Source organism: Neofelis nebulosa, chromosome 6, assembly GCF_028018385.1.
Source record: "Neofelis nebulosa isolate mNeoNeb1 chromosome 6, mNeoNeb1.pri, whole genome shotgun sequence".
In the NCBI taxonomy this organism is placed as follows: domain Eukaryota; kingdom Metazoa; phylum Chordata; class Mammalia; order Carnivora; family Felidae; genus Neofelis; species Neofelis nebulosa.
The window spans coordinates 138,422,987-138,493,394 of record NC_080787.1 but is presented as its reverse complement, the minus strand read 5'-3'; the positions used below and the strand labels follow the sequence as shown (position 1 = coordinate 138,493,394).

The 70,408-nt window shown below is 48.0% G+C and overlaps 2 protein-coding genes, 1 long non-coding RNA gene and 1 other non-coding gene across 4 annotated transcripts in view; 3 read left to right on the top strand and 1 right to left on the bottom strand.

The window, feature by feature from the left end:
- The window catches only part of PPIL4 (peptidylprolyl isomerase like 4), a 36,815-nt gene extending 33,348 nt beyond the window's left edge, over positions 1-3,467 (top strand). The window contains exon 13 of the mRNA XM_058735605.1: positions 1-3,467. This exon is cut by the window's left edge and continues 355 nt beyond it. The gene's annotated coding sequence lies outside the window, so the exon portion shown is untranslated.
- A 692-nt stretch (positions 3,468-4,159) lies between these two features.
- LOC131515585 (U6 spliceosomal RNA) lies at positions 4,160-4,261 on the bottom strand. The gene has a single exon (XR_009263649.1). It is a non-coding gene; the product is annotated as a U6 spliceosomal RNA (small nuclear RNA).
- Positions 4,262-17,760: 13,499 nt separating this feature from the next.
- On the top strand, positions 17,761-49,581 carry ZC3H12D (zinc finger CCCH-type containing 12D). Its single transcript, XM_058735604.1, has 6 exons — positions 17,761-17,790; positions 27,128-27,503; positions 37,041-37,180; positions 42,267-42,501; positions 45,562-45,668; positions 46,809-49,581. Exons 2-6 carry the CDS (start codon positions 27,199-27,201, stop codon positions 47,585-47,587), a joined length of 1,566 nt encoding a protein of 521 aa, XP_058591587.1. The 5' UTR covers positions 17,761-17,790; positions 27,128-27,198; the 3' UTR covers positions 47,588-49,581.
- A 631-nt stretch (positions 49,582-50,212) lies between these two features.
- LOC131515026 (uncharacterized) lies at positions 50,213-59,820 on the top strand. The gene is made up of 2 exons (XR_009263391.1): positions 50,213-56,473; positions 56,623-59,820. It is a non-coding gene; the product is annotated as an uncharacterized LOC131515026 (long non-coding RNA).
- Positions 59,821-70,408: the final 10,588 nt, after the last annotated feature.

Below are 70,408 nucleotides of genomic sequence, written 5' to 3'. Positions count from 1 at the left end.
TTTTTTTCACACTAGGGTTATGGCCCTTTCCGATTAATACTGATTGTATAGGGCACAGAAAGACAATAAAAAGTTGAACATTTTCTTTGTATACTTTTGTACACTAATTTTATTGTTATACATAAATAGTGGTCTTCATTTTTCAAGTCTTTCACATTTTCCACTCTTCTCTTTTTTAAATGAAGTATTTCATACCTACAAAAATTCACAGATGTGTATATATAAGGTATAAAGAATAGTAAATATTTGTGTACCCATGAGCCAGCTCAAGAAATAGAGTATCACCTGCATTTTAGAAACCCTCTGTGTGTTCTCTCCTCAAGTGATGATTATTCTGAATTTTCTATTTGTCATTCTCCCGCTTGTTATAGTTTTACAACATATGGATGTATTCGTAAATAAAATGTTAAGTTTTGTATGTTTTTGAATTTTATATAAATAGCATAATGTATGTTTACTTCTGTGACTTGCTTTTTTCAGCTTAGTATATTTTGAGAGTCATTCATTTTTATTGCTTTATAGTGTTGTATCAATAGACCACAATTTACCCATTCTTCTGTTAGTGGACATTTGGGGTTGGTTTGTGTGTTTTTGTTTTTGCTATTGCAAACAATGCCGCTGTGACCATTCTGTATATAGGAGAGATATCGCTTGCTCACGCAGTATGGAAATCCTCGTCTTTGTAAGATAATGCCAAGCTGTATTCTACAGTGGCCGAACCAGCTTACACCCCGACGCGCGTTATGTGACTTACCTTTGTTTCGCATTCTCTCCAGCGCTTCTTAGTTTCCCACTTTTCAATTTTGTCAATTTAGTGGACGCGTAGTGGTATCTTCTTGTGCTTTCCAGCAAGAAGACTGCTATTATTCTTATATTTGTTCTAATATATGTAACTTGTTCTCTTCCTCTGGCTGCTTTTAAGGTTTTCTCACTGCTGTTAAGAAATTTGATTATGATGTGCTTGGTGTAGTTTTTTCATCATTCTTCTGCTTGGGCTGTTTACCTGTGGGTTTATGGTTTTCACCAGGTTTGGAAAATTTGGGGCTATTATTTATTCAGTTACTTTTTGCTGTTTTCCCTCCTCTCAGCCCTCTCCTAAGACTCCCGATTACTTGTATGTTAGGCTGTTTGAAGTTGTCGCACGTTACACTGATGCTCCATTTGGGTTAAGTCTTCTTCTCTGTTCCGTATTGAATAGTTTCCATTGTTATGTCCTCACATTCATTAATCTTTTCTCCTGAAGTATGTAATCTTCTCTTAATCCCACCCAGTGTAGTATTCACCTCAGACATTATTTTTAATTTTAGAAGTTCTGTTTGTGTCTTTTTTATATCCCCCATGCCTCTCCTTAACATGCTTATGCTTTCCTCCTTTTTTTTTTTTTTTTTAAACACCCAGAGTACATTAATAATAGCTGTTCTAATGTACTTGGCCATTCTATCATCTGTATCATTTCTGGTCTGTTTCTATTGATTGATTTTTTTTCCCCCCACCCATTATTGAGTTGTAATTTACTTTGTATCCCTGGTAATTTTTGGATTTTACGTTGTTGTGCACTAGAGTTTTTGTATTCCTTTAAATATGTTGAGCTTTTTCTGGAACATAATGAAGTTACTTGGAAACAGTCTGATCCTTTCGTAGCTTGCTTTTAAGCTTAATGAGGCGCTAGGGCTAATTTGGCTCACCACGGGAGTAAACCCTTCTGAATACTCTCCACTATGCTTTGTCTTTTATGAGATTTCCCCTCTCTGGCTATGGGAACAAGAACTATTTTGAGCCCTATATGAACTCCCAAATTGTGCTGCCTGTTCTTTTCTGGTGGCTCTTTCCCACCTTTGGGTAGTTTCCTCATGTGCATACACTGATTAGTATTCAGCTGAAGACTCAGGCAAACCCTCTGTAGATCTGGAACTCTCCCTTTGTAGTTTCCCCTCTTTCCAATTCTCTGCCCTACAAACTTTATCTTGGCTCTCCTGCATTCTCTGCCCATGGAGACTCCCTATCACCACGCTATAGTGTGGACACTGTGCGGTAACCTCAGACAATTATTGGACTTGCCTTGTTCTTCTCTCAAGAGTCACTGTCTTGCACTGGCTGTTGTCCAGTGTCTGAAAAACTTTGTAGTATATTTTCTGTACAGGCTTTTAGTTGTTTAACATGGGGAAGGTAAATTCTGCTCCTGTCACTGCTTTCTGGCCAGAGTAGAAATCTTAGTGTTTAAATTTGCATTTCCTAAATGCTGACAATGTTGAGTATCTTTTCATATGTATTATAGTCATTCTTGATTGCTTTCTGTGAAAAGTTTCACATGTCTTTTGCCCATTTTATGTGAAGTTGTCTTTTTATTACAGATTTCTTTGAGGAGTTTTTCTTATGGATACGAATCCATTTTTACTCTTTGATGTTGTAAACATTTTTTCTCAGTTTGTGGTGTATTTTCTCACCTTTGTATTGATATGCTTGGAAGAGCACAAGTTGTAAATGTCCCCTCAACTTTGTAATATAAAAAATTTCAGGAGTGCCTGGGTGGCTCTGTCGGTTAAGCGTCTGACTTTGGCTCAGGTCATGATCTCGTGGTTTGTGAGTTCAAGCCCTGCATCAGGATCTCTGCTGTCAGCACAGAGCCTGCTTTGGATCCTCTGTCTCTCTCTCTATATATACCCCTCCCCCACTAGCACACTATCTCTCAAAAATATTTAAAAGATTTAAAAATTTTTTTCATATAAACACAAAAACAATGAACCTCTATAAGCCTTCCATCCAGATTTAACAATTAATAACAACTTGATCCAATTTGAAAGTAAATTGAAAACATGATGAACTTTAACCTTTCAGTATTTCACCATGCATTTCTTAAAAAGCAAGTGTCCTATATAACCACGATATTATTATCACATTTAAGAAAATTAACAATAAGTGCACTTGACTGGCCCAGTCTATAGAGCATGAGACTCTTGATTTTGAGGTCATGAGTTGGAGTCTCATGTTGCGTACAGAGAAAAGAAAAGTAACAATAATCCCAGAATAAATAATATATAGTCTACATTTGAATTTCCCTGAATATCTCAAGAATGTCATTTTTAGGTATTGATTTGTTTTTAATCCCAGACTCAACATTCATGCATCACATCTTGTTCTTGTCACTTTATTCTCTTAATCTAGAAGAGTTTCTTATCCATCCTTCCCACCTCAAATGACATTGACTTTTTGAAGAGTTCAGGCCAGAATATTTCTTAGAGTGTTTCAGATTCTGGAAGTTGATGGTATCTTCATTGTGTCTTCTAACTCTTCTCTATTTCCCGTAAACTAGAAGTTATGTCTAAATGTTTGATTAGAATTAGGTTATATATTTTGGGCAGAAATCTTTAAGTTGAATGTCAAATTTATTAGCCTTTCTCTGTGTGTTTCGTGTTTTTTATATTTTGTTCAAGAAGTCCTTAATAAAGATATTCTCCTATATTCTAAAAGTTGTAAATAAAGCTTTGTTTTTTATATTTAAATCTTTAATCCACCTTGTATGTGTGTATGTGTATGGTGTGATATAGCAAAAAAAATCTTTTTTTTTAACATATGGATGTAGCCAATTGTCCAAAACATTAGTGAATAGATCATGTATATTCCCTGTTGATCTTCTATCAGGTAAGTTTCCATATATGTGTGGATTTTGTTTCATGGGTTCTCTCTTCCATTGGTTTACTGTTTATCCCTCCACCAATACCACACATCGACATTTCTGTGGCAATAGAAAGTATTTAAGCAAGCCCTCCCCCCCCCCCCCCCGACCTGTTTTATTAAAAATGCCTCTGCCCTTTGTTTTGTGCAATTTTGGAATCAATTTGCCTGGTTTCCCAAAGAATTCTTTTAGGATTTTAATTGCATTTGCATTCAAACAATAGAAACTTTTGTGGAAAAAAAACAGCAATCACAATATTGAATTTTCCTATTCATAAAATAGCTTATCCCTCCAGTCAGTTCTTGAACCTCTTAGAATTTTCCTTACAAAGCTTTTGCACTCCTTTTGTTAGATTTACTCCTAGTTTCCATATATTTTATAAGATTCTATTCTTTTATAAATTTGTTTCCTGACCTAAGAGGTCACACGTACCTTTCAACTTTTAATTTTGATATAATTTCAGGCTTACAGAAACAGTACAAAAAGGAAAATATGGAATGCTGCTCATTTTCATGTCTCCCTTGTGCAGGGGACGTGCTAATCTCTTTATAGTTCTAATTCCAGTATATGTGCTTCTGAAGTGAGCACACAAGTTATATTTTAGATTACTGCCCTTCTATCCAGTCATTTTACTAAAGCCATATATTTAAAACTTATCTCCAGGGTTTTTTTGTTTTGTTTTGTTTTGTTTTTGGTCTTTAATGTAGACAATAATGTTACCTGCAAATACATTGTATTTTCTTTCCCCGTTCCTATTTTTAAAATTATTTTTAAAAATATGTATACCGGAAAACCTTGGATTGCAAGTAATTTGTTCAGCGAGTGTTCTGCAAGACGAGCAAACATTTTTAATTCTAACTTGATAAACGAGCGATGTCTTGCAACACCAGCAGTATGTGATACCTAATGTCACGTGATCACAACTGAACCAACGGTTCTTGAATTCTCTTTGATAAACAAGTGTTTGGGATTATAAGCATGTTTCCAGAATGAATTATGCTTGCAAACCAAGGTTTTACTGTATACTTATATTTAAAAAAAATTTTTTTTTATGTTTAGTATTTGAGAGAGAGAGAGAGAGAGAGACAGAGAGCAAGCAGGGGAGGGGCAGAGAGAGAGGGAGACAAAGAATCAGAAGCGGGCTCCAGGCTCTGCTACCAGCACAGAGCCCGACATGGGGCTCCAACCCACAGACCGTGAGATCATGACCTGAGCTGAAGTCGGCCGCCCAACCGACTGAGCCCCCCAGGCACACCTACTATATACTTATTTGTAGTAGTGATGTTCTTTTAGTGTTTGCTGGCTAAAATTTCTAGTACAGCGGGGCCCAGGAGGCTCAGTCAGTTGAGTGTCAGTCTCTTGATTTTGGTTCAGGTCATGATCTCATGCTTCATGAGTTCAAGCCCAGCAGTGGGCTCACGCTAACAGTGTGGAGCCTGCTTGGGATTCTCTCTCTCTCCCCTTCTGTCTACCCTCCTGCTCTCTCTTTCTGTCTCTCTCTCAAAATAAATAAACAAAAACTTAAAAAAAATAAAATTTCTAGTATAGTGATGAAGTTGGCCTCTAATTTTCTTTTTTTGTATTGCTCTTGTCTGACTTTCACGTCCAGCTTATGGAATAAATTAGTGAGTGTTCTCTCTTTCTTTTCTTATTCTCTTCAAAGAGAAGAAAAAGATTGAAATTATCCATTCCTTGAAAATTGGGTAGAGCTTGCCTATGATGTTATCTGAACTTTGTATTTCCTTTGTGGAAAAAGTCCTTCACTACTGATTGAGAGTTCAATGATTATGGAATTACTAGCCTTTCGGTTTCTTGCAAGTGCTTTTTTTTGTTACTACATTGCTCTAGGAATTTGTTATTTTCTTTGAAGTTTTCAATTTATTGACTTGAAGTTGTTCGTAATATATGGTAGAGTTTTTATTATCCTTTTGATTTTATCTTACACCTTATGTTTTAGTGTGTCTTTGAAACAACATGTAGTCAGATTATTTTATTAAAAAAAATTTTTTTTTATTTTAGAGAGAGAGTGAGCACGTGCGAGTACACGAGTGGACAAGGGGCAGAGGGAAACAGAGAAAGAATCTCAAGCAGGCTTCACACTCAGCATGGTGCTTGACACGGTGCTCGATCCCACGACCCTGAGATCAGGACCTGAGCCCAAATCAAGAGCCAGATGCTCAACCAACTGAACGACCCAGGTGCCCCAATTTTGGCCTTCTGATAGATGTATAGTGATATCTGATTGTGGGTTTAATTCTGTTACCCTGATTGCTAATGATGTTGGATATCTTTTCATGTACTCGTTTTTCTATCTTTATATCCTGGTGAAATATCTCTTCATGTTCTTTGCCTATTTCTAATTGGATTTCCCTTTTTTTTTTTTTTTTTTACTTTTGAGTTTTGAGAGTTCTTTATATATATGTAAAGAGAGACAGAGAACAAGAACATGAGCAGGGGAGGAAGGGCAGAGGGAGAGGGAGAGAGAGAATCTTAAGCAGGCTCCATGCTCATTGCAGAGTCTGACATGAGGCTTGATCTCACAACCCTGAGATCATGACAGCTGATATCCCAAGAGTTGGTAACTTAACCAACTGAGCCACCCAGGTTCCCCGAGAGTCCTTTATGTATTCTAGATATTAGTTCTTTTTGGATATATTGTTTGCAAATAATCTCCCAGTGTGTAGCTTATGTGCTTGTCTCTTCATCCTCTTACAGGGTCTTTGCAGAGCAGAATATTTTAATTTTATTTAAGTTTAGTGCATCAATTTTTTCTTTAATGGACTATGCTTTTGGTGTCAAGAGTAAGATTCTTTTTCTAGCCCAAGATCCTGAGGTTTTCCTCCTATTTTTTTTCCTAAAAGTTTCAGAGTCTTACATTTAAGTCTGTGATCCATTTTGAGTTAATTTTGAGTAAGAAGTAATATGTAGGTTGAGTTTTTGGGTTTTTTTTCTTAGGGACATCCACTTGCTCCAGCAGCAGTTCTTGAAAGTTCTCTGGCTGCTTTTACGAGTTTTGTTTTTTCTTTGGTGTGATAGAGTTCCACTATGATATATCTAGGTACAGATGTATTTAGCTTTCTTAGTATATCATTTGTCTCACGGTTATTATGCCTTGTCTTGTATGTTATGTCTGATGGCTTCAGATATTTTTCACTATTCTGGAAACTTCTCTGGCATTTTCTATTGCCTCTCCCCTGTTCATTCTATTCTTTTGCCACCTCAGTCAGTTTTTTTTAGACCTTATTCTGTTCTTTGTATCTTAACTTTTATATTTTCCATATGGTACGTTCTGAATAATTTCTTCAGATATATATTCCAGGGCACCCATTATTTCTTCATATAGGCCAAATCTGCTATTTAACCCATCCACTGAATTTTTTTCCATCCACTGAATTTTTAATTTCAGTGATTCATTTTTACAAGCTCTGTTTGATTCTTTTTCAAGTTCACATGGTTATTTTTTATTCCCTTTATTTCTTTGATCATTTATTTCCACTCTGTTTTATTTGCATGGTTACTTTAATTTTTTTTAAATGTTATTTGTTTTTGAGAGAGAGAGAGAGAGAGAGACAGAGAGGGAGAGACACGGGAACTGAAGCAGGCCTTGGGGTCTGAGCTGTAAGCACAGAGCCCGATGCGGGGCTCAAACCTGTGAACCTTGAGACCATGACCTGAGCCAGAGTCAGACGCTTAAGTGACTGAGTCACCCAGGCGCCCCGACATGGTTACTTTATATTGTGTTTTTGAAAATTCCAATATTTTAATTTCTTAAGAATTTGAATCTTCATTTTTTTTCCTGCTACCTCTTGGGCATAGTGGCTTCTTTCCTTGTATGTTTCCAATTTTTTTTTTTTTTAATTGGGAATACATAATTTGGGACTCCTAAGGTACCTGAATTGAGAATACTTTTCTCCAAAGAGAATTTATATTTGCCTTTCAGGCAAATCACATCACTTGGAGACACTTTGAATTCTGGGCTTACAGTTTCCAAGTGCATGCATAGTGTAGACCATAATATTTGTAGAAAAAGATACTGGGGGAAACAGTCTATATTAAGCTTGATTCCTATCTCCCATCATTACAGAGCTGGGAAGATGCCTGCAGATATTCTTTTCTAGCCTAGATTTTCTCCCATGGGGGGCCTTTCTAGTCCTTGGCTTTAGGTGAAGATCTTAGACTCAGGTTCCCAACTCTCTTAGGGCCCAAAGCCTGGTCCTTGTTGGCACCCCTCATCCCTGTGGCCTGAGGCCTTTATTCCCCAAGCTCTACATGAAGGCTGGTGGTTTGCTTACCATCTTGTTAATACATTTTTAGGTCTTGAGGAAATCCCTCTTCCAATCTTATCAGTGTATTTAGAGTATGACGGCTACAATTTATCTGGCATGTGGATGTTTTACAGAAGGCTGATGGGGGGGGGGATGGTATAGGTGGTCATAATTCAGAGTATCCAGTCTACCAAGCTGCTAAGACTGGACGTCTCTCCACTATTGTTCATAATTCTTAGCCATCAGTAGAAAAAATTGTAATGCCCTCACAGAAGAAACTATCACCCTGAATATAGAAAACTAAATGTTTTCCATACAGAAGATTCTACAACGTCTGAAAGAATGAATGACCAAGAGAAAAATAATGGTTGAATATGAGAGGGATCATAAGAAGAAATAACCTAGAACCTAAAACTTGAATTCGGTAGGTTCAGTTCCAATTTCTGAACCTGGCATTTCAAGGAAAAACTGTCCTTACTTGTAAAAGCTGATATTTCAGGTGTGAAAAACTATAGTTCTAACAGAGATGTGTGTACCGAAACAAAGAGTTCTGTTAGTCAGAAAGTGGTTTTAATAGTGGTGATCTCTCCTGACAGTGGCCATCGAGTATCCTTGACTAGATGCAGGGCAGTCGTGGTCCTATGTTACTACTACTAACATCTAGGGTAAAGTGACTGTGTTTCCTGTTTCTTCTGTTTTGCTTCTCTAGGTCTTAGGTGAACTCAAAACCAGGCTCCAGTTAGATGTCCTACCCGCTTTTGCCAAAACTAGAGGAAAAAAATTGAGCAAGCTGTATAGTAGTCAGGTTGTTTTTTATTAACGGGAAGAAAAAAAGTTATTTTGAGGCTAAAATTGCTCACTCATTATAACTTTGCTGTCGAGTTTCAGGCTGATCTGTCTTACCTATTGAATTTTCAAAGATTTTGATGAGAACCATTAAAGGTTAAAAGTAAAGGCACCTTAAGTGGGTACAGCAAAAGAAAGAAACTTTAAATAGGCTTAAACTTTCACAAGTGCCTTTCAATAAATTGGTTGTTTTTTAGTCACTGAAAGAGAGATTTCATATCTAGGTTTTCCACTCATCATAAAAAATTTCTAATCTCAAGTTTGACATTTCTTACCCATCTAGATTGAGTCACAAAGAATGAATAATAGATAAGTAAAATCGAAATCACAGAAGTCTTACCTTTCAGTGGCTGTTGCTATGAAATTGTTTTGCTGGGAAATTTTAGAGAAGCTTGTGCTTCCTGTTGTTAAGTGATAGAATATGGAGATCCCCTTAATTTTCAAAATTGTCTTTTTTTTTTTTTTTTAAAGCAAGTTATCTCAGTTATTCTTGCTAATGGAACTGTCTTCATTCTTACCTTATCTTACCCACACGGGACTGCTCACTAGGTTTAATTTTGTGTTTGCCTCCTTTCCTACGCCCTGTGCATCAAATGGGCAGATGGGCAGGGTTTTTCAGAGGTGTTTTGTGTGCAGTTAAAAGGCTGTATCACTATTATTTATTTTCCAAGGACACTAGGAAGCTTGAGACACACACGGGACTATTTTATACGAGAGAGCTTGTATGAAAAGGAAAGTGAGACAAGTTGTGCTTTGTTGCGAACTGGGAACAAGACCACGATGACCTCTGGCTCCTGAAAAAGAGAAAAGTTTTGTTCTGTTTCCTCCAAAGGCAGTTTGGTCTGTTGGAGAGAGCTTAGGATTCCGAGGCAGAAAACTTGAGAGCAGAGGCAAGCCGGGAGGGGACAGCAACGTGATGGTGTGACTGAAGCAGACGGGCCCTGAAGGGTACCGAGCGAGTGTGGAAAGGGAGGAGGAACCAGGAAAAGGAGGGCACTGAATGTAAAACTGAGAAGCTAGGCTTTGATTTGCCAGGCCGTGGAAAATTAGACCTTATTTCTGAGAAAGGCAGTGGCACTGGGGTCTTGGAGGAAAGTCACTCTAGGAGCTCTGGATAGGATCTTCCACACGGGTTGGCACCAGATTCCTACGATTCAACATCTGTTGAACACATAGTCCCTCATGCAGATCCACATCAGAGTGGGCTCCCAGAGGAGGCGAGGTATAAGCCAGAACCCGCATCTGATACCCGCTTGGTGTGGCACTAGAATGTGGAATGGGCATCCCAACTATAAACATTTTTTTTAAGTCACACCATACTTGCTACATAGCCACTCATTTGGCATTATGGGAAGTAACTCCGATATCCTTAGGAGGGTCAGGGCCGAACGGGCTTAAGTAAAACTTTGGTATAGTGCAGGGTTGGCATGGAGACCGCCTGGCTGACGGGGGCTCACCTCGTGCTGTGTTGGTGGCATGCCCGGAGCCGTCCTGAGCTCGGGCACCTTGTCTGATTCATCTTTGCACATCTGGCGAGCAGGAGAGTGCCTCACATCGAGTGGGAAACCAGCCTCACGAATTCTGCAGTCTCAGCATATGGCAGGAATTATTTTTAACTTTATCATAAGTGTTGTTTCATTATTCTGTTGATAATTATCTACTACTCATTCTCTGAGAACAACCCAAAGGCACACATCTGTGGCCCTTCCCCCTGGCATATGCTTACGGGAAATAACGTGAAGGGCCTCACGGTAGAGCCCGCCGGTTTTCGGGTCTGCCCTAGGTGTGCAGGCACAGGAGATGCTGTACCGGGGAGGACAGGTGGACCTCGGCCAGCCAGCCAACGCCCGGGCACAAGGATTTGCCCTGTGGCTCCCCTGCCCGTCTTCCCATTATGGAGACGTGTGCTTAGCTGAATAAATGGTTGCCACAGCCAAGAGCTCTGAAGGAAGGCGGTTTGGGGACCGAGGAGCGTATCCATTTCCTAGAGCTGCCATTACCAGCAGCTGGGCGGCTTAAAACAATAGAAGTGCGTTCTCACAGTTCTGGAGGCCAGAAGTCCAAAACCACAGTGTTGGTAAGGCCGCGCTCCCTCTGAAGGCTCTAGGGAGCCTTCCTTGCCTCCTCCTAGCTTCTGCTGGTGTTCCCTGGCTCACAGCTGCGTCACTCCAGTCTCTGCTTCTCTACATCCGGCCTTCCCCGTGGCTCCTGTGTCTCTGCATCCAACTCGCCCTCTCCTTTCTCTTATAAAGACTTTGGATTTGGGGCCCACCCTAACCCGGTATAACAACTCACCTCGGCTACATCTGCAAAGGCCCTGTTTCAAATAAAGTCACATTCACAGATATTGGAGGTCAGGACTTGAGCTGAGCTTTTGGGGAGCACCATTCAACCCTCTGTGAGGGGTGAGGTGTTTGCAAAGTTCAAGAAAAGCGTGGCCAGAGACCAGCAACGATGCTGTTGAGACAAAACCAAGCTGAGCCTTAGGGCCTGAATTTCCAGACACAGAGCATTGCAAGTGTTCGAATGCGACCACTTAAACAATCCGTGAGCATTAGCCCAGGAGAAGGTGCCTCAATTTACCATATGTCTCATCACTCATTCTTTGTCCTCAGCCTATGTTCCTCCACCTGGTTCTCATAAACCTCACCTTTTGGTTCATAGTCTCTCTTTCTGGCAATGGAGAGAGGAGTAGACCATCTCACATCTCCCTCAGGGCTTTTGTGAGAGAACCAAAGACGTCAGAAAGGCTGGGCGCCCCACAGTCAACGCACACCCACGGGAGCTATGGGCTGCAGCGACTTTAGGGAGATTTCCCAGCATGCCAATGCATTTAGGTTATATAGAGACAATCTCGCTGTCTAATGTCTCCAGGACCAAACACAGAAGCACCTGAGCCCTGGGTTAGCAAACCAGGCACTCAACGACAGGGCAATGAATTCAGCAGCCAAGGTTGGAGAAAGAATAAAGCAAGTCTGAGAGTGCCCTGGCAGATCAGTACTCTTCTTACCGTTGGTTGATAAGAAGGTCTGAGATCCCCCAGAGCTTAGACAACCTTTGGAAGGCCAGGCCCTTGATGATGGCGCTTGTATTTCAACCTTGAGCGCTCTGAGACTGTTGGTTTTCCCGAGCCGGTAGCTTCACGATGACCCAGAAATGAAAATCATTTTGCTCAAAACAAAACAACAAAATAACAAAACAGCCTGTGTGAGAACATATTAATTAATGATTCAGTTACTTTTTTTTTTTTTTACAATGAAAATGCTTCTTAAAAAGTTTTTAAAGTTTTTCCTGAGCTAAGTTATTTCACCCTGAGGCTAAGTGCCAAACAGATGGATCTTGTCAAGTTTCCTTGTGCCTCTGAGCAATAGGCCTAGATTTTTCCTCCACCTGGAATGTCCCAGAGAATCCAGACTTCTCCTGGAAACTCCAGCCTGTCCTTTACTTATCATTATTTTAAAGATTTTATTTTTTATTTTTTATCCCTGCCCCTTAAAGATTTTATTTTTAAGTAATCTCTACACCCAACGTGGGGCTTGAACTCACAACCCCAAGACTGAGAGGTACATGCTCTACTGACTGAACCAGCCAGATGCCCCAGCCTGTCCTTTAAAGTCAGCTGAGCCAACGTTTCCTCTATAAAGCCTCCTCCACCTCCTCACTCAGAGTGGGGATTCCCTCTTTGATGGAAACTGTAGTCCCGTGGTTCTCAGTCTGGGGTGATTTTGCCCCCAGGGGGATATTGACAATGTCTGGGAATGTTTTTAGTTGTCGCGATGTGATGGGGCGTGCTGCTGCTGTCTAGTGAGTAGAGGCCAGAGAAGCTGCTGACCATCCACCCGACCGTGCACAGGTCAGTCCCCACGACAAAGAATCTGCTAGCCCCAAAGTCAGTAGTGCCAAAATGGAGAAACCCTGCTCTACGCTGACATTGACATGTGCCTATAACTCTTTGTTTACAGTCATCCATTCACTCGGGGGCAGAAAGTTCATTCATTCAGCTGGTGCTTTATATTCTCAGCCCAGTGCATGGTATGAAATGAAATTGGAATGTACTTAAGAGTTTTAATTGCCTCGATCCCTGTAGTTAAGATAACATCCCAAGTGGAACTCAGAGGAGTGATTCATAGAGATAATTTATTAAACTCAAATTGTCTTATTTATTTATTTAGAGAGAGCACATGCGTGCAAGTGGGGGAGGGACAGAGAGAGAGAGAGAGAGGGCGAGAGAGAATACCAAGCAGGCTTCAAGCCCAGCACAGAGCCTGACGTGGGGCTTGATCCTTTGACTGTGAGATCATGACCTGAGCAGAAATCAAGAGTCAGATGTTTAACCAACTGAGCCATTGAGGCACACCTTAACTAAAATTATTTTTTGTTTTTGTTTTTGCTTTTATTTTTTGAGAGAGGGAGAAAGAAAGAAAGAAGAAGCCGGGGAGGGGCAGAGAGCTAGGGGGACAGAGGATCCAAAGTGGGATCTTGAGATCGTGACCTGAGCCGAAGTGGGACGCTTAACCGACTGAGCCACCCAGGTGCCCTAAATTAAAATTGTTAAATACAGTTGTTTTAAATTAGATTATTGGCTAAGCCAGAATGACAATGACAACTTCTTGTCCACTTGCTTCTGTGTGTATTGTGGGTGCACTCATTCCTATTGGGGACCGGAAGTTTGTTTCCCTGGTCTCTGTAACTCTCTGATGGTAGCTCAGTGTTTCCCGGGTGCTAGACTTTGCCATAATAACTTCTAGTAATCACATTTTTCATTGGAGTTTGTGCTCAAAATAATAACAGCCATCTGTCAGCAATTAATACCTGCCAAGCACTGTTCTAAGCATTTTTCATGCATGGACTAATTTAATTCTCATAATGTTCTGTGAGATAGATATGATAATTATCCCCATTTTACATGGGAAGAAACTGAGGCACAGAGAGATTAAATAATGTGTTCAAGTTTATTTATACAGCGGATAAGTGACGGGGTAGTCTGACTCTGAGTTTATGACACCAAACTATGATATAAGCTTAGATATCAGAACAAATTCCAGATCACGATTCAAGACCTGATTAGAAAAAGCAAAATGCTACAACTTTAGAGAAGATATAGGAAGATCTATTTACAGTTTCAGGGTAAGGAAGGATTTCTTTCTTTCTTTTTTTCTCTTTTCCTTTCTTTTCCCTTTTCTTTTCCTTTTTTCTCTAGGATAGGGAAGGATTTCTTAAACAAGATTCAGAGAGCGCAAATGATGAAGGAAAAGCCCATAATTTTGACCACCCCCAGATCAAAACATTTTCAGGCCCCGACACATCATAAACAAAGCTCAAAGACACGTGCTAGACTAGCAGCAATTACGGCACACACAAAAGATGAAAGGTTAACAGGAAGAACAGGTGAAGGGTAATGGCAATCAGTAAGAAAAAGGCCACACGAGAGGACACCGGGCAGTGGAGGGAAAAAAGCAAACTCGCATGACCAGTAAACATGAAGAGATCCCCAAGTTCCCTAGTAATTGGGGAAACGAAAGTCAAAACAGCCATGGGAAATGGTATATACCATTTCTCACACATCAGACTGGCAAAAAGCACAATGTCTCGCCCTCCCAAGTGCTGGCGAGGAGACAGAGGAACAGAACTCCCACTGCTGCTGGTGGAGAGTGGCAGCGGCCTAGGCGGGGGCGGGAGCGGGGGTGGGGAGGGGGGGAGGAGCGCGGGGTGGGGGGGGGGGCGGTATCAGGGCTGAGCCCTCGCCTGTCGCCTGTCGGTGCCCCTGCTGCAACTACCTAGGCGCCGAGTCAGCTGAGAAAACATACAAAGCAAGATAGTTCTTGGTGCTCACAGATGCCGTAGATAGAGGGGAGGTGGCTGACCCAGGGCTCCAGGGACCACCGAAACAGTGGCACATCTAGCTACACGTTTGTGCACCCCTCCCTGGGGAGGGTCTGTGTCCACACACTTAGGAGCCACTGTCTCAACACCTCCAGGCCACTTCCTGAAAGCACAGACCTCTGTCTCATCATCACCAGGGCCAGAGGGGACAGAAATAGCCTCGCGGCAGAGTCCACGCCGATTGTAAGCCCGGGGGAAGAGGGAAGAATGCTGGGCCTGCTACCCAGTTTCTCAGTGCTCTAACGGCTTTATTTTATTAAAAAAAAAATTTTTTTTTTGATGTTTATTTATTTTTGAGAGAGAGACAGAGAACGACTGGGGTAGGAACAGAGAGAGAGGGGGAGACACACAGAATCCGAAGCAGGCTCCAGGCTCCAAGCTGTCAGCACAGGGCCTGACATGGGCTTGAACCCAACAAACTATAGATCATGAGCTGAGCTGACGTGGGACGCTCAACCGACTGAGCCACCCAGGCGCCACTCTAACGGCTTTAAAGAGATGTAGACACACGCCCGGTCACCCCTGCAAGTGGAAAACCACTGTCTTCTCTTACAGCTCTTGTGGGTAGAGTCTAGTTTGGGGTCAGTGATATCGCAGCTAAAATTGTTACCTCTGGCAGGCCTTATTTCTCATTCAGTTGGGAATAAATAGCCTAAATTGTGGCTTAAGTCTTTTGGCTCTTCCAAGTCATGGCAACTAAGCCGTTTTAATAATTTTTTAAGTTTATTTATTTATTTTGAGAGAGCGAGTGAGGGAGGGAGGGAGGGGCAGAGCGAGACGGAGACAGAGAATCCCAAGCAGGCTCTGCCCTGACAGTGTGCAGGGCTCGAACCCACGAAACCGTGAGATCATGACCTGAGCAGAAACCCAAGAGTCAGACGCTTAACCGACTGAGCCACCCGGGTGCCCCTCAGTCATTTTAGCTGTGGAGGAATCAGCTGGGGTTTCTCTAGATCGGATACTAGAATGGCCCCGTACGGTGGTCCTTGTCTTACAGAGACATCTGAGTCACAATTTTTGTGGCTTCAATAATGTCTCCAAGTCTTCAGACACAGAACTCTGGGGCCTCTGCCAAGTATTCACCTGTCTGATAGGTGAGCACATTCAAGTGTCTTTCCTGCGGCACTGGTTGGTGCTGGCCACTGTGGTCCCTCCTGTGCGCAGAGGTGCCCTTTGCCTGGGGTCGGACACAAACCAGGATTCTTACGTTTCATTGTCCAGACCCGTGTTGTGTGAAGCAGGGTGGCAGTGGACAATATCCTCAGAGGATTCCCTTCTTGGCTCGTTGCTACCCTCCCCCTCCACTGGCCTCTGAGCTTCTATAGGACTTGAATTGAAGATAGTGTCTGATGTGTTACTCAGCATAAGGATTTAGATTTCCCCTAACATTTAATGCCAGGAGAATGTTGATTTCGTTCGGAAACCCTTCGTGCTTCATTCGGTATTTGGGAGCGGAGAAGCCACGTGTAGAGAGGATACTTTGGAGCTCTGTGGCCCCGAGTTTCAGTCCTGGGCCAACCACTTACTGAGGGAAATCAGGCAGTTGAGTTACCCTGGATCGTATCTCAAAAGTGGGGATAACAATTCTGGGGCCATAGAGCTGTCGTGGGGATAGGACGCTCCGATGGAAGGCACTGAGTACATTTGGAGGCGCTACAGAAATCATACTTGTTCTTAGAAAACCCATTGTGCTGGAAAACAAGGCTAGAGTTAGTGCTCGGGTGAAGTCACTAGTAAAAAACGTTTTTTTAATGTTTATTTTTGAGAGAGAGACAGAGTGTAAGCGGGGGAGGGGCAGAGAGAGGGAGACACAGAATCCGAAGCAGGCTCCAGGCTACGAGCTGTCAAGCCCGACACGGGGCTCGAACCCATGAACCACGAGATCATGCCCTGAGCCGAAGTGGAACACTCAGCCGACTGAGCCGCCCAGGCGCCCCAGAAGTGACTATTTTAATCTGGGTTCCAGTACCATGTTCTGGTTTTTGTTGTTCTAATCATTTCTGACCGTGATTTTATGTCAGTGTTCCCATTCTGTGTCTTAATACTCTAGACGGCCTCACACCTTCTGTAGGAGGCAGATGGGGGATAAATCAAGAAGACCAGCCGAGTCCAGTTTCCTAAGCAACAACTCTCAGACTCTAAACCCAGCTCTACCTGCTGGCTCACCGTGTGCTTGGGCAAGTGACTTTAGAGCCCTGTCATTGTTGGGAGATGGGCTTGCCGTGGTTTGTGTTCTCTCCTCCTTCTCGACCCCCGACAGGCATCCAGCGATGCAGGGAACAGACGACAAGAGTTCAGGGTCTGCTGCCCGCACCCTCTGTCGCTGGCAGCTAGGCAGCTGCAGATGCCATGGTCAGGAGGCCCTGAGGTCAGGCTCCCCCTGCCAGATGGAGACAAGCAGCCACCCACCCCATGCAGGGCTACAGTGAGGACAGCTCAGAGTCCTGTTACAGACAGAGGCCAGTGCCCTTAGCCGGAAGGCCTCTGGGACTTGTTAGGAACTCTGTGCTAGAAGGGACAGGGCCTCTCCACGCCCGAGCCCCTGTGCACCCTTATCTAGTAGGCATTGCTATTCTTCCTCTCGCCTGACACTTTTCACTCCTGCATGCTTTCGTTTTGCTTGTAAGATTGGGAGCCCCTCGGATCAGATGCTCTTTTCAGCCAAAGGCACGAGTGGAACTTGGAACGGAAGTTTTCACCCTCCGCCTGTGAACACTTTTGTTCTCTGAGCCTCTCCTGGCTTTTTCCTGTGCAGCCAGCCCATGCCCTCAGAGAGTTTGTTTTGCATGTGGTTGTTAAACTTTGATTCGGTGACTCATGCCGGGGCGAAGCCTTCAAGTCTGCCTCCCTCATTTGATTGCTCTCTTCCTTTCCTTTTTTTTAAAAAAAAAAAAACTCAGAGCAAAACTACCTTGGCAGCTGAACGTGACCGTGGCACTCAGGAAGGGGAGCTTTGGCATGAAGGGCCTCCTAATGGCCTCGTGGCCCAGCTGGGCAGGGCTCCCTCAGGTTGGATGACACCTGGCCGACTGTGGCGGGCGTGGAGCTGGGGGTGCTGCGTGGAGCACGGTGTCCACTGTGGGGGCCTGTCCACTGTGGGGGCCGAAGCGACGCGCCCTGCTGGTGAGTGCCTGGCTCCGGCCATCATTCAGTAGGACAGGTGCTGTGCAGACTTGGGTCCAGGGCTGGAGGAGAGACACAAGAATATACGGGGCGGGGAGCAAGTTGGGGAGCAGTCCTTGGATTAGCGTTATTCTGAGCAGTCTGATCTCCCGTGCCTCACATGATTTTAAGTGCACAGATAAAAAAAAAAAAAAAAGGTGAAGTCCTTGCTCGTTTTAGCACAGTTGAATTTAATTTCAAGAGGGCTTTCGTGGGAGAAAGATTAATCGGAGGAACTCTTAGGTGTAAGGGACAACTCCTGCTGTGGTCTTCGAAGATCTTTTAGTTTTATGAAATCAGAAGGTCGAGAATGCTCAGGCACGTTTTCAGCCTGTCTCCATGCTCCTGAAAACATATCTTTTAGGCTAGATATTGATTTGTGGGTGTCTAGTTTCCCGGCAGATCAGGAATATCTGACCGCAGTCCCAAACCCCATCTCTCCTAAAGGACGGCTCTGCGGGCTCCAAGAAGGCCCAGAAGGACATGGAAATAAGTCTTAATTGGAGGCAATGGAGACAATTTTGGCTCATTCCCTGTGGTTGTTAGAAACCTTGGTCACGCGTCCAGGATTATGAACTCCTCTGCAAGGCCAGGTGATGCCAGGCCAGGAATGCCAATACCTGATGAGTGAATAGGTTGGGTGTAGACGATAAGGAGGATGGGTTTTTGTTGTTTTTTTTTTTAACTCAGAGTTGCCCCGGGGTATGGATCAGGGCTTGTGTGTATATACTTGTGTGTGTATCCGAAGTAACCTATAACAATACGGAAGAGCAAGGGACAAGCTCAAGGAGAAAACCCAAGACCAGGCCACCTATGCTCACAGCAGCACTATTTACAACAGCCAAAAGGGAGCAGCATCTCAAATGTCCGTCAGCAGGTGGGTGGGCAAACAGAAGATGGTCCATATACATAATGGACTATTATTCAGCCTTAAAAATGAAGAAAATTCTGACAAATGCTTGCAACAGGGCGGAACTTGAAAACATTATGCTACGTGAAATAAGCCAGTCAGAGAAGGACAAGTACTGTGTGATTGCACCTGTAGAAAGTATTTAGAGTAGTCAGATTCATAGGGATGGTAAGAAGGAGTATGGTTACCAGGGGTGGGTGGGGGAAGAGGGTGGGGAGTTAGTGTTTAATGGGGACAAGGTTTCAGTTTTATAAGACGAAAAAATTCTGGAAATGGATGCTGGTAATGGTTGCTTAATGCCACCGAACCGCACTCCTAAAGATAGTTAAAATGGCAAATTTTGTGGTATGTATAATTTACCACATTTTTAAAAAAATTATAATTCCCTTTTTAAAAAATCCCCCCAAAGCCAGACCCAAAACCCGAATCTCGTGGGCTGAAGTCGTTGCCTCTCTGTGACTTCCCCAAAATCTAACTGACAACCCCACTGATCTGAGCTGAGCCAGAAAACTGCACAGACCGTGTCTATGAGAACTTTTCTCCTCATCATGCGGGTGACTTCTGGCTGTCATGATGGGGTGGATTTCTCTAGAACTGGCAGAGGTGACCAGGAACAGACTTGAAGGTCAGGGGCAACGTGATGTATGCATTCTTCCTGGGGCTGGTGCTCGGGCTCACCTTGCTCTGTGGCCCCCTGAGCAGCCCTGGGTAGCACCCTCTGGGCCAGGCTGTAGGAGGAATCCCTTGGGAGTCTAGTCCCTCCCATTAATTAGCTGTGAGACCCTGGGTAAGTTGGCAAAACCTCTCTTTTCTTCAGTTTTCTTACTTGCAACATGAGTCATGAGTAATGAATCCTTTTCCATCTCCCACAGATGTTGGTATCTCCAAAGGCAATATGCAAGGCTGTCCCTTGTATCTGTAAAATACTGGGCACATGTGAGCTACTGATTCTCTACACGTCTTATCCCTCTAATGTCTCCTCCTTTTCTCCTTCTTCAGTTTCTCTTGTATTCTTTTCCTCAGGAGGTCTTCCAGTCAGAGGTTACAGACCCTAGGTCCAGAGGCCCTCAACCTGGATTGGCTGATTCCAGGAGGAACCGGTCTGATCTAATTCTCATTTTTTTTTTTTAAATGTTTATTTATTTTTGAGAGAGAGTTGCGGAGGGGCAAAGAGAGAGGGGGACAGAGGATCCAAAGCTGGCTCCGTGCTGACAGCAGAGAGCCCAACGTGGGGCTCAAACTCACGAACTGTGAGATTATGACCTGAGCCAAAGCCGGATGCTTAACTGACTGGGCCACGCAGGCACCCCTAATGCTCCTTGTTAATAAAGTTCTACCTTTCCTCCCTCCCTCTTTCTCCCTTCCTTTCCTGCTGCTTTGTTAGGCCACCTCCAACTTTGGATTCCACCCGAACACATCTCCATGGCTCCCTTGACTATTGACCATAGGGAAGTGTTGCAAGGCTGACCGTCCTACGAGCTCCTGAGGAGACCGAGGAGTTTTAAAGGGTTATTAATTATCTGTGCTATTTGTGACTTCCAGTCAAGCTTGAGGAAGCAAACTCAAATGAAATCATTCATACTTTCAGGACTTAAAAATAGAAAGCAGTGAGAAACTGCTGGCAGCCTTGCGGCTCAAAGACCATCGCATCTCAAGGGGAGGGTTTTGGCCTGAGGGCCAGCGGAGGCTCCTGAGGACAGGCCCCCACCTCAGGTTTCTCCCTTATTTAGAAGTTTTAAAAGGAAATGAAGTTGATTTTGAAATCTCAAGGGGGCAAAAGAAAGCCTCTGAAGTGGGTGAACTCTTTCAGTTAATGTTGTGTAAAAACAGCTCTCCTGTCCCACGCATGACCTTTCAAAAGTTTCCTCAGAAAGGGAGCTCCGGGGCACCTGGGTGGCTCGGTTGGTGAAGCGTCTGGCTCCTGACTCTGGCTCACGTCGTGATCTCACGGTTCATGAGACCGAGCCCTGCGTTGGGCTCTGCACTTGACAATATGGAGCCTGCTTGGGATTCTCTCTCCCCAACCCCTCACTCTCTGCCCATCCCCTACTCTCTCAAAATAAATACATAAACTTAAAACAATTTTTTAAATAAATAATATAAAAGAAAGGGAGCTCTTTTGGAACTCGTGGGTGCCGTGGAGAGCTGCAGAGGACAGGCCTTACGCGACCCCTCTCCCAACCCCTCCCAGGTAAAAGCCCCAAGGTTTTTCATTGTGAAGATGTCTGTGATTCGGTCTGCAGATTTCAGACTGCAAAGTTACGACACTAACCCGGACTCTCCTCATAGCTGTTACTTTGTGACCAAAGAGAAGTCACCTGGGGGTGGTTGTATTTCGGGTTTTTCGATTTCTGCAAAAACAAGACGCTGCCTCCATCTTGAGCACAACTCAGAGCAACACGTTGTTTTTGGTTTCTACTTTTTGTTGGCCTCTGCCGCTTACTAACCGTATAGCCTTTTCTCGGTGCCACTCTGAGCCTCGGCTTCTTCACCTGTGGAAAGGGGCTACTTTTATCCACCGTCTACCCAACAGGGGGTAACGGCAAGTTCAAGGGAGAGAGGCTCTCAGTGAAGGTGGTGTGGAAACAGCGAAGAAATCTGTGAGCACCGACTGTGACGTTCGTGCTGTCTGCTACAGTCATTCTTCTTTTTCCTTCTCTCTCACTTTTCCTCCCTCTCCCTTTTCTTTCTCACACCCCTCCTCTCTCTTCCCTTCTCCTCTTTCTTCCAAAAATTTTTTGTGGATGTAATACATTATAACTTTATTTATTTATTTATTCAATATGCAATTTATTGTCAGATTGGTTTCCATACAACACCCAGTGCTCATCCCCACAGGTGCCCTCCTCAATGCCCATCACCCACCCTCCCCTCCCTCTCACCCCCCATCAACCCTCAGTTTGTTCTCAGTTTTTAAGAGTCTCTTATGCTTTGGCTCTCTCCCTTTAGGGAGAGGCTTTAGCCTCTCCCTAAAAAGAGGCTCTCTAACCTCTTTTTTTTTTTTTTTTCCTTCCCCTCCCCCATGGGTTTCTGTTACGTTTCTCAGGATCCACATAAGAGTGAAAACATATGGTATCTGTCTTTCTCTGTATGGCTTATTTCACTTAGCATCACACTCTCCAGTTCCATCCACGTGGCTACAAAAGGCCATATTTCATTCTTTCTCATTGCCACGTAGTATTCCATTGTGTATATAAACCACAATTTCTTTACATCACATTAATAAGAGAAAAGAGAAGAACCGTATGATCCTGTCAATCGATGCAGAAAAAGCATTTGACAGAATTCAGCATCCTTTCTTAATAAAAACCCTCGAGAAAGTCGGGATAGAAGGAACATACTTCAACATCATAGAAGCCATTTATGAACAGCCCACAGCTAACATCATCCTCAATGGGGAAAAACTGAGAGCTTTCCCCCTGAGATCTTTCTTCCAAATTAAAACAAGAGCCACACGTATGTGTAAGAAAGGAAGGGCGGAGGTGGGGGTGTAGCTGGGCTGGCGGGGACGTGGGAGGGACGGGTGCGACAGGGGAGTCTGGCCTGGGGCAGGAGGGGCAGACCTCCAGGCAGAGGGTAGAGCCCCAGTGAAGCTCTGCAGGCCTGAGAGCCAGCCCAAGGGTCTTTCAGGGACAGTAGGCGACTCCCGGTGTGAGTCGGGCCTGCCAGGCTGGGTGAGTGTCCTCCTCCTCCCCGGAGACTGGCCCAAAGCTGGACCCCAGCCCAAGAGAACAACCTTCCCAAGGAGAAGGACTGGTCACCCATCAAGGAGGAGACTCTGTACAGGACGGAGTGACAGAAATCTTTTGTCAGTGGACTAGTTAGATTAGTGTAGTGGTGGGTGGAGTGTGGTGAGGAGGCCCTCCCAGAACCCCCCGGGAGAGATGCCATGGCCCTTCCCCCACTGGGAAATGTCAGCGCAACCTCTGTTACCCAGTTTTGTGGGAAACTTCCTGGCCTTTCCTGTCCCCTCAAAGGAAGATAAGTCACTCCTCACCTGAGTTTTGAGAGCACATTTTTTTCCTAATTGAAAGTATTGTGCTTATTGCCATGATTGATGGCTTGGTATTTACTTATTTGGTCTGTTTTCCTGAAGAGGTTGTAAACAAATTGAAATTGGACTGTATATTAGTTTTTATGGAACTGGGTCCCAGCACAGTGCCTGGTGCCTAGTAGGTGACATGACCTTCAGATGTCTTCTTTAGTCTGGGGCACACCATTCAATGAGATGGGAACCCAAGAAAAAATATTTGAGCAGGGAAGATTATTTTCAGCTTTGGGCATCCACTGAAGAAAAACCTATTGAAGTCCTTAGATATAGTAACACTGTGCCAGGTGCTGGTGATTCTGAGGGCAAAGACGTGGGAACATAGTACACAGTGTCTTGAGATATGGATAAGTGACGATCCAATGTGTCATTGCAGAGCTGTGAGCAAAGTGCCCGGTAGATGAGATGACCAAGTCACTCATTCTGTTTGTGGACTTAGGTGTGACCACTTTGAGGGGCATTTCTGCCGAATCTTGAAGTTTGCCAAACCAAAAAGGGCATTCCAAGTAGAAACAAAAGCATATGCAGAAGCACGGTGATGAGAACCTTCCAGAAGGCTTGGGGAGCCAGGAGAGATTCATCATGGCTCAAGAGAAAGGGCCAGGTGGGCCAGGGTGGGTGGTGAGTTGCACAGGGGCCAGCACGGCATGGTGATGGCTCAGCAGGCCGCTTAGGCATTTGTGTTTTTCTTGTAGGTCAACACGGGGTCTGAGGATATTTATTTATTTATTTACTTGTTTGTTTATTTATTTAGAGAGAGAGCATAAGCAGGGGAGGGGCAGAAGGAGAGGGGGAGAGAGAGAATCTCAAGAAGGCTCTGCACTGTCAGCACAGAGCCCCCACATCAGTCTCGAACCCCCAAACTGTGGGATCATGACCTGAGCCCAAACCAAGAGTCGGAGGCCCACACGACTGAGCCACCCAGGCGCCCCATCCTGAGGATATTTCTAAGGAAGGGGGTGACATGGTCACACTTGTTCTAGAAATATCCTGCTGGCTACAAACAGGGACTGAGCCAAATGGTTTGCTGAGGGAGGCCTGTAGGACGCTGTAGCATGAGTTAGGTAGGGGATGAAGAAGGTGTGGGTGGGACAGGTGGGTGGATGGTGTGAGAAAGACACTGGGCCTCTGTCCTGGGACCCTGCATAACATGACTATTCGCTCCCTACACGGGACCATCTTCTGGGAAATGCCTACTAGAAAGTTCTGGATTTAAGAAGAAACTTTTGGTTTCAGAACTCCTTTTCATAACTATTGAGGATGCCGAAGAGCTTTCATTTATGTGAGTTATATCCGTCCACTGATAAGCACCTTATTAGAAACTAAAATCAGGCAATTATAAATATTTATTTTAAATATTAATAAATCATTACATTAGTATAAATAATGTATTTTTATGCAAAATAACTATATTTTCCCCAAACAAAAAAATTTGTAAGAAGACTGGCACCGATTTATATTTGCAAGTCTCTAATTAAGATCTGGCTTACCAGAGGACCGCCAGGGGTTATCCCACAACACTCAGTCTCTGGAATACTTCATGACATGCTCATGAGGATGGGAGTGGAAAAAAGTACGTTATGCCTTATTATGTGTCATTATGAAAATAGTTCTTACTTTGAGGACTGCCTGAAAGGGTCTTGGGCCACCCCCGCCCCCCCGAGTTTTCCTGGACCACACTTTGAGAAGTAGACTCGGTCTACTGAAGTAGACAGACTCAGCCAACGTTTGGCGAATGACAGCATTTTCTCAGTTCCCACAAAACTTATTCAAATAGCATGCATGCCATTTACCTCACAGATTTATAGCTGTGCGTGCCTGGTGCTTAGTGAGGTCTGAGCCACGAGTGCGGTTGTGGACTCTCCAGTATAGGGGCAGGTGGAGGGCACGAGAGGGAGAGCCGATGGCCTGGGCAGGACCCTGTCTTTGAACCCATGAGCAGAGACTAAGGAAAGAACTGGAAAGACTTAGAAGACTTGGACCAAGTTTTACAACCTAAGGGAGAAGAGTTTCAAGAGGAGGTGGTCCAAAATGTTTTGATTTATTATTACTTCTTTTAAAATTTATTTATTTTTGAGAGAGAGAGAGAGACAGACAGAGCATCAGCAGGGGAGGAGCAGAGAGAGAGGGAGACACAGAATCCGAAGCAGGCTCTAGGCTCTGAGCTGTCAGCACAGAGCCCGATGTGGGGTCTGAACCACCAACAGTGAGATCATGACCTGAGCCAAAGTCAGATGCTTAACTGACTGAGCCACCCAGGAACCCCTTAAGTGTCTTGATTTAAAATAAGAGGTAAGGGTGTGGTCCACAGTGTTGAAAGCAGCAGAGAGGTTTGTATAAGGCAAGGTGTGTGGAGCTGCTGTTGGATTTGCCCGTGAGAAGGTCCCTGGTGACCTCGGGGGTGATTTTGGTGTTTCAGCAGTCAGGGGGCCGAGGTGGAGTAGAGGTGACAGCCGGGCCTCTCTGTCCAGGAGACCAGCTGAGAAATCCCTCCTCCTGCCAGAGCCAGACCTAGTGCGTTTGGTGGGGTTCCTGCACTAAGGGGAGCGGCCCTGCAGGGAACAGGAAGCCACGCCGAGATCCAGTAGGAAGACGTGGGTGCTGCGGGGGATGCCAGCAGGAGAAGAGGAATGGAAGGTAGAGAGCCTGTCATACTGAGAAGAAGATGGGGGACAAGACAGATGTGCACGAGAGAAATGGCAGGCAAACTAAACTTCCATCATCTGGCATATGGTTACACGCCAATCATTCGCTCATTCAGCAAATCGGCAGGAGATTCAGCTGGGCCAGGTGCTGTTCTAAATGCTGGGGATACAGTGGGCAGCAGGACAGATAAACTGGCATAGAAAGATTTCCCAAATGCATTTTTAATAAGAAAAGCAAGTTGCTGGACAATACTTAGCAGGAGAGGCAAGCGGGATTTGGGGTTTGTATGAGAGACAGTGTATCTTTTTAAAATTTTTTTTCTTTTTTAAAGAAAGCTTATTTATTTATTTTGAGAGAGAGAGAGAGAGAGCATGAACAGCGAAGGCGCAGAGAGAAGGAGAGAGAGAGGACTAAGCAGGCTCCACGTTGTCAGCACAGAGCCTGATGCGAGGCTTGAACGCATGAACCATGAGATCACGACCTGAGCGGAAACCAAGAGTCGGACACTTAACCGACTGAGCCACCCAGGCGCCCCTCTCTTGTTATTCTTTACGCTTTGACATTGTTGCATTTTTTTTCCACACAAAATATATTTGCATGACGATTTCTGTATTTTCAAATGATTTTTGAAAGCTGTTGGTGTCTGTGAGTAGAAAAGAGAGAGGGACCCGGTCTGTCCAGAGGGTTCGTGTTGATTCAGTCTTCTTTTTGTAAACGCGGGTCAGACTGAACCTCCACCTCCCCACCACTCCCGCGGTACAGGCCAGGCGGTGATGCTCGCTGGAAAATGTGGGTTAGGACCTTCTACTTTACAGGTTCACTATCATCTGAATTCATTGCTGGGGAAAGCTGTGCCACAGCACAGAGCTGAATTTGGGCCAGAGCATTGCTTTCCTGGGAATGGAATTGACCAGCAGCCCTTTCCCCTCTTTAAGCTGAGGAGCTATATTAATTTTCGAGGCCTGCTATAACACAATACCACAGGGGTGGTATGTATTACATATAATATCATATATGTAATATTTTACCTATTCTTGGCGTTATTGCCTCATAGTTCCGTGCCTAGCAGCCCGAGATGAAGGTGTTGGCTGGGTTGATTTCTTCTGAGGCCCCTCTCTCTAGCTTGTAGATGGTCATCTTTTCCCTGTGCCTTCACATGGTCTTTCCTCTGTTCCTATCTGTGTCCAAATGTCCTCTTCTTATAAGGACACTAGTCATATTGGCCAGGAATCACCCTAAGGAGCTCATTTCCACCCAATCAACTCTTTAAAGACCCTTTCTACAAAGGCAGTCACGTTCTGAGGTACCGGGAGTTGGGCCTCAGCGAATGAATTGGGGGGTGGGGGCCCAACCCAGCCCATGCTCGAGCCTCGGAAACGCATCTTTGGCCTGTGTGCAAATGTTTGAGTGCTGGGTGGTTTGCTCAGCGGCCCTTGGCTCCTCTGGCCAGTGGATCCTTGCGGGGGCACCTGGGTGGGGAGAAGGCCTCAGAAAGTGCACGAGTAAAAGCAGCATGATTGCATCTGTGGCTCCCCAACCACACTGAGCAACTGAAAATCCCCAAGGGGACCAGGCAACATGATTTCCTGACAGATAAGGCGGGGAGGGAGCACACATCATTTGCCCTCAGTAACCTGACAGCCTCCAGGCCCGGGCCGCTCAGAAAACACCTGATGGATGCTTTTTCTCTTTAGCTCATGCCAGTGTGGCTCTGCCAGAAGGAAACTGGGGGCAGGACCCTCAGCAGGGCCCCAGCTGGCACGGCATGGAGCGCTCAAGCAAGATGGAGTTCTTCCAGAAGCTGGGCTACAGCCGGGATGATGTGGTCAGGGTGCTGGGCAAGCTGGGTGAGGACGCCCTGGTCAACGACGTGCTGCAGGAGCTGATCCAGACTGGCAGCCGCCCTGGGGCCCACGAGAGCAGTGCTGTGCCCCTGCTCGTTCCCAGGGGCTCCTGCGGGACCCTGGACTCTGCCCACTGTGGGCTGGCGGCAGAGCTGGAAGAAGAGCACGGAGACCCAGCCAGTTCCTTGCGACCCATAGTGATCGACGGCAGCAACGTGGCAATGAGGTAGTTTTCTTCGTCCTGGAGCCTCGGGGTGGGAGAACTGTCCCTCTTTTCAGTGGTTTTGTCCAAAGAGTGGTTTGGGGGCTAATGGATGGACCTTTGATCCCCATTCCATCCCTTTCATAGCTGTGTGGCCTTAAGTAAGTCACTTAACCTCTCTGAGCCTCACTTTCTCCATCTGTAGAATTGGTATAAAACCTCCCTAGAAGGCAGTTGTGAGAACTGGAGCTGCACAAAATGCCTAGGACAGTGCCTAACGCAGAGTAAGTGTTCAACAAGTGGTAGCTATTATCATATCGACCCAGAGAGAGGCTCTTTTCTGAGAAAGGCAGTAGATGACTGGGGAGGAGCCTAGCACCGGGCCTCGGCAGATGTGGCTTCTTGTCTAGAGCCTGTCCCTAACCAGCTGCGTGACTCAGAAAGCCATAGCATCTCAAGTTTCCTCTTCTGTGACACGGGCGAATAGATAGCTTTGCTACTTCTCTAAAGGTAATGAGAATCAGAGGGGAAATGTACTTGAAGTAGAAACCCTCTTTTGGGGGGTGGGGTGGAAGGGGAGAGCTGCTGCGGGGTGGCTGGCGGTGGTGTGGCTCCCTAGCCAGGTTGGAGACGTGTGCTCACGGCTCCTGAGCCGTAGACACGATTGTCAGCGTCTGTGTATTGGCATCTTTGTGTGTGTCAGTGATGGGAGTGCCGTGCCCTGGCTTGTTACGTTTCCTGCGCGGCTCCATTCAGCTGCAAGCCAATCTTAGCGTCTCATCCACACTCCGCGATAGGCCAGGAGGAGGCTTTGTGCACACAAGTGCAGTTTTCTACTTCTTGCCTTAGTTACAGGCAGGCAAAGGGCAGATCCATAGGAAATTGGCCACTCGAGGCTGTAAATAGACGCACTTCCCCTTTCAAAAGCTGAGCCATGGGTGGGGACTGAGGAGAGGAGTGTTCTCCCCAGTGCTAAATGTGTCCAGAGGGTGTCCGTCCTTTGGCTGACAGGGCCAGTGGCTTTCCCTGGGGATTTGGACTCACTTTGGACTTGGCAGTGTAGGACGGAGGTTTGGAATGATTCTACCCAGGCTGGCCCAGCCCTGGGCGCTGTGCCTTTGTGCTTTGTGTGGTGTTTGTTCAAGTTTTAGCCAGCTGGGTCACCCTGGGCTGGTCCTCAGGCCTCTGTAACATCCACACACATGCTCCCACGTAGGCACCAGATAGGCCAGACTATGAAATCCTGCTTAATTCGAGATTTCAGGGGGAAGTTGAAAGGATGTTTAAGAATCTGGTAGGTTCTGGGGCACCTGGGTGGCTCAGTCAGCTAAGTGTCCGACTTCAGCTCAGGTCATGATCTCACAGTTCGTGAGTTCAAGCCCCGCATCGGGCTCTGGACTGACAGCTCAGAGCCTGGAGCCTGCTTTGGATTCTGTGTCTCCCTCTCTCTCCTCCCTTCCTCTACTCACACGCTCTCTCTCTCTCTCAAAAATAAACATTAAAAACTTAAAAACAAAAAAAAAGGATCTGGTAGGTTCTGAGGGTGTGTGGGGGTTGTGAGGGGGGCCTGGCCTCTGTCTGATCAGGACGAGCCACCTCTCCTTCTGGGCATCCATAGAAAGGAGGCTCTAAAGGTAAAAGGGTTTTGCTTAAATTGAAGACCTTTCCAGCCCTAAGATTGTACCAGCTCTGTGATCCCAGATCAAAAGAGCCGAATGGCTCTGGGCTGGAAGGACTGACTACTTCACCTGCTACAGGGAAGAGTGGGCATGCTGTCTTGGGGACCAGAGAGTTTTTAGGAATTGTTTCGATAGGGTGGTGTTGGAGGATTTTATTTTGCTGAAAATCTCTGTTGCTGCTTGGACTTCAAACTCAAACCACACCTTCCACTTGCGTGTGACCATGCTGTGTCCCAGGTAAACCCATTTGGTCCCCCCTCCCCCACAACTGTAACCAGTTTAATCCCCTTGTGCTCAATCTGTGTGGGGGACAAGTAGAAGCCATCACTCAGGCTTATTATGAAGAATGTGTCAGAACACCGATGCTTTCTTTCACACACTTGCTGCCTGTACGTCATCTCAGTTAACAAGAGCACGTGTGCCTCTGTGAAGTCTCAGTGTGTGTACCTGTATGTGTGCGCGCACACACACACACACACACACACACATCCCATCCCTTCCCCTGCCCCTGCATCCCGAGTCAGGGACAAAAGACCCATTGTTCAACCATCACCTGGTGGGTGGGACCTGATTTGCTCAGTGAACAGTCTGGGAGACGGTTGGGGTGCGAGGCTCTACCTCATCCCCTGGCTCCTTCTCCCACAGTGACACCACCTGTGTCCTCCGACCAGAGTGTCAAGAGGACCCATGACCCTCGGGCTCTGCCAGATCTCAGTTGTGCAGGATAGATTTAAGTGTGGGGCTCGCCCTTTAGACACAATGGGTGGTTGAAACCAACATGGTGTCTAGTTATTATCAGTTGACCTCAAAACTCAGTTAACCTCAGAAACGTGGTTTCTGAAAATTTTCCTTTCTGAGGTTTTGTAGTATCACAGACTTTGCTACGCTCTGTTTTGGAAGAAGATATTGCTTCATATGCTGTCTGATGCTGCATGAGGTAGGGAAAGACTTAGAAGGCAGATTGGAGCTCATGTCCGTGCTGCCCTGAGGAGCCACCGAGAGAGTCCAAAGATCTGAGTCCTGACCTCTAGCTGGGAGCTGCCCACGAAAACCTCCCTTCGATGATGGAAAGTTCTAGACCTATCTGCCCATTAGCGATGGCCACTTGACACATGGGGCTACTGAGCACTTGAAGTGTGGCTATTGTGACCAAGGAACTGAATTTTACATTTTGTGTCTTTTGAATTAATTTGAAGTTAAATGTAAACGGTCACATGCGATGAGCGCCTAGGTATTGGACTGTACCCTAGCTTTCCAGCTGTGTGACCTCAGAGTCACGTGATGTTTTTGAGCCCTTGTTTATACAATGAAGAGGTTGGACTAAACAACAATGATCTTAAGTGGCTTTCCATCTGTAACATTCTAGGATTCGAGGTGATGATTTTATGCATGCATGAAAGAAATAAATGCATTTTTCTGAGAAAGGAATTTCTCTTCTTCTGCAGAGGTTCAGAGAGAGTAAGTAACTTGCCCCAGGTCACAGAGCAATGAATGCCAGGCTCTGCTTTCAGAGCTCTTTCCAAAGCCCTGTACTTCCTCTAGCACCGTGCATCTTTGGTTTTCCCACTGCCCAGTCTTCCAAAGTGTCTCAGGGTGGGAGCCCCTGACCCCATGGATTTTATTCTGGGGCCAGAGCCTGCTGTGCTGACCAGAGCCCTTCCCAAGTGGGATGGGCCCCGACTTGCCCGCTGCACACAGGATGTGCTGGACCCCCTCACCAGGTGATCTCTGTAGGACTGGTCCCCAGGATGCCTTTTCTGCTGCTGCCAGCCTTCTGGAACCCCCCCCCCCACCGCCGCCCCCACCGGGCATCACATGTGCATGGAAAGGTGGCTCTGGTGGGCTGGCTGCCCACAGAGTGATTTCCAAGCACGCCCTGCACCTTCAAAGGGTGTGAGCGTGCCTGTGCGTGTGCTCCCGTGTGTGTACATGAGAGAGGAGGGTGTGAGCTCAAGAAACAGCTAAAAGCATCTGGCAGGTTTGACAAAGAAGGTGGCTTTCACGGCACACGTGCCTGTATTTGCCTGCCCGACAAACTCTCAGGAGCCCACTGCGTGGTGCGTTCTATAGGCAAATTTAGGAAAAGAATGATTTGGAAGGACTTCAGCTTGGGGGAAAACCACCTGATAATTTCACATCCTCTTGCTGCCCCAGACAAGGGTTTTACTTAAACGAGTCCCCATGTTGGCGTGCGAGGGCCTTTAGTCTGGGTCGTCATTTACATTTCTAAGCTCTCAGAAACTTCAACGGAATCTGGCTTATTCTGGAGTAAACAACCTTCAGTGACAGGAGCTCAGGCCTGCAATGGGGGGCGGGGGGCGTCTCATCAGCCCCCTTCAGTGGGCTGTTCGTGGAGGAGGCACTCCTGGGCTGGGGGTCAAACCTCCTCCTGAGTCCCTGAGTGGACTCTGGCCGATGTTGGCTTTGGGCTCCTACCTCGGTCTGCACCTGTTTCTCCCTCTCTGCGATGAAGGCACACCCTCTCTTTCTCCCCCCTGCCCTGAGCTGGGGAGAGATCTCTTGGTGAAAGAAAGGGATAAAACTCCGAGTATTTGCAATGTAACCCCCAAAAAGAAACAGTGGAAAGAGGGGTGTGCTTTGCACCTCCTGCCCTGAAGGAAGCATCTTTTCCTTTCCTCCCTCCCCACAAGCACCACCTTGCTCGCCCGGGCACCGTTCTACGGGTCGCTAACTTCTGCAGACACCTCCTGGGCAATAGTCAACGATACAGTGATGGTCCACTCAATGTACTTGGTCCACTTGCTGCAAATGGCCATGCTGACTGTGGGCACCCCAGGCGTAATTGTCCCACAGGCCAAGTTTGCCTCGGGCACCAACCCACTTCCCCTTACCACCCTCCCTTTATCCAAAACCTACCGCTTCTGTCTCCTTTTCCCAGGACCTGGCTCTCAGCTCTCGGTGATGAGCTGGTTCACAGTGACTGTTAAGAAGCCCTAAGGGCCCTCCCCAAACTCCAGCATTTTAACAACAGACGACTTAACCTGTCTGGGTGTCAGGGGAGAGACCAGGGAGGGGCAGGAATAAATGGAGTAAGAGATGGGGGAGGAGGAGTTTGCAACCCAACAAATCAAGCTCTGAGATGTGCCCCTGGACCAGCCAGGTGGGCACCTGTCTTCGCTTTAGTTTCCTCAAGGGTGCGGTCAGAAGAAGGTCACTTCCTCGGGGGCTTGTTGCAATGATTGAAGCGCAAAGTGCAAAGTGGCCTGGGACACGGGACTCTACAAATATTAAAAATGAGCTCCAAGAAGCAGGAACAAGGTATGTCTCTGAGGACCCAGCACAGAGCCTCACTGAAGATGTTCGTAAATTGACGTTGAGTGAGTGGAGGGATGCGCAGATAAATAAATGCTTTGGGCTTATGCATTTACCTCTGTGTGCCGAGGGGTGTGGACCCAGGATGACCTCGAGTGCTTTCTTGCCTGACTGGGAGCTCTGCAGACAACTAGGGACAGACCCCTCCGTGGTGGGAAGGTGGTCCCTGAGTGTGGCTTCAATCCTGCCATGGCCCAGGGCTCTCTGTGGTCAGAAATATGGCAGCCATAATGGGGTTATGAGGTTTTTACCAACCTCAAAGTTTGGTAAAAAAAAAAAAAAAAGTGGCAAGGATCCAATGGTAACAATCCTCACATCTCAAAAGAGACCAGAAGGCTCAGAAGAGAGGTTGGGGTGGAGCGTGTGGGAATCCGGTCCTGCAAAACAATAGACCTGAATGAAAACCCTCCATTCCAGAGACATCAGTTTAGTGATTCTAGGGGTCGGCCCCTGACTTCCCTTGCCTGGAGTCAAAGCTGGAGAGGAGAGCACTGCTTAGGGAGGGAAGGAGGGCTCTGGGCAGATGTATGTTCGTTCCAGCTTCTTCTGGTCTTCATCGTATTTACTGCCCTTTGGAAACTCTTGGCTGAGGAAACATCTTGGAAACATCTTTCCAAACATCTTTGGAAACATCTTGGAGTCTGGGGTCAGAGGGGCCACGGGACTGGATTTTGCTGCATGAAGCTCAGGGTAGCACCATTCCTCAGTTTTTCTCTTGCTGAACTGCTGAACTGCCAATGCCTTCCCCTCTACAAGCCCCCAGCCAGGGCCACTTCAGGCTGTGGTCCTGACCATCGTCACCAGAACCTGTGGCCCTGCTCACCTTTGCCTCCTCGGAGGAATCGGGTTCAGCCTCATCACCGAACATGCTCCCTCCACCCACACACCCAGCAAAGGTGTGTAGTCACAGAAACAGATGTGTGGTCACAGGAAAGAGAGCACTCAAGAAACCATTTTTTTTTAAGTTTGTTTGTTTGTTTGTTTGTTTACAGTATAAGTGGGGGTGGGAGCAGAGAGAGAATCCCAAGCAGGCTTTGAGCTGTCAACGTAGAGCCCAACACGGGGCTCAAACCCATGAACTGTGAGATCATGACCTGAGCCGAAATCGAGAATCAGAGGCTTAACCAGGCTCCCCAAGAAGCCATTTTTAAAAGAAGGGTGGTGGTGAGATGTTTGCTTGAGAACGGAGGACAGACTTGTCACCGCTGACAGAGGCATGTTTGGGAGGGGGGGTGGGGTGGGGTATCATCAGTTGTTCATATTCCTGCTCCAGTGTGCACAGAAAATAGACCTTATTTTCTCAGATACAGTCTCTTCCCTACTTGTTCAGGTCGTGGTGAGTGGCAAACCTAAACTTACCAGTGTGTGATATCTTGGTGTCTCCTGCCTTCTGGATGACTTGGGGTTCATGTTTCCTCTCCCCCACTCCTCTCCCAAACTGCATCTGGGGGTTTTGAGACCTGATGTTGGCTGGGAGAGGGGGGTCTGGGACCCTCACGGGGCTCTGCTACGGAGCAGCTGGTCTGACCTGGCTTAGCTTCCAGAATGGTCAACGTAGGAGGGTCATTGGTCTTTTTGGGATCCATGCTGGCTTACAGCCCTGCCCCCCTCACAGGGGCCTCTTTGTCCCTCCCTAGGCCTCCGACAATCTCCTGGGCCTGGGGGCATGTGAGGGATCCAGGGTGATGCTTCCAGCTCACCTATCTGCCCACTTCCTCTGAGGCAGCCGTGCAGCTCTGTGGACACTGTGCCCTGCTGAACCCAGGATCTCCAAGAGCCTTGTGACCTGCCAACACTGTGCTGGGAGACCGACCTTTGGCCTCCTCTTCACACCCATCCTGATGTTTCTATACTTTCTCCTCCCCTTCTGGCTGGTGGGTGAAGCAGGGGTGGAGGGTGCATGGGCAAGGACCCTATGAACGCCCTCCTCTTCCTCCCTCTCCTTTCTTTCTTCATCTTCCTCTGGGGCAGAGGGACTGGTTCCACTTCCTTTCTTTGCACCACAGACATTGATATTTTCTCCTTACTGTTTGCATAACCCTCACAGCTTGGCCTCAGGGGCCCAAGGACTATTTTCTCTAAACTGAAAGACACTACGGGTGTAGGACTCAAGGCCTGGTTCCCGATACGTTACTGGAGTCAGAGCAATTTAGAGTTCTCGTGTATGTCCACAAAGCCTGACTTTCAAGACTATTGACTAGTGTTTCCAAAGCCTGCCTTCTTCTCTTGGGCCTATCCTGATCCCCTCTGAGAAAATAGCAGGAGAGGCCACACACACAAGAGAAAGCACAGCATGGAAATTTAGTGTCGTCCTTGTCTGGACGTGGGCGGTGGGCCGGCTGCCGCGGGCCAGGCTTCTCAACAGAGGCTGTCATGGTGCCCTGGGCTCTCTGTGAACTCTCAACTCTCCCCTTTGCTCCCTCTCCCTGCCCCAGTCACTCTGTTGTCTCTTTGGTCCCTAGACACAGAGAGCCTTTCGCGTTGTCTTTCCACCCGGTTCTTCCCCCTTGCCTGGGCTGTTCCCCCTCCGGTGGCTCACAGGACCTGTGTCTTCTCAGCCCTTCATGCATTCGACACATTTTTACTGTCCCCTTACCGATCATCAGGCGCCATGTGGGTGCTGGGAATTCAATGGAGAGCAAAAGGAGCCTGTGAGTTAAAGAGGGGGAGACCTGTTCATCCTATAGGTGTGTGTAATCATTTGGCTGAGATTAGGGCCAGGCAGAAGCAGCATGTGCCGTGAGGACTCGTGATAGGGGAATCGGAGGGGGACCAGAGGGCAGGGATGCTTTCCTGAGGAAGTAGAGATGAAGCTGAGATCCGCAGGAGAAGGAGGCGTGGACCGGGCTGAGAGGAGAAGAAACAGCTGGTTCAAAGGTCCTGCGGTGGGAGCAGGGAAGGTGGCTGGCCAGGACAAAGTGCTGCAGGCCGCGCGGGTGGCTGGGCTGGAAGCAGAGGCCAGGCTGTATCGCACCCGGGGCAAAGTCCGACTGATTCTGCGATCTCATGATCTCGTCTATCCGCTCGTCTCCTTCGCCGGCCAAACACCACCGACCTGCACGGACTCGTCCTCAGGGGTGTTTTCAGGCTTCATGGGTTCCTCCAAGCAGCACCCAGATGCCTCCTTCCCATGGCTTCCACAGCGTGGCACTCCTGGTTTGCTTCCTATTGGCCTGAGAGATCCTTTCCGTCTCTCCTGTGACATTGCCCCACCCCTGCCGTAACCAGCTCTGAGTTCCAGAGCTCCCCCCAGTCCCGTCTCCCGGGCCCCTCACTCCCTCCCCTCACTCCCTCCCGGGAATCGGGCAATTCTCTGGCTTCCAGTGCTGTGTAAGCACAGATGCCCTACACGTTTCGTCACCCAGACCTCTCTTCTGGAACTCAGCATGTCCACCTACAGGGGCTCCTCCAGCTCAGTACCTGTCCATGACAAAGCCCGCGGTCTTTCCCTCTACACCCTGTCCTCCCCCAGGACTCCCCGTCTCAAGGAGGAGCCCACCAGCCACACAAGCCAGAGACCTGGAAGCCTCCTCAATGCTTCCTTCTCTATCGCCCTGGATCCAACCAATCACCACATTCTGGAGATTCTCCCTTCCAGATATCTCTCAGGTTCACCTACCCTTCTCCCTTATCCACCACCACCCACTGGGTCCCAGTCACCATCCAGTTTTGCTTTGATGACAGTGACAGCTTCCTAACTGGGTATCTCACCCCCACCTTGCTCCCTTCCAATTTACTGTCCTCTGTGTTGCCAGATTGAGCTTTTAGAAACATACATTGGATCGTATCACAGCATAGCACATATACCCCCCATCTTCAAATCCTGCTATGGCTTCTCATTCTTTTTAGGAGAAGAGTTTGGGCCACCTGGGTGGCTCAGCTGGTTAAGCCTCAGGCCCTTGGTTTTGGCTCAGGTCATGATCTCACGGTTTGTGGGTTCGAGCCCCACACTGCGTTCCACACTGACAGTGTGGAGCCGGCTTGGGATTCTCTCTCTCTGCCTTTCTCTCTGCCCCTCCCCTGCTTGCACTCTCTCTCTCTCAAAATAAATTAAATTAAATTAAAAAGAAAAAAAAAAAAAAAGAGTCTTCAGTAAGGCATGCCAGGCCCTGCCTGGTCTTGGGCCTTCTCTCCCACTGCTCTCTACTTCCTAATGCTTCAGTGGAATTTCTGGGGCACCTTGGCCTCCTTCCTTGGGAAGCCCCATAACACATACACAGCCCTCTCTTAGGGTAAGAGTATTCCGCAGATGGCTACTCTCCTCCGTCTTATGTTGATCCTTACAGCTGCAGGGAAAAAGGGGATCGTGTCTACTAATCCTTGGGGTGCACTTCCCCAGGAGCCCAAGACCCTCTACACACATGACTATCGCAAGCCGCATGGTGCCAGTTAAAGGATCCATTTTTTGCCGAGAATGAACTATTTTTCAAATGCAGGTTTGCCTGATTCCCTTTGATTATGAGCCTGTGATTCAGGATATTCCCAGGGGAAATCACTCTTCAGAAACCTTTTCCGTGACTCTACAGATTTCTTTGTTTTCCCATCGTAGCCATGGAAATAAAGAAGCCTTCTCTTGCCGGGGAATCCAGCTGGCTGTGGACTGGTTCAGGGACAGAGGACACGCCTACATCAAAGTTTTTGTTCCATCCTGGAGGAAAGACCCACCAAGATCTGATACCCCTATTAGAGGTATGCTGGAGCAGATATATACTCAAGAGGTATTCCACACCTTTCCTCGGTAGTTCTCGTGGCAATTACAGCCAATTAGCTATTTGTTTGATAATGCCTGTGTTTGTCACCGCACTCTAAGCTCCATGGGAACACTAACTATGAATATTCACTGCCATAGCCCTAGCACCTAGCATAGGTGCTGAATATATAGTTGGCATATAGTAGGTGCTCAATAAATAGTTGTTGAATAGATGAATAAACTACTTATTTTGTCTTCTAGTGTGAATGATTAAGTCCCCCAAATGATTGTGTCATACAAATTTTAACATTCTGCAGAGATTGGATCTGCATCCCGCCCCTAACAGAACATAGGATCTGAAAGAGACATTCATTTGTTTCAATGATATTTATTTACTTTATACCTTGTCCAATTAAAAAAAAAAAAAAAAAGGAAGGATACTTGGGTGGCTCGGTCGGTTATGCATCTGACTTTGGCTCAGGTCATGATCTTGAGGTTCATGGGTTCGAGCCCCACATCAGGCTCTGTGCTGACAGCTCAGATCCTGGAGCCTGCTTCAGGTTATGTCTCTCCCTCTCCCTGCCCCTCCCAGTGCTCGGTCTTTCTCTGTCTCCTAACAATAAATAAATGTTACACTCATTGACCATAAAACAAACTGATTTAAAAAATAATAATAATAATTAAAAAAAAGAAAACTAAGGCCCAGGGAATTCTTTATTTTTAATTCTTATATCAGCTAGGAATATTTTAAGCTACAAATAATAGAGTAGGTGGTTTAAATAAACAGGGTGTTGCTTGTTTGTTTTTGTTTGGCTTTCTCATTACTAGAAGTCAGACACTAAGCCACTGTTGGCATTGTTTCTTCAGTGATGGTGGGGCTGACCTCCCAGCGATTCGGGGAGATTTCTTTGATTTTTAAAAAAATCTTTTTAACATTTATTTATTGTCAAGAGGCAGAGACAGAGCATGAGAAGAGCAGAGACAGGGGGAGACACAGAGTCTGAAGCAGCCTCCAGGATCCAGTTGTCAACACAGAGCCTGACGTGGGGCTTGAACTCATGAACCGAGAGATCATGACCTGAGCCAAAGTCAGATGCTTAACTGACTGAGCCACTCAGGCTCTCCATCTTTGATTTTTTTCTTTCAGCCTTTTAAGCAAAAGTTTTTGGTGTTGTTTTTAATTCTACCAATGGTTTCTAATTGCTGCTTCTTCTCTTTCAGATTCTCTGTCTTTATTTTTTAAATAAAATGATATTCTTGTTGGGGCACTGGCGTGGCTCAGTCAGTTGAGCCTCCAACTCTTGATTTCGGCTCAGGTCACAATCCCACGGTTGTGGGACCGAGCCCTGCATCGGGCTCCATGCTGAGCATGGAACCTGCTTAAGATTCTCTCTCTCTGTCCCTCTGCCACTTCCACCAATCACATGTGCATGCTCTCTCTCTGTCAAAGTAAAAAAAGAGATATTCTTGGGGTGCCTGGGTGGCTCAGTTAAGCGTCCAACTTTGGCTCAGGTCATGATTTTGCAGTGTGTAAGTTTGAGCCCCGCATCAGGCTCTGAGCTGACAGCTCGGAGCCTGGAGCCTGCTTCGGATTCTGTGTCCCCCTCTCTCTCTGCCCCTCCCCCACTCATGCTCTGTCTCTGTCTCTCTCTTTCTCAAAAATAAATAAACATTAAAAAATATATATCCTTGTCTTAGGGATGAAATATCTTTAATTATTTCTATAGTAATATAGACTTTAAAAAGTTCCCTTTAAGTTCTGTGAATCCTATTTATTTTTCCTGGGTCAGTTCCCTTTGTTCATTTCTGTGGTGTGTGTGTGTGTGTGTGTGTGTGTAGGTGTGTGTGGGGTGTGTATGTGTAGGTGTGTGTAGGTGTGGGAGTTTGGGGGTGTGTTTGCGTGTGTGTGTGTATGAGTGTGTGTGAGTGTGTGTGGGGTGTGTGTGTGGGGGTGCTGTTAAGTCTTCTCAAAGGTCTAGTACTTGTTTGGCCATCAGTTTTGATTTGCAAGCAAAGAGCCAGATCAGTTAGATACACCTCTATGTGATTTCCTTGCGTCTTCTCTCCTAGTACGTGGATCTCTCCCGGAGTGGCAGGGCTGACTGACCGTCAGCGTAGACCAGCAGAGTTCACTTGGGCAGACCCTGCGTGCGGCAGGCAGGTGCACAGTGCAAAGTGCCCCATGATGGCTTTACTCCAGGAGGTCAAAGGCCACATGGGAACCTCCTCCTTCCTAGTGATATCTCACTTTCCTTATAGCAGTAAGGGTAGGGAAAGGGTAGATGCACCTGCCCCAGGAGTAGCCCTTCAGGTAGTTAACCCTGACTTCCGCAGACTTCCCACTTCCTCTCCACAGGCCCGCTGAACACTCTGGGCCTTTGCAGAAAGGATGGCCTCATATCCACTTTAGCCTTTTACCCACATTCTGGGCTATGGCTCCCTACGTGCCGGGGGATCAGTATGGTTTCCTGGGTTTGCTGCTGTTCCCTGGCCCATTCTAATGTGATTATGGATCCCCTCCCTGTTTCGTACTTCTTTACTGCCATTTCTATAGGATTATGAGAGGGAGGCAGGGATAAATACTTGTGTTCAGTTCTCCACCATGAACTGCCTACCCTAAATTATTCTTTACAGTCTGAACATGGAGAATGGCGGCTCTCAACAGTTGTGTAATATTTAAATATAGTATGGGTAGGGGTGCCTGGGTGGCTCAGTCGGTTGGGCATCCGACTTCAGCTCAGGTCACGATCTCGCGGTCTGTGAGTTTGAGCCCCGCGTCGGGCTCTGGGCTGATGGCTCAGAGCCTGGAGCCTGCTTCCGATTCTGTGTCTCCCTCTCTCTCTGCCCCTCCCCCATTCATGCTCTGTCTCTCTCTGTCTCAAAAATAAATAAACGTTAAAAAAAATTAAAAAAAATATAGTATGGGTAAAGGGTAGGGAAATCACTTTGGGGTAGGGAAGGAATTTTAAAATAAGTCACAACAAGTGCAAAGCTTCAGGGGAAAGATTCATAAATTTGACTGCATTAAAATAAAAGCTTCTGTTCATTAGTGGATACCACAAAAACCAAAAAATGAAAAGACAAGCCTTAAACTGGGAGAGGCGATCACACATTCCTGATGAAGGATTACTGTCCAGAATCTATAGAGAGCTTCTCCAAATTAATAAGACAAAGACAAAGGGCCAACAGAAAGATGAACTAAAGCATGAATGGGCCTTTCACAGAAGAGAAGACATAAATGGCCAATAAACGTATGAAAAGACGCTCACTCTCATTAGTACCCAAAGAAACACAAAAGAAAACCACAATAAGAGGGCACTGTACACCCACCAGATTGGCAAAAATTCAGAAACCTGAAAAGCCAAGCCCTGACACGGTCTTCTTGAATGCTGTGTTGGGTAGTCAGCTGATAGAACTGCTTTGGAGAACAATCCAGCACTGTCTTGGAAAGTGCCTTTCCCTACCACTCAGCAATATCACTCTTAGAGTTAGTCCCCAGAGAAGTCCTTGTACTCCTGTCCCCGGAGACTGACGTGCAGAACTGACAGTGGGGAACACAGGGACGTGGCCGAACCTCTCCAACACGATGTTACAGGAAGAAAGTAAGCACGCAATTCCATGTGTGTAAAGTCTAGAGGTTCCTAATCGCGTGAAAAATAGTCCTTTTGGGACGATGCATACATATGTATCCTTAAAAATGAGAGGAGGGGCGCCTGGGTGGCTCAGTTGGTTAAGTGTCCGACTTCAGCTCAGGTCATAACCTCGCAGTCAGTGGGTTCGAGCCCCGCAACAGGCTCTGTGCTGACGGCTCGGAGCCTGGAGCCTGCTTCGGATTCTGTGTCTCCCTCTCTCTCTGTCCCTCCCCCCGACTTGTGCTCTGTCCCTCTCCTGCTCATGCTCTGTCTCTCTCGTTCTCTCTCAAAAACAAATAAAACATTAAATCAAAAAAATAAAAAACGAAAGGAAGAGAACTGTAAACACGAAGTCTAAAAATTGGGCTACGTCAAAGGGGCAGCAGGACGTGCAAAGTGGGAGGGGCGCGGGGGACCTCGAAAGCATGGCCACGTTGTAGTTCTCTATGGGAGTGCTGCGTAGGTGGCTTTAAAAGTTATCCTTGGTGCCCTTATATGCATTATGGACTTTCAAAAAGTCATATAGGACAGGACATAGATTTGAGGGAAGAGACAGTTAGTGAAGAATATGCTAAAGTTCTTCCAAGTTCTGAGTAACTGTTACAGTAGAAGGGATTTTCTTTCGCCTGCCTCCAAAGGCAAAACTAGGATCAAAGAGTAGACTTCCCGGGAATGTGGGTTTTAGCTCCTGTAAGAGACCTTGTGGCGTATCAGGTGTTCACCTCCTCACCAGTCCGCATACTAAGCTGTCGCCCACGTGAGCTTATCCAGTCTACTCACAGACACTGAGACAGAAGGAGGAATTGCTAACCTCATTTTATACTAGTTGCAAAATCTGGTGTTCAGAGAGGGAGGAGCCACAGCTGAGACCAGAACCCAGGCATAGGGTCTGAATCCCAGACTCTCCCTAGTATATCCTTGTGTCCCTCAGAGCTGTGTTACGGTGTGCTCTGTCCTAAGGGTGTCCCAAGCAGATTCCTGTACCATGGGGGAAGATGGACAGTGGCTCTGAGCTACGGGCTCAGGCAGGAGCCTTCCAGGTGGATGCAAGTCTCCTAGTAACTTCTAAGGCTTTGCCAGGATTCCAGTTAAACTATGAATGTCTTTCTCCAGAAGGCCTCTCGTGTCTGCTGTGGTAGGGGTATTATGGCGTGTGACCATCAAAAGGACAAGAGCTATGGCTTTGCTCTCCTTTCTAAAGTGACTCCCCCTTGTAGGGTATCATTCTCGGGACAGAAGCCAAGAGCCCTGTTGACCCCAAGCTGCTGGCAAATTTCTCTTGACTTCCCTGCTCATGTGCCAGGCTGGGCCATGGGGTGGGGGAGGAGGAGTTGGCTCAGAGAGGATCCCTGAACTGCCGCACATGCTGGGCGATCTGAGAATGGTTTTAGGGGTGGGGGTCCCACCCAGGAAGCCGCCACATCCTGTCTCCCGCCCGCCCTGTGGCCCCCAGAGCAGCACGTGCTGGAGGAGCTGGAGAGGCAGGCGGTGCTCGTGTATACCCCGTCCCGCAAGGTGAACGGCAAGCGGGTGGTCTGCTACGACGACCGCTACATTGTGAAGGTGGCCTACGAGCAGGACGGTGTCATCGTCTCCAACGACAACTACCGTGACCTGCAGAGCGAGAACCCCGAGTGGAAGTGGTTCATCGAGCAGAGGCTGCTCATGTTCTCCTTTGTCAACGATCGGTACGTGGTGGCACAGGGGGTCCTGGCATGGCGGGGGGCTGGGGTGACCGGCAGAAAGCCAGTCCAAATAGCCTAAGCCCAGCGGGGCTTGCCGTCATGGGCACACCGTACCAAAGCAAAGGACACCCAGTCCTGGAGACAGAGCCCACTGGAAGTCACCTGCTCTCTCCCCCGGGGTCCGTAGAGGCTCTCTCAGTCCCTCTGGGTCTCCTCTCCATCGCGATCACGATTCCTCAGCAGGGCTGTTTTGTCCCAATTGTCCATGACCTTTCTGTTCCCATGCCCACATGTGGTTGACCCGGCAAAGAATTGCCCCACAGGTGGGCCAAGCTTGAGCTTGGGGCACCATCAACTTGTTGCTTTTATTTATTTATTTATTTATTATTTTAAATGTTTGTTTATTTTTGAGAGTGCACAAGGGGGAAGGGCAGAGAGAGAGAAAGAGAGAGAGAGAGAGAGAGAGACAGAGAGACAGAGAGACAGAGAGAGGGATACAGAGAATCCCAAGCAGGCTCCGCACTGTCAGCACAGAGCCCGATGAGAGGCTCGAACTCACGAACCGTGAGATCGTGACCTGAGCTGGAATCAAGAGCCACCCAGGTGCCCCTTGTTGCTTTTATTTTTAAAGCATTTACTACAGGTAAGAGCACTGAAACAGCCATCCTGGGGAAAATCGGAACTTTGTTGCACTTCCCTTCACTTGTTTTACATTCACGCCCTTTTTTTTAAGTTTTGAATTACATACGGGAGTCATCTTTTTTGGGGGGTTGAGAAGAACTTGGAACTGAGTCCATCGCAATACCTGTTGTTGGTTGCAATTTTCAAGAGCGTCGAGTTGGTTCTTCTGTCCCCTAGGTTGGTTCCCCTGGGTCAGGTCCACCCTGAACCAACCAGCTCCAGCTAGGGGAGGGCAATGTCATGGACGCATGGGCTCTTGGACTGGCCTTTAGAAATATGGTTTAAGAGAGACTCCCAACTCTGTGACGACAGGGGCTGTATGTGCCTTGTCTGCCATGGCCCATCACAGGCACTCAAGAACTAGTTGTAGGTGGCAAGTGAGTGAGTGAGTGAATCAGTAAAGCGAGCGGCTGCGGTCCTGGGGAAGGGAGAGAGGTGACAGGTCGGCTGGGTCAGGCCACTTGCGCGCGGCAGGCCCGTTCCTGACCTCGAAGCCCAGGAGGCAGTGTGGTGTTCTGGAAAGAGCTAGAGCTTTGGAGGCAGCAGATGAGGTTTCCAGTGGAGGCTCTGTCATTTACGGGCTGTGTGTCATGGGGGAGATCCCTGTCACTGAACTAAATGTCCCTCACCTTGAATTAACCATACCTGGATTAATCATATTTATGTTTGAGATGGTTCTGAGGACTAGGGAGAACTGTACCCCGAAGAGTACCTAACTGTACCTAAGAGTAGCACTTACTTTCAGGCCAGGCCAGGACGTGGTGCCTCTAGAGGGCACTGTGCCCCTACTACTACCCTCCCAAGCCCCAGAGCAGAGGCTTGCAAGCAGCCAGCTACCTGCTCCCCGGCCCCAGGAGCCCCCATGGCCATTTCCATATACTCAAGGCCAGCAGCTCCCTCTATCCAGCTCAGGCCTGGAGAAATCTGGAAAGTCTGGTGACTGTCGGTTCCAGAAAATCCTCACTGAAGTCTGATGGATCATGGCTGCCTTTGGCCTGGCCACAGCCTGGGGCCAAGGCCAAGTCCTTTTGACGCACCGGCCTCTGCTAAGGGCCTGCCAGAAGGTCCCCCAGCTGCCAGAAGGCAGAGCCTCCCTGCCTGCCTGTGGGTGAGGACGCCTGCCCCAGTGCCCTGGGCACGTCCATAGGGCCCTCTTGGCCCAGCTCACCGCGGCCAAGGCCTAGCAGAGAGCAGGAGGTAAAGCCTTTGGGAACCTCTAATAACCGCAGTGGGCGGCTCCCCAGATTCTTGGTCAGGGCCCAGTTCTGAGAAGCCGGCTGTGTAGCTGGGATCTGAGCCACGGAGGCTGCCTGGGACCAGCGACTGCCCAGTTCTGGGCTGGCCTAGGGTATGTGGTCTGCATGGTGGGACTCAGTATGACCCTTGACTCTCAGAGGGACAACAACCCCTGAAAACAGCCCCCCACTTAGGAACCACAACCCCTCTAGCGGAACCTTTGTATGACCTGGAAATGCCTCCTGGGAACGAAAGTATTCACATAAAAAAATGGATGGCCCTAAATGAAGGGCGTTTTCCTCCCAAGGAATGTGTTCCCCTCTGAGCTGTGGGCACACTGACGATGCATTCCCTTCCTTGTGAGGCTTAATTCCAGGGAGATGGGAAGGGGCAGACAGGGGGCAAGAGCGTATCAGAGAACGGGGCCGGGGTCAGGCAGCCCTGGAAGCTGAGACCAAACCCAGAGCTCCCCGGGGTTCCAAAAGGACCTGCAGAGGCTCTGTGTGCCGGCTACACCTGCTTCTTCACCGGCTCACTGGCCGGCATTTCAAACCGTATTAATATTTATCCCCCATCTGTATATGTCCAGAGCTGTGGGGCAACACAGGAGATCCGAGTAAGGGAGCCCGCAGGACTAGGGCTGTTTGCAGCCCCGGGGAGGTCTGGACAGTGAGAAAGCAGCGCAGGGTCACTTTCGGACCCGGGGCCCCGGGGAACCCTAGAGGGATTACGCTTCAATTTCAGTGCATAAAAATCACCTGGGAAGTTGTTAAAAGGCAGATTCCTGAACCACCTGAGAGTCTGATGAAGCAGGTCTGGTGGGAAGCCAGGAGCCTGCAGTTTTAAAGGCGTTGCCGGGTGATTGCGGCCCTTGCTGGACACACTCTCGGGAGAGGCCCGAGGCCGCTCTCCCGAGAGCCGTGCTCTCCGCTCATGGGTTCAGTGAGAAGGGAGGGCTGTGCTGCTTTCAAATGCTACACGGCCCCGGGTGGTGGGGGAGAGCCCTGGATGGTGAGCCCCGCCCGAGGCCGGCCGTGCCTGCTGCGCCCATTCTCTCGCCCGGCTGGCTGGGGCCTGCTCCCCATGCAGGTGCTGGTGGTGAGTTTCTGTGGGTCTAGCAGTTGCCCCCCTGTGCTTGTTTTACAGGTTCATGCCTCCCGATGACCCCTTGGGCCGCCGGGGACCCACCCTGAGCAACTTCCTGAGCAGGAAGCCCAAGCCCCCAGAGCCATCCTGGCAGCACTGTCCGTACGGTGGGTGGCACCCCCATGCCTCGCGATCCCGGTTCAGGTCTCGTGTGAGGGCGGCACGAGGCGCAGTCAGAAGTGCGGGCCTGCTCGTCAGCAGCCTGGGTTCTTGCCTGGGTTCTGCTCCTAACTGGCTGTGTGACATCGGAGAGACCGTTTAACCTCTCTGGATGGCACTTGCTGACAGGGTTGTTATAAGGATGAACTGACATCCTGGGTGACTGTTGCATGGGAGTGTCTGTGAGGGCTGGATGCCGGGGTCCCACACAGGGCAAAGCTGTATGGTGTGTACCCCCAAGCTCCTCCTTCTCAGTCCCTCCCCCTTGCACTCTGGCACCTCTGTCGGCATCCCTCCACCCCTCCCTCCACCAGCCCTCCACCCTGGACCTTCATGGCCTTCGTCAATGCTATCCATTACGAATTAAGGCTTTTTATCCCAGAGCACTCCTAGCCAGCTCTTTCGCTAACTTGCTTTGGCAAGTTCATTTGTTCGTTTAATGCCGCCGGGGCTTGTTTTTCGTGTCCAGGGAAGTTCAAAGTCATATTCAAAGTCATTTCTTGTTCGAGTTAAGGTGACCACACACACATTCACGTTGGTTCACCTTGCTCCCATGCCCTCTCAGAAGTGTCCAGGTCTGGGCGATAAACTGCTTGATCACCTCTGTTAGAACAGCCTGTTGGGGAGGGCAATGATCAGCACAGGCGATGAGGCCAACGGTGGAAACTGAGGCAGACTGGACGTGCAATCCTGTGCGGGGCGCACCGGCTCCCCACCCTCTCCACAAGGGTGGCCCCATCCACAGGGTTCCCTGGGGAAGTGGAGGCCGAAGGTCATTGGATCTAGAGGTTTGCTTTCAGTCCCTGGTCGAAAGGAGTTCCCATACGGACAATCTCCCGGCCTGGCACTGAGATTACTGGGTCCAGCGCCCTACACCAAGGGCGTGGGTACTGCACCCTCACCCATCTAATCCGGCCCTAGGACACTTTCTCCCCTCCTCCCCTCCTCGTCCAGCCCCAATCGTGAGACTCCTGAAGGGGGCCCGAGGAGTCTCCAAGGAGAAGGGCCGGGCGCCGACCACAACCCCCACACCCCCTCTCCTACCCGAGGTCTCACCCGCCCTCTCCCCCTTGCCCCTTCCCTCCCAGGCAAGAAATGCACCTACGGCGTCAAGTGCAAGTTCTACCACCCCGAGAGGCCGCACTTGGCGCAGCTGGCGGTGGCCGACGAGCTTCGCGCGCAAACGCGGGCCTGGCGGGGCGCGGGCGCCGAGGCGGAGCGGCGGAGGAGCGCGCGGGCGGCCCGGGAGGAGCAGGGCGGCCCCGGGGGCGCTCCCGCCGCGGCCTGGCCGGGGCCCCCGGAGCCCGGCGTGCGCAGCCTGCACCCCGCGCGGCGGGCGGCCGACGTGGCGGCGCTCGAAGCCGGCTTCTCGCGCCTCGCCTTCAGCGAAGACCCTGGGCCCCTCGGGGCGCCCCCTCGGGACGCGGGCCTCGCGCCCCGGCCGCGCCGTCCGGACTGGGGGGCGCCGGGGGCCTCGAGGTCCCCGGGAGCCCTGCCCGGCCTGCTGACCCCCCAGGTCGGGCCGAGGGGGGGCCACGGCCCCCCGCACAGTGATCTCCCCCAGCGCAGGAGGCCCGCCGAGCCGCGGGCCCTCCAACAAGGGACCGGCCGGTTCCCGGGCCGCTCGGCCTGGGCGGAACGCGGCTGGGGCGACGGCGCCTTCGGGGGACCTTCGGGGTCCCCGCCTCCCTCCGCTCCCGGCGAGGTGGACGCGCGTGCCCGGGCGCGCATCGCGCTTTGCAGCATCTTCCCGCCCCACCAGGTGGACAGCGTCATGGCCCTGTTCCCGGCGCTCTCCGACGTCACCCGGCTCATCCTTCTCATCCAGAGATTCCAGACGTCTGGGGCTCCCGTGGGGAAATCCTAAGGAAGTCGTCCAAGCCACTGGAAGTCCCAATCTTGCCTTGCCGCTTGGTCAGGGCGGATGGTCGGCCTGCCCCTGGGGCGAGCCACCCTGCAGCCCTCTTTTCCTTCAAGAAGGTCAGGGAAGCCGGCTTCCTCACCCTCAGCAGCACCCATGGTGGCACTTGATGACCCTCACTGACACTGCAGGGCTTGCTGCTGGAGGTCCGTGTCCTGCAGAATAAGGCTGGCCACATCCATGGAGGGAGTGGCCTCCTATGTCTGGAAGACTAGAAGGTCCCATGACGGCTCCAGGGGTTTGTCCAGAACACTGCATGGCTGTTTTGTCAAGCTGCATTTGGGATCCACGAGTGGGTCCCAACGTCAATTTAGTGGGTCACACCAGAAGGAGTGGTGTCAGAAATCTCAGAGCACAGGCCACATGGCCAAGCTAAGTATGAAACTCTTGTATGTTAACTACACGTGTGTGCACCTGTGTGCCCTTGGTAGCCGCGCAAACTTAACGTGGGTCATGGGCAAAAGTTTGAAAAATCCTGGTAAATGGCCTTGGCTTTTACTGCGTCACGTGACATCGAAAATACGTAGTCAGTTGACTGGTGGAGGTCTTGGCATCTGATGGGTTTCATATCAGCTGTTTCTTACCTCGTGAGAGGAACCTAGAATTCCAGCCTTGATGGGTGGGTCCGCTTGTCACTCTGTGTGGTTGGAGGTGGGGCAGGGGCACATGGTCTTGAGGGCAGAGCACAGATCCTCAACTGGTTGAGCCTTCTAAGTCACACCTGACTCTTGAGTCAAGGCCCAGTGAGTCAGGACTTGTGCTCAGAAACCTCCAGGTGGGTCCGTGAAGAGCTGGGATGAGCCTCAGTCATGGGGGTTTATCGCCACCTTCCACCAGTGCTGTTTCTTCCAGCCAGCTACTGCTTTGAGTTTTGGGGAGGAGGGACCCACCTGCTTGCAGTGGACAGGACATGAGACCGTGCTTGCGGGGTGTGGACCCTGCGTCCTCAGGGGCCCTGGCATCTCTAGTGGGCATCCACCCGTTCACTCTGGGTTACAAGTCCAGATGTGCAGGTCTTAGCTCATTCGTTCGTGAGGACCCTTGGTGGCTTGGCCATCAGGGAGAATGTGAGGCACCTCCCAGTGGAAAATCAGCTCCCATCCCCCAAAAGCTTCCTGCAGACTGGCGAATGCAAAGGGAAACTCTTCTCAGAGCATCGTTCAGTGTTGTGGACACAGAGCAGGGTGCACCCCTGGGCGAGTCTGCTTCTAGCCCTCTAGTTCATGGTAAATGCCGCCAGTGGAGGTACAGTGATGCTGTGTCTCCCTGTGACCCCTTTGACCTTTTTTTTTTTTTTTTTTTTTTTTTTAAGTAGGCTTCATGCCCCATGCAGAGCCCAACTTGGGGCTTGAACTCACAACCCTGAGATCAAGACCTGAGCTGAGATCGAGAGTTAGATGCTTAACCGACTGAGCCACCCAGGTGCCCCCTTTTTGTCTTTTTAAACCAGATTCTTACAGTGGCTCCAGCCTGATCTGTTCTTCACCTCTTTTTTGCACCCACAGTTATATCTTAGTATTTTGGGAACTTAGTCCTGAAGAGGCCCCACCCTTCCTGGATAAAGTGGATTTCCCTCGTGGTGTTTTGTTTTGTTTTTTCCTTTCTTTTGACAGGACAACTTTATGTGTTTGTCTCTTGGGTCTGTCTCCTGACGTAGAGCCGTCTCCTTGCTGACTTACAGTTGGAGATGTTTAAACTGCTTCCTTTGAGGACAAGTTTGAGTTTTAGTAAGCTGTAAAGCTATTTTATTTGGTTCACTGTGATGAAGACAAGCACAAAAACAGGTGAAGAGACAGCGCTTTTCAGTGTAATCCCCTTTGGAATTTTTTCCAGAGTCTTGGTACGTCTTTTTGACACAAAGCATGGATGGATGGGTGACTGAAATGTTCCTAGTTGCATAACTGTCACCGTGATCCAAAAATAAATCACTTTTATCCACACCTGGGCTCTCTGTTACCAAATTGTATATCATTTTCTCCCATGACAGCTTCTCCCCTTAGGCCAGGTTTTCACGTCAAATATTGTGGGTGTGAAAACTGATGTTGTGGCTGCTTTATTTAGTGTTATTCCTCCCTTGGGGGTGAGGAGGCTGGGATCCGCCTTTTCCAGGGGAGGCCCAAGGTGAGAACATGCCTTTGCTGGATGTTCAGCCGGCGGTTACCAAGGACACAGGTTGCGTATCTGTTTGCTAGACTCTTAAAGTCCTCGTTACAGAACCACAAAGCAGTCTCATAAAAGCCGCTCTTCCTGTGTACACCTGCAGCAGAATCCTTGATTGCTCAGATCTGAGGAGCCTGCTGCTATTCCGTGCTTTTGCTGGGGCTGCTTTCCCAGAGGCCTCTGGGCGGCGGTTTGCGGCAGAAACTGCAGAATATCAGGGGCTAAGGGGGTAGAGGCAGGAGAAGCCACTCACGTCAGCCTTGCTCCAGATAAAATGAATCCCAGCCCTCCGGTGTTTACACAGAATTCACGTGGGGGACAATGAGCCAACTGCCCGCTGGCACGGGTACAGCTTCCGGTCTCTAGGAGAACAGTCCCTGTGGGGAGAAGAGCGTGGTGGGGGGGGGGGGGGGGGAGGGGAAGAGGCATTAAGGAATGGGTGATGGGGGAGGGGGCTCTGGGAGATGGAACAACTACTTGGAATCACAAATCCCACCGTGAGGGAATGCACGGAGCCAGGCCCAGCTACTTGTGGGGCCCCGTATGGATTTAAAATGCAGGGCCCCCCAGGGGCGCCCGGGTGGCTCCAGCTAAGTATCTGACTGGGGCTCAGGTCGTGATCTCACGGTTCGTGAGTTCGAGCCCCACGTCGGGCTCTGTGCTGACAGCTCGGAGCCTGGAGCCTGCCTCGGATTCTGTGTCTGCCTCTCTCTCTGCCCCTCCCTTGCTCGCACTCTGTGTGTCTCTCTCTCTCAAAAATAAATACATGTTAAGAAACAAATTTAAAAAAATGCAGGTACCTGTTCAAACGTGGTCAAGAATGTCAAGACAGCACAGCATTCAACCAAGCATGGGGCCCTTCTAAGTGGGGGTGCCCCGTGTGCCTGCCTACTGCCCATGAAGCTGCCCGGTGTGGAATTACCAAGCGTGCAAGGGAACATTTTGCACGCCCAGAGTGTCAGAGCCCAAGATATGATGTGCACACTTCATAGCTGGGAAGGGCCACGTGTGTCCAGGGAGGGTCCTGGTCCCCCCGGGTCTCCCCCTCAGGGACTGTCTACTGCACCCCCTGAGGACTGACTGAGCGGACCTTCCTTGGCTTTCTTTGCCCACCTCTGACAACAAGGGGCAGAAGAGGAGAAGTTAAGGGTCCTGGGAAACCAGACGCCGGACCAGCTCTGTCCATATGAGTACGAGAGGGCAGTAGGGGTGGGCCCAGCTGGGCAGCGAGTATACTGGTTTGTATTGGGCAAGGCTCTTTGGGTGTGGGCATGGCTTACAAACCAAAGGTCAGGAGGCCAGGGGCAGAGGCGGCTTCGGGGTCGGCTGCAATGAGGGGCTTGAACCCTGTCTGTCAGAATTCTCTCTTTGGTTTTCTTCTGCATGTGGATTATTCTCTCCTTCTGAGGTTTTCTCTGCACAGCGAGGGCCACTGTGTTGGCAGACCCAGGCACGTATCCTTCCAGCTGAAGGACTTTCAGCCTCAGAAAAATCCTGGGAAGAATTTAGTGACCTGACTTGGGTCATGTGCCCAGCACTGAACCAGTCACTGTGAGGTGTTGCCCTAGACGCAGCTGGGTCTCACGGCCCCGTCTGGCTCAGACGAGGGCACGTATTGTGATTGTCAGCTCCCGCCAGACCCCATACGGTTGGTGGGGGAGAGGGGGCGGGAGGTTTAAGGGGATGCCGGGCTCTTCCCTCAGATCTAAGAAGCGGGCACGGTGTCCAGGCAGACAGAACGAACGCCAGGCAAAACAGCGCTCAAATCTGGACTCTGGGCCACGGTTTAGGATGGCCACACCGTCCTCCACCGCCAGCTCCGGTGGCACCGGAGAAGGGAGCCGCTGTGTGTCTTCTCTTTCTCGCTTAATCGGGAAAAACCTTCCATCCACAGTCAGCACAGCTCTCTGTGGGAGCAAGTTGGAGGGCCTGCTGCTACAGGGCCTGAGCGATCGTCGATCGTCGTGCGCATCTCGCCACTCCCGGACTGCAGCCAGATGAGCACTTAGATGGGAGACTGCCAAAATGCCCCGCAGAGGAGGAAGTGGCTCTTCAGAGTCAAAAGGTGACCTTGTTCCCTTTGACTCACTTCTGAACCGATGCCCTCTAGAACTCAGGAAGCTCTCAGGATCGGAGCGCTCAGCCCAGCCGCTGGCAGCTTTGCTGAAAAGGGGGGGCGGGGGCGGGCCCTGGCCCAGCTTGGTAATTACTTAGCTCTGAGTTCCTGGGGGAACAATGTCACCTCTCTGTCCTTATGGAGGAATGACAGACTTAACCCCAATGCCTAAGAACAGGAAAGGTGTGGTAAATAAACAGAAAAGCAAGTGGGCCACAGGGCTCAAAAGCCAGTTGAATGCCGTATATATATCCACTGGCTGGCTGGCTGACGCTGAGTGACACTGAGTGACACTGACTGGGTGGCTGACAAGGTCTGAGTAATCACTCAAATAGGGTTAGTAAACTACAATAGTTGCGACTTTGCCTGAAGTCCAACTTACTCTTGAAAATGGTGTCTGTGTGACTAAAACAAGCCACACCAAGCCTTACCGATGCCGTTCTTGTTGGGGTAGTGGATGGAGGCTTCTTCCCCCCAAAGGAAGGATGGGAAGCACAGGATGGAAATGAGGTCTCCCTCTTTGTGCCGGTGATTTTTTTCCCAGTCCGGCCCCCTTTTCCTTTCTCTGAGACTGTCTCTAGCCCTCGTTTTCTCAAAGCCCCTTCTTCCTACAGAACCACCTTCTCAGTGGTCTTTTGGGGGCCGTGTTTCACTTGATTGTATGTCACTCCTCTGCTCTGTCCTCTTTGGTCTCCTGCTCCCACCGCTGCCCTCAAAGCTCTCCGGCCCTCAAAGCCCTTCTCTCTCCCCTTCCTCCATGAAGTCTACCGGGGCCATTCCAGCCCTTGTGACCCGGTCCTCTTCTCGGATTCTTCACTGCTGTCCCTTCCAGGGCTGGACATTTCCCACTGCCCCAGGGCACCCTTGGAAAGATTTTGCTCTGAGTAGTTATTTGCTGTTCATCATTGAACTCTTTCCTTGTATTTGGGCGTGTAGACCATGCACATTTGAGAGGGTTGGGGCTCTTGTCTTTAGCCTTGTCTTTCCATCAGCTCTGAGGCCAGTCAGGACCAGTGAGGTTATGTCACTGAACCCAAACAGTCCCAGATCCCAATGGCTAAGACCACAGGGTTGTGCTACATTGTGTTCCAGGTGTGTCGTAGGTTAGCCGGGGCTGTGCACACAGAGACCCAGGCTGAGGGAGGATCTGTCTCCAGCTTCCAAGTGGGCGGAAGAAGAGAACGTTCTCAAACGTGCACTGATTCTTAAAGCTTCCAAGTAGATGGCAACACCCATCTGCACGGGGCAGGAGAACGCGATCCTCCTGTGCGTCTGCTTAGGGTAGGCAGAATGGCACCATGATAGTTTGCCTGTGGTGGCCAACAGTGAATTATTTATTGATTGAAAGCCTTGAAGGAAGAAATGAGTTAAATAAAACATGGTACATTCATTTAATGGAATCGTATAAGCCACTAAAATGATATTGCTGGAGGATGTTAATGACATAGAAAACGTTGAGCATAGATTATGAAGTATAAGAGCAGATTATAAAAAAAGAATGTGCCATATTTCTCTTTTGTTAAAAACGCATATTATATGGGGCGCCTGGGTGACTCAGTCAGTTAAATGTGTGAGTCTTGATTTTGGCTCAGGTCATGATCTCACTGTTTGTGGGATCGAGCCCCACATGGGGCTGTGTGATGACAGTGCCTGGGATTCTCTCTCTCTCCCTCTCTCTCTGCCCCTCCCCTGCTCGCATGCTCTCTCTCACTCTCTCTCAAAATATAATAAACGTTTAGTAAATGCATATTATACTTATAGAAAAGAAATTCTCGAAAAGGTCCACAGGTCCAGATGGTGAGATTATGAGGACAGGCGACCTCTCCTCCTTTTGGTCTTTATCTATTTTCTAAATCTTCTCCAGTTGATTGCTTTCATAACAAGAAAAAAATTTCTTGCTAAACAGCCCGGCCTTTTAAAAAGTGGTAGAGTATACATTAATCGTAAGAGATGCGGAAAATTCAGGCCCCTTGAATTGACACGTGAAAACACCAAAGTTTAGATCTTTCCAGACCTCTTTCCATGTATGCGTGCATATTTCGTTGAAAGCGAATCCTCACCCGCCAGAGCCTGGAGCGCATGGGCTGATGTCAGTGACGTGATGGTGCCCGTGAGCATTGTGCTGGTTCCATGGCCAGAAAATCCTGTGCAGGCCCTGGCTCCTGGGAGGGATGAAGGATCCTGGGAGGTACTCCCCCACACACACCCCCCCCCGCCAAAGCTCTATGTCTGCCGGCTTCTGTGGCTGCTCCGTGGAAGGCCCACCACGCGTGGCACCCCGGGTCCCAAACACGTGCATTCGGGCTCGTGATATCGCAGGCAAGGAGGGGGCACTCGCTGTGGAGAATTTGGCCCTGGGGCCTCACGGCCTCGTTGCTTGGGAAAGGAGGAAGATGGACGTTTCCCCATTCTCCGTTTGTGTTCTTTGAGTTGGTTCTGCTCCAGGGAATTTTTTTGGCCAAGGCAAGTTCAAAATAACTCTTCATGATCTGTTTGGTGCAAATGCAAGTTGATTTATGGCTTTGCTGACCTTTGATTCACTGGCAAAGCACTGCCTGGGGCCCTGGGGAGATTTTCCTTTGCTTGTTTACCCGGGGTGATTTAGGAGCTACAGTGCCAAGAAGGTTTTCCTATTTCTTCCACCCCAGGACTTGACCTCGCGGCCCCTGCCCTCGGGGCTCACACCCTGGGGGACTCAGCCTCAGATCGTGTACAGACGGACAGTTAACCTTCAGATGCCCTGGACCATGTTACTCATTCATAGTCTCTGGCTTTTAACCCCTTTCAAGAGGTCCCCAGAGAGGGGTGCCTGGGTGGCTCAGTCGGTTAAGCGTCCAACTCTTGATTTTGGCTCAGGTCATGATTTCACAGTTCGTGAGTTCCAGCCCTGTGTCAGGCTCTGTGCTGACAGTGGGGAGAGCCCGACTGTCCTTCCCCCACTTACTCTATCTCTCAAAATAAATAAATAAACTTAAGAAAAGAAAAGAAAAGTTAAAAAAAAACAAAACAAAAAGACAAAACAGGAGCGCCTGGGGGGCTCAGTCGGTTAAGTGTCTGCCTTCGGCTCAGGTCATGATCTCATAGTTCGTGGGTTCGAGCCCCGGTTCAGGTTCTGTGCTGACAGCTCAGAGCCTGGAGCCTGCTTCGAATTCTGTGTCTCCCTCTCTCTCTGCCCTTCCTTTCCCTGCTCACACTCTCTCTCTCAAAAATAAACAAACATTTAAAACATATATATGTATGAAGTGTATTTATAGGATGTGTCTTTATTTTTTTAAAGTTTGTTTATTTTGAGGGAGAGAGGTGGGGGGCAGAGAGAGAGAACCCCAAGCAGGCTCCGCAGTGCCAGCACAGAGCCCAACGGGGGGCTCGAACCCACGAACCATGAGACCATGACCCGAGCCGAAACCAAGAGTCAGACGCCCAACTGGCTGAGCCACCCAGGTGACCCAGTAAAGCTCTTTAAAAGCAAAAGAAACCTGTAAAGAAAATGTGTTCCCAGAAGAACTGACTCTGGAGGGTTCGAGGTGGACTGGCTCTCACCATGGGCTGGTCCCAGCTTCTCCTTGTCACCTCTCTGTCTTGTACCAAGCCCAGCAGGAGGTGACCCTGCCCTGTCTGTGCCCCCTGGAATGTGCTGTTCCAATGTGCCCACCTCAGCCTGAGGGGCAGCTGGGGTGGGGGGCGGTCTGTGGAGAGACCACAGGGCTGCTGGGCCCCCCTGTGGAGGGCAGTGGCCTGTCCCGGCTGTTCCACCCTCACTCAAGGTGGGTCCTCTGTCTGCTTCAGAGGTGGGCTGGCGCTGGGCCCCATCCAGGCTCTGGTCTTCTTCCGTCCCCTTCATGGACACCCCGGAGGAGAAATCCCAGACCGTGGCAGCCCCTCCTGTTTGAGTCCCAGCCACCAAAGCCCCAGAGGAGGTCGGCGGGGGGAGACAAGGAGAGGAAAGCCTTAAGTAGGTGCTTCAGGAACAACTGGAAAACGGGAGATGGCGGTGGGGGGTGGGCATGGGAAGCGGAGAGGGGAGAAAGCGGCAACAGAAAAAAGAGAAGGCGCGAGAAAGTACCACCTTCCAGTTCTGGCCCTGAGGCAGACCACCACTGATTTTATACCTACTTGTTTCTACCTAGCATTTTCCAAGCAGTGTCAGTATCCGTGAAGTCCTGGGGCGATACGTTAGCTACAGTTTCCCCAGGAGACATTGAAATAAATAGGTAACAGAAACCATTTCTACAGAGACAGAAAGATGAGCAGTTTCCTGGGGCTGGGGGCTTGCTGGGAGAAGAAGGGGATGAGAACTAAAGGCATGGGTTTCGTTGCGGGGTGGTGGAAATGTTCTAAATTTGATTGTGGCGTCGGTTGTACAAGTCTGTACTAAAAAGCATCGAATTGTTCACTTGAAAGGAGTGAATTGTATGGTATGTGAATCATACCTCAATAAAGCCTTTACAAAAGCAAAACGAAAAAGAAAGAAAACAAAGCGGGTCTTTATGAAGCCTGGCTCTCCCTGCACCCCTCGGCGGGGCCAGGACCGCTTTGGAAATACTTGGCAATGAGAAGTCCACGGCCCTTTCCAGTTCTGACATCTCGGGGCCCTTGCTGAAGCTGTACCGTGAGCGGGGTGAGTAGGGAGCCGGCGTGTGGCAGTGGAAGGGACCCGACTGCCGCCTGGCTTTTTGAGCTAAGCAAGCAGGGGCCAGCCGTCTAGGAACCGGAGAGAGCTGTGACCCACAGCGGTGTTCCTACCACATCGAGGGCTCAAAAGCAGTGACCCAAGGCAGCTGCCAAACATCCGTCAGTGTTGCACCACCGAGAAAACATCTGGGATCCAAAGTTGCAGCTGCCCTCGGCCTCAGAGACAGTCAGCCACGAGACCGCTGGACACTTCTGTGGGTCCAGGGCTGGCTTGGCATCGACATCGAGGCAGGCAAAGAAACTGGAGCCTCTCAAAGCCCCTCAGATGGGGCGGGGCTCCTGGGGTGACTCTTATGCAGGTTGCCCGAGACTGGCCCGGTTTTAGCATCGAAAACCCCACATACCCAGGAAACCCTCTGTTTTGTCGGGACAAACCGGACAGCTGGTCACCCAGATTCCTCACAGACCCCTGAAAGCAAAGGGCCAGGCTGAAAGACTCCTGGAAAGGCCACAAGAACGGCTTTCACTCTCCCTCTGCTCCGATAGCCACAGTGACTGAAAGGAGTCCTGGAGAAGGGAGAGAAGAGGGTCTTACTGTAAGCCTGGCAACCCACTTTCCAGAAACAGAAAACAAGAAGCCAGACTGGAGAATCAGGCCTTTGGCCAGGGCAGCGTGGCCACTCCTGGCCTTTGGGGAGGGGTCTCCATCACAGAGCCACCCGTGGGGCCCAGCGGCCACTTGCTTCCTTCGGCTCCCACGCTCACCCTTGAGGGGGTAAACTGTCACTGATTGTGATGTTTAATTTCATATGTCAACTTGACTGGGCGACAGGGCACCCAGATATTTGATCAAATATTTTTCTGAGTGTGCCTGTGAGGGTGTTTCTGGATGAGAATTGGTAGACTGAGTAAAGGAGATCGCTGTCTCGAATGCGGGTGGGCTTCATTTAATCAGGCGAGGGGCCTGACTAGGCCAAAAGGGCTGACCATCCCCTGACTTACAGAGAGTTCTTCCTGCCTGACAGTCTCTGAAGGCATCAGGTCTTCCTGGATTTCAAGCCTGCCAGTCTTTGGACTATACTTCGGCTCTTCATCTTAGGCTTTTGGACTCAGACTGGAGTTAAACCATCGGTGCTCCTGGGCTTGTCAACTCAGCTGCAGATCTTGGGGCTGCTGGTCTCCATTATCATGCAAGCAAACTGTATAATCTCTCTCTCCTATTGGTTCTTTTTTTTTTAATATTTAATGTTTATTATCATTTATTATTTTAATTGTTTTAATGTTTATTTATTTTTGAAAGAAAGAGAGGTAGAGAGAATGCGAGCAAGGGGAGGGGGGCAGTGAGAGAGGGAGACACAGAATCTAAAGCAGGTTCCAGGCTCTGAGCTGTCAGCACAGAGCCCCACGTGGGGCTCAGTCTCACGAGCCAAGAGATCATGATCCAGCGCAAGTCAGACCATTAACCGACTGAGCCACCCAGGCGCCCCCTATTGGTTCTTTTTTTGAAAAGCCTTAATACACTGATGAGTCCAGCTCTCTCCCTGCCCTGCTCAGTCAACGACCTTCAAATGAAGATGTTGATTTTTGGTAATTTTGAAAGACTCAGGCTGGTGATGATGTCAAGGTCAAGGCAAGGAAGCAGTTTCACTAGGGGCTAGTTCTTGTGCCGGCTTCACGAATTTATGAATGGCTGTGGCAAGAAAGTCCCGCTCCTCCCCTGGTCTTGCCTGTTTGGGGAGTGGCCTGTGTGGACGTGTCAGAAATACAGACATCGTTGAGTCTGTTTTGTTCTCAGTCTCAAAGCCTCTGGAGAGCTGGTAACATAAACCCTAAGGTCTTGTGGGGCCTGACATACTGTGAGCTTCAGACACTGACCCCACACAGCTAGCATCACTCACAACTTGTTCTGAAACAGGAAAGAATACGTGTTCTGACCCCATGCAGTCTTTTTTTTTTTTTTTAATTTTTATTCATTTTTTGATAGAGACAGAGTGTGAGTGGGGGAGGGGCAGACACCGAATCAGAAGCAAGCTCCAGGCTCTGAGCGGTCAGCACAGAGCCTGGCGCGGGGCTCGAACTTGGGAACCGCGAGATCGCCCAACCGACTGAGCCACCCAGGCGCCCCTCCCTTGCAGTCTTTCTTACCCGACTGCAGAAATAGTTCTTGGCCTGAAATCTCACTTCAAATGTGGGTCTAAGGTGTTCTTTTTAGAGGACTTCAGACACTGCCAGGACGCCGGGAGCAACCTTTTTCAGGACGCAAAGCTCGGTGCCCTTAACTCCCGGAAGAGGAGGAAAAGCACAATCTCTGAACTAGGTTAGGTCTTCTGGGGAGTGTTCATCGGCTTCAGCTCACTGAGAAGGGAGTTGGTCAAATATAAAATTCCCCAGTCTGAATCCTTCTCTCTCTTTCTGGTAAGAGCAGCTGGAAGACAAGCCACCCAGCTTAGTGTCCCCCGCCCACCTCCCCGCCTCGGCTCCCCAGACTTTCAGACCCAGGAGCGCACACAAGTACCGATCCTGACCATTAGGTGTCACTGTTGTACACGACATGGACTGACCTGGGCTCCGGACGATTGACCGCGCTCCAGCTTGATCGCCTTTCGATTTCTGCATGACCGTGGGGTTCCCCAAAGTGTAGCGGTGCCCAGCCTGAGGCCAGTAACCAGTCAACAGTTGACACAAAATACAGGTAAAGCCCACCTGGGCTTTGCACTCTGGCAGTTACAGCTCTTTGTGATGGAGGATGTAAAAGCAGTCGGTATGGCGAGCAGCCGGAAGGGCAAATAAAAATATTTTTTACCGTTGTATTTTAAAATTCATAATAAACTATGTCAAATGTACAGGAAAATTACAGAGAACATTATAAGAAACCCTTGAATTGAATTGCCATGTTTGCTTCAGTGTTTTGCTTTGTTTTATATATGTATTCACATTGTATAGCATCGTTCTGTGTGTTTTCAAATTAAAATTTGTAAATATTTCCATTTCTATTACATCATTTTGCAAGTTGCTTTTACCACCTCAACCATTATTTTTCGTTTTGGGGGTTTATTACTGTCGCTGTAAGTAGCTCTGATTTATTTATTTGAACCACTGTATTGTATTCCATTGAATCTCCACAACAATCAGTTTATAAAATCATTGGCTATTTCCAATTTTGTTATTACTGCAGGTAAGGCTGAAATGACAATTTAAAAACAACTTTATTTAGGTATAACTTACATACCACAGAGTTTACCCACTTTATTAAAGTATACAATTCAATGGCTTTCAGCGAATTTACTAAGTTGTGCAACCATTACCACAGTCAAGTTTCAAATGTTTCTATCACTCCCGTGAGACCCTAGAGCCCATTTACAGGTACTAACCCATTTTCTGTGCAATGACTGTTCTCACACAGGTCTCTGTGCTCATGTGCAAGAGAATCTTTCTCTTTCCACCTAAGAGTGGAATTTAAAAGGCCATGGACATACACATTTCAATTCTCAAATTCTGCCTCATTTCACCTTGTGTGGTTGAAACAATTTCCATTTTTAAAGCAGTGATGTGTATGGGGCGCCTCAGTGGCTCAGCCGGTTAACCGGCGACTTTGGCTCAGGTCATGATCTTATGGTTCATGGATTCAGGTTATGATCTCACGGTTCGTGGGTTGGAGCCCCACGTCGGGCTCTGTGCTGACAGCTCAGAGCCTGGAGCCTGTTTCAGATTCTGCGTCTCCCTCTCTCTTTGTTCCTTCCCCGCTCGTGCTCTCTCTCTCTCTCAAAAATAAATAAACATTAAAAAAAGAAAATAAAATAAATTCTCTCTTCTTTAAAAAAGGAATAAAGCAGCGATGTGTAGACTTCTTCTTTGGCCACATTATTAACATACTTCTTTTGTCCTTTTCTTTAGTTTTGTTCTTTTCCTTGCCGATCTGATTTTAACCATATTGTTGCTTCAATTTGCACTTTCCTAATTTCTTTTTTTTTTAAGTTATTTATTTTGAGAGGAGGGGAAGAGGCAGAGGGAGAGAGAGAATCAATCCCAAGGCAGGTCCCGTGCCATCAGGGCAGAGCCCGACATGGGCTCAATCTCACCAACCCAAGAGATCATGACCTGAGCTGAAATGGAGAGTTGGACACTTAACCGACCTAGCCACCCAGGCGCCCTTTCCTAACTTCTATCTGTTGATGTTTGTTGGCTATTTGGGTTTCCTCTTCTGTGAATTGCCTATTAATGCCCTTTGCTCATCTTCTAATGTATTACCTTTTCCCTATCAATTTGTAGCAGTCTCTTATATATACTGGGTAATAATTTCTGTTTTCAGTTACACACTTTGGAAATATCATCTCCCAGTCTGTGGTTTATTTAAACTCTAGGGACTTCTGCTGAACAGAAGTTAAAAATTTTTATGCAGCCAAGTAATCAACAATTTCTTAGTGGTTTGTGCTTTTCATGTCTTAGGAGAAGTATTTCCCTATCACAATGTTACAAAAATATTCTTTTGTATTTTCTTCTGAAAGTTTTAAAGTTTTATATTTCACTTTAGGTCTTTAATCTACCTATAGCTTGTTGTTGTGTGTGGTGAAGAATTGTTTTCTCCAAGTAGACATGCTCTTCCTCTACCAAGCCCCATCCTGTGTCACCTGTTCATCTGAGCCTGTTGCTAACGCCACAGCATCTCGGTTACTATAGCTTTAGAGCGAGTCTTGATATTTGGAGTGTGACCAAGCTCGATGAGGGCAGGAATTGCTGACTGTTCTGTTAACTGCTCTGCTCCCATCACTTCAAGCTAGAGTACACAGCATGTGCTTCCCATTTGTTGAATAAAGAAATGAGTGGATATATAGTAGGGCACGTCTCTTCTCTCCTTTTTTTCTTTTTCTTTAGGAGAGTCTTGGCTGTACTTGGTCCTTACTTGTTCTGGGTAATGTTAGGATCAGCTGGGCAAGTTCTACAAAACACGTTACTGGACATTTTAGTAGAATTATTTTGAGCTTAGAGACGAATTTGTGGGAAATTGACATCTTTATAATCCTGAATCTTCCCAGCTAGGAACATGGCATATCTCTAGACTTATTTAGGTTGTCTTTATTTTCTTTAGTAGTGATTTGAGATTTTTCTCTACAAAGGTATGCATGCATATGTTATTGAAATTATTCCTTGGTGCCTTGTAGTTTTTGTTGTTATTATGAACTGGTTCTTTTTTCTTTACACTTTCCTACAGTTTTTCATTGGTGTTATTTATTTTTGTATGAACAAATCTTGAATTTCTTGAATGTTTTATCTACATCTACGAAGATGATTACATTTTCCCTTTTTATCTATTAATATACATTTCTAATTTTTTAATGTTGAGCCATCTTTGCATATGGGAAAAGCCAGTTGATTTTCTCCATTAGTGCTTACCAACAGAAGTTTCTGTGATGATGGGAATGTTCTGGTCTGTCCAAGAGAGTAGTCATTACACATAGGTGGCTATTGAGCATTTGAAAGGTGGCTACTGTGACTGAGGAATTGAACTTTAAATGTTTATTTTGAAAGAGAAAGAGAGTGCAAGTGGGGGAAAGGTGGAGAGAGAGGGGGAGAGAGAATCCCAGGCAGGCTGTGCACAGTCAGCACAGAATTTGACACGAACTGTGAGATCATGACCTCAGCCAATGTCAAGAGTTGGACGCTTAAACCAGCTGAGCCACTCAAGTGCCCCAGTGCGGAACTTCAATTTTTACTTAATTTAATTATAAATTTAAGTAGCCACCTGTGGCTCTGGTTGCTGTACAATGTCCAGCTGTGTGTAGTGCTGGCCTGGCATGTAGCTTTGGGTTTATCTTCTCTGTCCTCCTCGCTCGGATGGACTCTTCCGGAAATGGGATAAACAATGCAAGGCTATGGCTTTCCTTAGGGAAATGATAAAAAAGCAACTGAGGCTGAACCCAAATCATGATGCAGTGAAAAAGTCACATGATGGCTGGAAAAGCCACCACCCCAGGCTTTCCCGCTCTGTGCTCCTTCTCGTGAGCAGGGGACTCGTGCCCAACCTCACGATAACCTCACGATGCGCACATCCACTGAAGACGCCTAACATTGATTTTCCTCTGGAAAATAATGTGCGTGTACACTGCATTATGAAAGAAATACATACTCATTATAGAAAACACAGGAGACACTAGAAAATCAAGGAAAAGATCAACTGTTTAACATTTTGGTGTATTTCCTTCTGATACGCTTTCAACATACAAATTTTTGTTACTGTTGGTTTGCAGATGTATAGTTGACATCATTCTCCAGATATGATTTAAAATTCTGGATTTTTCTCCTTATAAAATTATAACATGAGCCTTTCCTCAGCTTACTACGATCTTTGTAAACGTCATTGGTTAGAACGATATCATAACTTCCATATACAATTTACTGAACATTATTTATTTCTTTTTTGCCAGAAGTATATATAAGTGTCTTTGGCTTAAAGCTCTTTCACCATTTCAAAAAAAATGTTGTTGTTTTTTTTTTTAACATTTATTTATTTTTGAGACAGAGAGAGACAGAGCATGAATGGGGGAGGGTCAGAGAGAGAGGGAGACACAGAATCCGAGGCAGGCTCCAGGCTCTGAGCAGTCAGCACAGAGCCTGACGCGGGGCTTGAACTCACGGACCTCGAGATCATGACCTGAGCCGAAGTCGGACGCTTAACCGACTGAGCCACCCAGGCGCCCCTCAAAAAAAATGTTTTTTAACATTTATTTAGTTTTGAGAGGCTGAGACAGAGCGTGAGTGGGGGAGGGGCAGAGAGAGAGGGAGACACAGAATCCCAAGCAGGCTCCAGGCTCTGAGCTGTCAGCACAGAGCCCGATGCGGGGCTCGAACCCACAAACCGTGAGATCACGACCTGAGCCGAAGTCGGATGCTCAGCCGACTGAGCCACCCAGGCACCCCACTTTTTCACCATTTCAGAATTTACCCCTAGTGGAATTACTGGAGGCAAGCAAAGTAATTGATATTGGAAGCCCTTCTATGCCTATGGTCAAACTGCTTTCCAAAAAGGCAGGTGAATTTATACCCTCCCCGGAATGCGCGAGGGCCTGACTTAATCACCCCCACCAGCAAGAACTGATTAGAAACAAAACTGCTCCCCGACCAGCAGCACCAGCACACCAACAACTTGATAGGAGAACAGTTTAAACTCCCCATCTTTGATCAACACGTGTTTCCTCTTTGGTGAACTGTCTATTCAAGCATTTTACCTACTCAGTCATCAAGGTCTTAGTGCTTTTTATTTATCATTGTAAGAATGCTGTACGTGTTGAATATGGTAATCTTTTGTCTGCCTTGTTTGTTGTAGACATTTCCCTCTGTTTGCTTTCTAGAATTTAGCTGTTTTGATACACTGACATTTCACATTCTTTTCCAGCCCCTTTCCCCTGTTCTTGACCACGACGTGCAGGGGTGCTGGTGCTTTTCTCACCCTTTCTGCTGGTGATCCCACTACGTGCTTGAATCGTTATTGACAGGGAGCTGCCTCTCCAGCCTGGAACACACTCAGGGTTCAGCAACCCGCCTCCCCTATCCCTCTCCTCCCCCCCCCCCCCACCACTCGGTCCCCATGACAGTTCTATTCAGATGACCCACTGGTGCATGCTCTAAACCTGATGTCATGACTTTCCCCTCACACCTCTTCCATCTGTGTCCTGTCTTCACTGCCTAACTGGCTGTCAGAAATGGGAGGATATACTTGACTTCCCTTCTCCATTTTCTTGTTTTTTAAAAAATATATATGTATATTTTTAGTGTCTATTTTTGAGAGAGAAGAGAGAGACAGAGTGCGAGTGGAGGAGGGTCAGAGAAAGAGAGGGAGACACAGAATCTAAAGCAGGCTCCAGGCTCCGAGCTGTCAGCACAGAGCCCGACGCGGGGCTCAGACTCACTGTGAGATCACGACCTGAGCAGAAGTTGGACGTTTAATCTCCTGAGCCACCCAGGCATCTCAAACACTTTCCACTTTCTAACATCAACTATCCCATCCATTCTGCTTCCTACCTGCCCTTTTTTTGCTTCTGCTGTGATTACACCCAGGAATTCTCTCCTGGACTCCCTGGATCACCACCCCAAAACTTTGGGTTTTTTTCAACGTTTATTCATTTTTGAGAGAGAGAGAGAGAGAGAGCTCAAGACAGGGGAGGGGCAGAGAGAGAGGGAGACACAGAATCTGAGGCAGGTTCCAGGCTCTGAGCTCTCAGCACAGAGCCCAATGCAGGGCTTGAACTCATGGGTGGTGAGATCATGACCTGAGCTGAAGTCGGACGCTTAACTGAGCCACCCAGGTGCCCCCCCCCCCAAAAAAAAACTTAAGAAAATGTTTTCAATGTACAAAAGTGAAGAATGTTATATCATATACCTAAGCATGCTAACATTAGCCACTAAATGTATCAAATATTTAAAAGGATGTGCGTACTATAGATATGGTTGAAGCCCTCTTTCTGACTTTCTGAACCCTGTCATCTGTCTTCTCTCTCTGGGGGTAACCACTATTCTAAAGCTGATGCCTACCCTCTCTTCTGTTTTTTTATAGTTCTACCATATACAGAGAAGTCTGCAAATACATACTATTTTGTATTTAAAATAGTACATAAAGGGTACCAAATGCCATATCATCCTGCTTGCCACTTGCTTTTGTCACTTTGCCACGTGGCTCCATGAGCACAAGTGGCTCCGGGTTATTTCAGTTGTTCTCTAGATTCCATAGTATGAACGTACCCATTCACACATTGTTCCCCTACTGGCGGAATTTAGGTTATCCCCTCTATTCTTCTTGCATGACAAAGTATGCTTCAGTAAGTGTTCTTACATTCATATTCTTGGACTGGGGATGAGCGTCCACAGGGCACCTCCCTGGAGGAGTATTGCTGACAAGACACATCCTCAAACTCATTAGATTCTACTGATTTGTCCTCTGGGCTTGAGAGCTGTGTTCTCACATTCTCACCAAAAAGGTATTGACAGCTTTTCTACTGTTGCTAAGTCGATGGGTGTATGACTCTCATTTCTCTGTGGTTTTATTTATTTATTTTTAAAATTTATTTACACACTGTAAGTCTTTAAACACTTTTTTTAAGTGTTTATTCATTTTTGAGAGAGATAGACAGAGAGTGAATGGGGGAAGGGCAGAGAGAGAAGGAGACACAGAGTCGGAAGCAGGATCCAGGCTCTGAGCTGTCAGCACAGAACCTGACGTGGGGCTCGAACCCACGAAGCATGAGATCATGACCTGAGCTGAAGTTGGATGCTAAAAGCAACTGAGCTACCCAGACGCCCCTATTTTTTTTTTTTTTTTTTATTTTAATTCCAGTGTAGTGTTATATTAGCTTTGGGTGTACAACATAGTGATTCAACAGTCCATTTATTAATGTTCATCAAGTTAATTGTATTCTTAATCTCCTTCCCTTATTTCACCCATCCCTCTGCCCACCTCCTCTCTGGTTACCATTTGTTCTCTATAGTTAAGAGTCTTTTTTTTCTTTTTCTTTTTTCCTTTGTTCATTTGTTTTGTTTTTTAAATTCCACATATGAGTGATATGGTATGGTATTTCTTTTTCTCTTACTGGCTTATTTCATTTAGCATTATACTCTCTAGCTCCATCCATGTTATTTCAAATGGCAAGGTTTCCTTCTTTTGTATGGCTGGATAATGTTCCATCACACACACACACACACACACACACACACACAGCCCACATCCTCTTTATCCATTCATCTATCGAAGGACACGGGCTGCTTCCATAGTTTGGCTATTATAAACAATGCTGCTATAAACACAGGAGTGCGTGTATCCCTTTGAATTAGTGATTTTGTATTCTTTGGGTAAATACCCAGTAGTGCAGTTGCTGGATCTAAGTGTAGTTTCTATTTTAAACCTTTTGAGGAATCTCCATACTGTTTTCCGAAGTGGCTGCACCAGTTTGCATTCCCATCAACAGTGCACAAGGGTTCCTTTATCTCTGCATCCTCACCAACACTTGTTTCTTGCGTTTTTTATTTTAACTAGTCTAATAGGTGTGTGGTGATGTCTCATTGTGGTTTTATTTTGCATTTCTCTGATGATGAGTGAAGTTGAGATTTTTTCATGTGTCTGTTGGCCATCTGCACATCTTCTTTGAGGAAATGTCTGTTCATGTCTTCTGCCCATTTTTAAAATTGAATTATTTATATTTTGGGTGTTGAATTGCATACATTCTTTGTATATTCTAGATACTCTTTGTTGGATGTGTCATTTGAAAATATCTTCTTCCATTCTGTAGGTTGTCATTTAGTTTTGTGGGTTGTTTCCCTCACTGGGTAGAAGCTTTTTATTTTGATGTAGTCCCAAGAGTTTACTTTTGCTTTTATTTGCCTTGCTTCAGGAGACACATCTAGAAAGATGTTACTATGGCCGGTGTCGGAGAAACTATTGCCCCTCCTCTCTTCTAGGATTTTTATGGTTTCAGGTCTTAATCCATTTTGAGTTTATTTGTGTGTGCAATATAAGAAAGTGGTCCGGTGTCATTCTTTTGCATGTAGCTGTCCAGTTTTCCCAACACCATTTGGTGAAGAGGACTGTCTTTTTTCCATTGGATATTCTTTCCTCCTTTGTCAAAGATTAATTGACCATATAATTGTGGGTTTATTCCTGGGCTTTCTATTCTGTTCCATTGATCAATGAGTCTATTTTTGTGCCAGTACCATACTGTTTTGATTACTACAGCTTTGTAATACAGCTTGAAGTCCGGGATTGTGATGCCTCCACTTTTGTTTTTCTTTTTCAGGATTGCTTTGGCTATTCTGGGTCTTCTGTGGCTCCATACAAGTTTTAGGATTGTTTGTTCTACTTAATGTGAAAAATGCTGTTGGCATTTTGATAGGGATTGCATTAAATCTGTAGATTGCTTTCAGTAGACATTTTAACGATATTTGTTCTTGCAATCCACGAGCGTGGAATGTTTTCCCGTTTTTTTGTGTCATCTTCAGTTTCTTTCACCAGGGTTTTATAGTTTTTAGGATATAGGTCTTTCACCTCTTTGGCTAAATTTATTCCTAAGTATTTGATGATATTTGGCACAACTCTAAATAGCGTTGTATTTTGTATCAATATGCGTTGTATCAATATGCGTTGATAGTAGCATGTCATTTGCAAAGAGTGAAAGTTTTACTTCTTCCTTACCCATTTGCATGGCTTTTATTTCTTTTTGTTGTCTGATTGCTGTGGCTAGGACTTCCAGAACTGTGTTGAATACAAGCGGTGAGAGTGGACATCCTTGTCTGTTTACTGACTTTAGAGGAAAAGCTGTCAGTTTTTCCCCATTGACTTATGAGTTAGCTGGGGGTTTTTCATATGAGGCCTTTATTATGTTGAGGTATGTTCCCTCTAAACCACCTTTGTTGAGATTTGTTTATCATGAATGGATGCTGTCCTTTGTCAAATGCTTTTTCTGCATCTATTGAAATGATCATATGGTTTTTATCCTTTCTCTTGTTGATGTCACTGTGGTTTTAATTTGCACTTTCCTGTTTACAGTGAGGCTTAGCTCTTCTCCCTGGAGCCTTGGCTGTTGTGTTTTCCGTGTCTGAGAAGTGCCTGTTTGTGGCCTTTGCTCATCCAAGAGCCTCTTGCCCCCCTAATTCATTCTTTACACTTGCCGCCAGAGCAAGCTTCTAGAAAAGGACCACTCTGTTTAGCACCCCCCCCTTGGGCCTCTCAAAGCCCCAAACTCATGATGTGGCTACGGAGCTGCACATGCAGCCAGTACCTCCCACTGTGACCTTTGTGCAGGCCACACTCCCTTCCTCTCTCTGGACCCCAGGCTGCCTGGACTTCTGTCAGTTCTTCAGATATGCCACATCTTTCCTGCCACAGGGCCTTTGCATCAATTTTCTCTGCTCCTGCCCCACCTCCCCTCCAAACTCCTGAAATTCTCCAAGCCCAGAACAGCATGGAGTCCCAGGGTCCCTTCACTGGTCAGCGGGCTCCTGGCAGCCTCCTTCCTCCGGGGTCCTTCCATCCCACCCCTCGAATCTGAATCCTGGAAGCCCGCTTGTCCTGTTTATGACAGAACAAGTGACTGGGCACACAGGTCCTGGATCTCTCCCCAGCCTGTTCCCCTCATTCAACTGGTGCCACAGCCACCCCATCTCTTCAGGCCCTTGCTGGATAAGAGTGGTAAGAGTTGGGAAGGTAAGACAGCATCTCAATATATCACGAGATTTAAAAATAACATATAATGACGGGCACTGTCACCCAAGCCGTCTGAGGTCCCTTACTGCTGTCCGTCGGTAGAGATTCTCTTTCATGGCTAATGAAGACCTTTCTGAGAAAGTGATTAAGTCTCATACACACTGTGCTTCCCAACAGAAAACAAAACGAAGCAAATCAGGGTGCTTGATTCCCCCTCCCCCGGCTTTACTGCTATATTAGAACATTGCGTGAGTGTAGGACACACATGTGATGATTCCATTCTCGTCTATATCGTGAGATGAATACCCCAGCAGGGCTAGGTAACACCACCACCGCCTCACATATTTACCTCCCCTTCGTTTGTGGTAAAAACATTCAAGATTTACTCTTTGAGCGACTGTTAAGTAGACAGTACGGTCTTGTAAACTGTCATCGCCGGGCTGGGCAGGAGATGCCCAGAACGGATTTCGTCTCAGAGCCGGAAGTCGGTGGCCCTTGACCTGGCTCTGTGTCAGAGTCTGGCTTTTTATGATTCCACCTGTAAGTGAGATCATATGGCGTGTGGCTTTCTCTGACTCATCTCACCTAGGCCGGCTCCGTGTTGAGTCCCCTTGCTCCCCACTGGCCAGGAAGAGCACCCTGTCCGACTGTCAGGGAGCACCCCCCGGTGGGAGCTATCTAAATCTGCCTTTCTTTGAGAGCCGGCTGTCCTTGGAGCTAAAGGTGGAGGTGGGAGGGGGATTTTGCCGCGACAGCCGGAGCCATGCACCCCTCGGATCTCTCCCTGCGGGAAGCACAGATGACAGGCCCAAGTGCTCCCCTCTGGGTCCACCGCTGTGTTTGCCCGAAGGCCACTTTTCCAACGAGCTGCTCCCAGCCAAGGACAGCATGGCGGGAGCACTCGTTCAGCTCCTTTCCTGAGAAACAGATCTCCTCCGTCAGAGGACTCAGCCCTCTTTCCTGCTCTCTCTCCTCCTGCATTGCCCTCCAAGGTTCTCCTGTCGTCTCCCGCGTCTTCCTTCTTTATCCTTCAGGGCTTTGCCCCCAGAATGTGTCTCACACAACTCACCAGTCTTTGTAGCTCCTTCTCAGAGGACCTGAACCAGCACAGAGAGGGGCTTAAGGACCAGACGGCTCACTCCCCAGAGGGCGAAGAGGGCACCGTCCTGAGGGGTGTGTGAGGCAGAGAGTCCCTGGTACGTTGTGGCAGCCCCGTTATGAAGATCCTGCGGTGGTGACCTGAGGTTGTGGGACCCATCCTTCGGAGGGGAAGATGGGGGACCGTGTCTCCAGGGGGAGCCGTGTTAGCTGGTGACCGCTGCACGTATTGAGGCCTTGCGGAAAGATAGTAAGGACGGAGGGCTCTTAACGAGCACAGAGAGGGTGGGTGTGAGAGCCAGAGGGCCTCCTTGCAAAGACGCCTCTGTCTCCTGCGGGGGAAGAACGGACACAACTGAACAGTGAATGCAGGACCCGAACGTCTGAAACGTTGAGAGACGTTTCAGAACTTGGTCAAGGCAGATCTGTAATGTTGCCAGACTCATTGCCCTCACTGGAAAACCTGGCCCTCAAGCATGGGAGGGGGACGTGGCATCCCCATGGGTGCCTCCAAGAATGTGGGTTCTGCAGAACACCCCCCGCCCCGAACCCTCAGGGCTTGCAGAGGTGGCCAGCC

Coding starts and splice junctions, on each gene's coding strand:
- ZC3H12D (XM_058735604.1), top strand. CDS start 27,199: ATGGAGCGCTCAAGCAAGATGGAGTTCTTCCAGAAGCTGGGCTACAGC. Junction 27,504..37,040: donor GGCAGCAACGTGGCAATGAG/GTAGTTTTCTTC, acceptor TTCCCATCGTAG/CCATGGAAATAAAGAAGCCT. Junction 42,502..45,561: donor TTCTCCTTTGTCAACGATCG/GTACGTGGTGGC, acceptor CTTGTTTTACAG/GTTCATGCCTCCCGATGACC.